This window comes from Phaethon aethereus (genome assembly GCF_964289735.1).
Source record: "Phaethon aethereus genome assembly, chromosome: W".
In the NCBI taxonomy this organism is placed as follows: domain Eukaryota; kingdom Metazoa; phylum Chordata; class Aves; order Phaethontiformes; family Phaethontidae; genus Phaethon; species Phaethon aethereus.
Window position 1 is genome coordinate 26,557,397 of NC_138581.1, and position 72,089 is coordinate 26,629,485.

The window sequence follows — 72,089 nt, forward strand, 5'->3', positions numbered from 1 at the left end:
CCACACACAGTCCATGCGCTTCTCCACAGTCAGGATTCGCTGCCTGCAGGTGTCCACGCGCTCCTTTGCTTCCTCTTAGTTGTTTACCACAGCTCCTTCTCCTCAAGGCTGAGCCCTGGAGGTGTCCAGCTGTTTACCAGCTTCTCAATGCCACAGCTCCTTCTCCTCAAGGCCAAGCCCTTGCAGGGTGATCCCAACAACAGTCCATGTTGTGTCTTTCGTCTTGTGGCAGGGCTCTCCCATTCAAAAGCATATATGCTTTGGCTTCCTATATCCAGAGGTATGCAAAAGAAGGCATCCTTTAAGTCTAGTACAGTAAACCATTTATGTTCCTCTTTTAAGGAAGTCAGTAGAGTATATGGATTAGCCACTACTGGGTGTATATCTTGGACTATCTTATTTATAGCCGTTAAATCCTGAACCAATCGATATTCCTGGCCTCCGGATTTCCTTACTGGTAATATGGGAGTATTATATTCTGATTCACATTCTACCAATAGTCCATATTCTAAAAATTTTGTAATCAACCCCTCTAATCCTTTTCGAGCTTCCCACTTAATAGGATATTGTTTTTGTCTTACCGGCTTGGCTCCAGGTTTTAAAATCACTTTTACCGGCTCTGCCAATTTAGATCGTCCCGGAATTCCACTTGCCCAGACCAAAGGAATAACTGCATTTTCCGCTTCTTCTGGAATCTGTTCTACCCTGTAGGAATCCTGTAACATAAACACTCTTGTCTCTATGGTTTTTGATTCTGGTAGTAGCAATTTAATTTCTCCATCTTTGAAAGTTATTTGTGCATCTAATTTACTCAACAGATCTCGTCCCAACAAAGACAGTGGACATTCAGGCATATACAGAAACTGGTGAGTTACCCATTGTTTTCCCAATTTAAACTTTAATGGCTCTAAAAAAGGCCAATTTTCCTTCTGCCCTGTCGCACCAACAACATCTACTGATTTGTGACCAAATTTCCCTTTACATGTATTCAATACTGAATAAGTAGCTCCTGTATCTACCAGAAATTCTATTTCTTCATTCCCTAGCTTCAATGTAACCAGAGGTTCAGCTAGGGTTGATTCCCCCGATCCCCTTCATAATTCTTCATCCAGAGTCATTAATTTAATTGCCCGGAGAGCCGGATCTAATTCTCCTGCCTTAGGACATTCTCTTTTCCAGTGCCCATGCTCCTTGCAAACAGCACATTGGTCTTCTGCTAATTGGGGTTTTACTTTCCTCCTTTCTCCAATGTTTATTCCCCGTCCTCTTCCTCTACCTCTTCTATGATTTTCTGTTAAAATCGCTAATAATTTTCCCATCCCTTTGGGCTTGCCTCACCTCCTTTTCTTTTTCTCTATTATTATATACAGCCCAGGCAATTTCAAGCATTTTTCCCAAATCTCTAGACTCAGGTCCTTCCAATTTTTGAAGTTTCTTTCTAATGTCTGGAACCAATTGTCCCATAAATATAGAGGCCAATTGTATCACTGCTTCTGGGTTTTCTGAATCCAAATTTGTATATTTTCTAGCAGTTGTCTTTCCATGATCTTAAATCAGTAATTGAGAAAGGAACTTTCACCACCACTGGACCGTCATTCCCCACCGCTTCTCGGAGAGGGGCTTGGAGGGAAGTTGGTCTTACTTCCCCCCTCCTTCCCCGTGTTCTTCCTGAAATTGGGCTAAATCCCCCTACTGCCCCTTCCTCGGGAGAAGCAGGAGGATTATCATCCTCCAAATTTTGAACCTCTCTTCCCCTTTCCCACCTTCGGTGAGGAACAACCATTAATTCAATATCTTCCTCCTCAGTTCCACTTTTCCAGCAATTCTCTTTAGTATTACAAGTAGAACAACCCCTTTTCGAGTTCTCAACACATTTTCCCTTTTTCACAATCATTATCATAGAATCACGTGGGTGTATTCCGCACTGTCTCTGCCATTCTGGTTATGGTATGCTCACCCAGGTGCTGCGTGGGGGGCACAGGGGGCTTGCATAGGGCACTGTGGGCCATGGGGACAGGCGCTCAAGAGTGTCTGAAACACCCCCAAGCAGGGGCCCTCCTCGCCCTCCCAGAGGATCCTGCTGTAACCGAGCGTAAAAAAACCATAACCATAGCGTAAAAAAACCAAATCAACATATGCCATTTCTTCCCATTTACCTTCCTTCTTACAAGACAACATTAATTGCAAGATGGTGTTATATTGCAATGTCCCATTTCCTCATTTCCTGGCCATTTCTCCCCACTGTCCAACTTATACATTGGCCACCAATGATTGCAATATTCAATTAATTGCTTCCGAGTCAGAGGATCACCTCCCAGATCTTTCCAATGTCTTAAAATACATCCCAAAGGTGTTTTCTGTGGGATGGGTTTCTTACTCGGAAGTATACTCATCTTCCCAAGACTAGTGGTTGTGATTGTGCACTATCACAGGCACTAGTCAGAGGGACCCCCAACCCCTGTTGAAGCTCCCTCTAGGATTCCAGCCCCCTGCCAGAAATCCCAACCTCCTTACCTGGGCCCCTAGCCCAACCTTGCAAGGCTTTCACCGCGACTTATAGGCAGGCATTCCTTGTGAGGGTCTCGTACCCTCACCCTTTCCAGAGGTACCTTTCAGCCCTACTCTGTGTAGCTTTCGCCGTGCCTTACGAGCAGGCTAGTGGGACTTGAACCCACGTTACTTCAATCCCTTAAAGAATGCCTTATTACCTTTCCAGGGGACTTGCTCAGAATTCTTCGGTCCGGGGATCAGAGGTTCTCCCCGAGAATCCCTCGGTGCCGGCTGGAGGGCCCGTGATCCCACGGATCCGTTGAGATTCACAAGCAGTGTCCCATCTGGGTCACCAAAACTGTCACCGAAATCGGGAATAAACCTCGTAACACCAATGTAGTGTTAAAAGGCAGACATTCTTTATTCACGGCACCGGGAACATGGGGGATAGCTCCTCCCAAAATCGTGTTCGTTCAATCAGTCTAAGAAACATTCTTTTATAGGTACACAAATACATATTCATCATCCTCTATACAATGATTGGTTAAAAATTCTTTGCCTAACATGTAAAGGACTATGCATGCTCACTATAACTTTCTAAGAATTTACTTCCTTGATCTTTTGGGTCGGAGGGTTTCTTGAGTGGGTGGTCTCCGAGTCGGTGGTTGCGATCTCCCCCTGCCGGAATTACCTTTTCTCTAAGTTCACTTAAACTTGGCAATACCAAATGGTCCTTCATGGACCGTTAACACAAACACACAATTATTCATTCCAAAGTCTTTGTTTCAAGACAGAAAAATCGCCTTCGCTATGTTATACTACACCATTCAGACTAGTTACACTGTTCTCTATTTGCTATCAAAGAACGAGACATACTACTCTTAATTCTGATCTTCTACAATTACAATGTTACATACTGATTAGATCCTTGATGTTTAAATCAAGATGGAAAGGGTTGAGTGGACTTCTGAGCAGCATTGCTGGTGCATAACGTTCTTATGGTTACATCTATATAACCTTATTATGATTCCCACCACCTCGGTTACAGCAGGATCCTCTGGGAGGGCGAGGAGGGCCCCTGCTTGGGGGTGTTTCAGACACTCTTGAGCGCCTGTCCCCATGGCCCACAGTGCCCTATGCAAGCCCCCTGTGCCCCCCACGCAGCACCTGGGTGAGCATACCATCAGAGCTGACTGAGCCCCCAGCAGTGGGCAGGGATGTGTGGGACAGCTGGATGGGGCCTGGGCACCCCTTTGCCGTGCGGGTTGCATCAGCAAGATTCTCTGTTTCCAATTAGCACCAGTGGCCACCGAAGGTGCTGGAATCCAGCAACCTGCGCATTCCTGCCACACAGCTGGATGGCCACAAACCCAAACATGGGTTTGTCCCATTCCCCAGCCTGGGTTCCCCAGGGGCCTCTGGCACATGGCCCTGACGTCTCTCCCGGCCCCTGGGTCCCCTGGCTGGGGCTGGTGGGGAGCAGCCAGGGAGCTGATGCCAGGGTAGGCATATTATGGAGTGTTCTCCTTTTCTCCTTTTGGCCCCTTCAGCCCAAGGTGGCTGATGGGGCAAGAGTGAGTCGGGGCCAGTGAGGGCCATGGGGCATTGAGGCACATTGCATGAGAAGGCAGTGAGCCAAGCCCTGCCCTATCTGCCTGCTCCATCCTCTGCTCCTCGCAGCTGCCGAGCATACCCTCAGGGTTGCTCCACCCCATTGCCCCGAGGGAAAGCATCCCACCCCACACCTAGCCGGGGTGCCTTAGGGAGGGATGGCATTGCCCCCCTGACACCCCATATCTCGCCAGCAGTGGTGTGTCTCTGCGGGCCTCCAGAAATGCATCACATCATGCAGCTGATGCAGCGGGAGAATCTCACCAATGGCGACTACATCGTCTTCTACCTGGATGTCTTTGGGGAGGCCCTGCGGGGCAACTCTGCCCGTGACCCCTTCAAGCTCTGGCAGCAGAGCCCAGGCCAGGACTTGGGGCTGTGCAAGGCTTTCCAGGTGAGCTGTGCCTGCTTGCCTGGGGATGGGGACCTCCCCAGCCTGGCCCCAGTGCATGAACTGGGGTGCTATGCTTGGTTGCAGATGGTGCTGGTGATCACCTATTATGAGCCCCAAAACCCTGAGTACCAGCACTTCCAAACCCAGTTCATCCTGCGAGCCAAGCAGAAATTTGGGATGCAGCTCAACTATTCTTTGGTGAACGAGTCCCCCTGTATGATGGGGCAGTGGGGATGGGTGGAGCTGAGCCCCCCCCCCCCAGCCCTGCTGGAGTGCTCCCCCTTGGCTGTACCCCCACCCTACGGGATGCTGGCACCTTTCTCCCCTCCCCAAATCCGCCCAGCAGGTGCTGACCTCTTCCCCCTCCCTGGCACCCCAGGGCAACGTGGTAGCCATCAAGCACATCAACAAGAAGTGCATTGAGCTGACATGGTGTCCTGTTTTTTCCCGATTCTCTCCCCTGTCCCGCTGGGGGAGGGGGGAGTGAGCGAGTGGCTGCGTGGTGCTTAGTTGCTGGCTAGGGTTAAGCCACAACACGCGACAGGTGTTTTTTGAGCTGAAACACGTAGGTTTGGGGTCTGGGACAAGGTGGGTACCCTGCTTGGGGGTGCAGGGGCTGGTCCTGGCAGTGAGGGGGGGCTGGTGGGAGCAGCAGTGCATCCCCCCTGACCTCAGCACCATCTGGGCTCTGCTTCTGCTTCCAGCTGCGGGACATCCAGTTCAACCACCTAACCTGCTTCATCGGGGCATGCATCGACCCCCCAACATCTGCATCATCACCAAGTACTGCCTGCGGGGCAGCCTGCAGTTGTGGGGGGGGGCACCAGGGGTAACGCCTAGACACTCCTGGTGACCTGGCTGGGCTCAGTGTTGAGGACAGGTCTGTAGATGCTGGTGGCCACCCAAGCCCTGTGAGACTCACAGTAGAGCTGCCCAAACAAGGGTCAGAGACTGATGGAGGGGAGGGGGTGGGTGCCACAGAGCACCCCGTGGCTGGGTGCTCGGTGATGCTGGGTGCCGGTGATGCTGTCCCAGGTGGTTGGTGGGCCCCGCTCAATGTGCTGCCCTAGGATGTCCTGGAGAATGAGAGCATCAACCTGAACTGGATGTTTCTCTACTCCCTCATCAACGACATCGTCAAGGTACCCAAGCGAAGGGCTGGAGGGCGGTGCCTGGGGGGTGCCAGCTTCACCATGTCCATCTGTCCCAGGGAATGGCCTTCCTGCACAACAGCATCATCGGCCACCGTGGCAGCCTCAAGTCATCCAATTGCATGGTGGACAGCCACTTTGTGCTGAAGATCACCGACTATGGGCTGGCCAGCTTCCACTCGCCCTGCGATGGCAAGGACACGCATGCCCTCTACGCCAGTGAGTGCCCGTCAATGGGGACTGCTGCAGAAGGGGCATCTGCCCACCCCAGGCATGCAGAAAGCCGATGTCTACAGCTTTGGCATCATTGTGCAGAAGGTCGCCCTGCGTAACAGCCCCTTCTACATTGAGGGCATGGACTTGAGCCCCAAAGGTGAGGGTGGGGGGTGGGCGTGGGGTGGTCCTGTCCCTGCTGGGGGGGGAGGAGTCCAGTGCTCACTGTCAGCCATCCCTTGGCAGAGATCATGCAGAAGGTGTGAAACAGCCAGAAGCCCTTCTTCCGCCCCTCCATTGACATTGGGGTGCACAGCAAGGAGCTGGCGGTGCTGATGGAGCGCTACTGGGTGCAGGAGCCAGCCAAGTGCCCCGACTTCAGCCAGATCAAGATCTTCATCCATAGATTCAACAAGTGGGTGGCTGGCAAGTGGGGAAGGTGGTCCTGGGTGGAAGTGTGGACAGCCATGAGGGGATTGGGGGACACCTCTACCCGCATGCAGTGCCAGCTGCCTGCGCCCCAGCAGGGAGGGCAGCACCAGCATCCTGGACAACCTGCTGTCACGCATAGAGCAGTATGCCAACAACCTGGAGAAGCTGGTGGAGGAGTGGACACAGGCCTACCTGGAGGAGCAGTGCAAGGCAGAGAACCTCCTGTACCAGATCCTGCCTCAGTGAGAGGGGGAGAGATGGGAGTGTGTGGGGCTGGGGGTTGTCATGGGGTCAGCATGCACCCACCACTGTGCGTGGATTCCCTTGCTGGCTCTCCATACTGGTGTAGGGGAAGCGGGAATGGGGGTGCACGGTTTGGGGAGGAAGGGAGCCCACTGCTTCAGTGACATTGAGCTTCACTGCCCTCTCAGTGGAGAGCACCCCAATGCAGGTGAGAGCAGGGCTCGGGGGGGAGGGGCTTGTACCCTGGCAGTGCCATCCCCGGGGCTGCGGGGGATGTGCCCACTCCCAGCCCCACATACCCCCTGCCCCGATCCAATGTCAGGGGAGGTTTCGATACGATCCCGAGAGCGAGATTAAGACACAAACGAGGTCAAATGCCATATACCCAAGACAGCTTTTATTATCAAAAGTAAAGAATTAGTAGCGATAGGACAGAATGGAATAAAAAGACAGAAATCAAGCAAGCATTCGGGATAGAGTTGCAAGGACAGTCACCACCATGGATCCGCGGGGGTCCCGGGGTCCAAGTCTCTCAATGTTTCGGTGGTGGGCGATCAGGCAAAGGGCTTGTCTTGGCAGTCCTTTTTATTTTCATTCAAGGGCTGCAATTTAGCACATCTTCGCATTCCTGCATATGCGCATACACTTCACAGTGGCTCCAGCCTGGAGCTCCTCACAGGACTATGACTATCCCATGCCTTGTAGCCCTTATCTTGGCGGGGTGTTTTTCATCAACCAGAAGGTCTCTGTGGCCTTGTAGCCATCCTTATCAGCCAAAGGGATTTTCGCTTAGACAAACAATCTTTGAGACAAATGTTCAGTTTCTCACACCACCCTGTGGCTCAAAGATTGCTTCAGGACCCATGGTGGTTTTGAGAAAAGATAGTTACACAGAAAAGACCAGAAAAGAGCATTTCATACAAGCCGCACTACTGATGGTGTGGTTCGACGCACAGTGGCGAATTTGTTCAACACCGTCTGGTGAAACAGTGGTTACAAATTGCATATTGTTTCCAACATGTTGAATTAACTGTATAAAACACAAAATAATACAGGGTAAATGTCCTGGTTTCAGCCAGGATAGAGCTGGTTTTCTTCACAGAAGCTAGTGTGAGACTGTGTTTTGGATTTGGGATGAGGAACTGTTGATAATGTGCTGATGTTTTGGGTTGTTGCTGAGCAGTCAAGGACAGTCCAGCTTCTTGTGCTGGCCTGCCAGCAAGCAGGCTGGGGGTGCACGGGAAGCTGGGAGGGGACACAGCCGGGACAGCTGACCCAGACTGGCCAAAGAGATATTCCCTACCATACGACGTCATGCCCAGTACATAAACTGGAGTTGGCCGGGGGGCGGAAATCGCTGCTCGGGGACGGGCTGTCGATCACTGGGTGGTGAGCAATTGCTGTATTGGGCATCACTTGTTCTTGTACATTCCTTTGTTGGTATTATCATTGTTGTTTCCTTCTTTCTTTCTGTCCTATTAAACCGTGTTTATCTCAACCCACGAGTTTTTTCCTAATTCTCTCCCCCGTCCCACTGTGGAAGGGGGAGTGAGCGAGCGGCTGTGTGGTGCTTAGTTGCCGGCTGGGGCTAAACCACGACAGTAAAACAAAAACATGGCAAGACCACATAACAAATAAAATAAGACTCGCTTAACCCATGGGCTGCCTGGGAGCCAAGAAAAAAAGTCAGTGTCCCAGCCTTTCCATGTCTGGACAAGAATATGGGCCAGTTTTCGTATTCCTGGGGTAATTTGTTTAACAATTTTCCCACTGTCATCAATTTTTAAGCAACAGTTGGAATCATTCCGTTTACCACAAACACCCCCTTCTTTGGCTAGCAGGTAATCAAGAACCATGCAGTGTTGGAATATCGCTGTTCGCATTTTTGTGGCCTGGTCTGCTAACAGATCCAGGGCACGGGCTGTCTTGTTAGTAATAATCTCCAGAATGACTTGCAACTGAATAATGTGATTCGAATTATAGATAGGTACTCGAGCACCACTAATTCGTTCGTTAGGGTTCCACGTGGTGGGTCCATAATGTTGTATGATACGTTGAGGGGTCCACTCTTCTTTACCCCAGGTTTGACTACTTCCACCTGCTATAGTGGTATCAATGGACCACCGATATCAACTGAGATCATCATATAACTTAACACCCAATCCATCACCTTCATCCTCCGGGAGCATAAAGAACAAGGGGTGAATTAGCCCCACATAACACACCCCAGTCGAATTTTTGGGCAATTGCTTGTATGCATAATGTCCACAGATACAATAATGACCTTTCAATGCCCAGGTACCATTTTCAAATGTGCCTGTGGAAGTTCATGGTACTTGGAAATATGTGGTATTATCTACTCCTAAAGGACAGTTTGATGGACCATTAACCAGCAACTTGTGCACAAATGTTTTGACCTCCTCTTCATAACCCCAGCAGAGTATTTCGTTGGTCGACAACCGGGTCTCGATCCCCTTGACACCTTTTGCTATTTCTGTCTCTAGTTGACCACCAAATTTGATTCCTGTCAGGGAACTCGAGGCGCCAAAAGCAAGTAGCATTCAAATGGCTATCAGATTGGTTAGTGTTGTGAAACGGGGCTTTGATGTTATAAATTTCTATTGTATCTTTTGACTCATAACTGAAACTCCTGTGTAAGAGAATTGTGTAAGATAAGTGAACCATGTTGAACATCCTGTATCTTGTAGTTAAGGATAAACCACAGAGCTGGCAAGAACTGGTACTAAGTTGCAGTAAAAGCCAAAACAGAAAGGAGCACGTGCAGAAACCTACTAAAGAAGAAAGTTCTCCCAAAGGACAGCAGAAATAAGGGGCTTGATATCACAAACGACCACCAGGGACCACCAGAGGACCACCGACTCATTTGACAACGCATGCGTCAAGGACTTTTGAATATGTTAATCATTTCTCGGAAATATCATGAATATGCAAACAATTGCAATGAATGTATGTACTCTATATAATTCAGATGCTGGTAACACGAGGCACTCATGTTAGGAGGAGATATCCCCCATGCGTCCGGCGCTGTAATGGAGATGTCTGCTTAATAACACTTTGATGTTATTGAGTCTAAATTTCTTTGAATCAGTTGGACCAAAAGTTAGAAGATTGTTTCCTGTGCCCTGTTTGATTTACCCAGGCCCAGCCCGGTCAACGAGGTACAAAAGATTCATCAATAGATTTAAACAATGTACAATATCGCAACCTATTTCCAGATTGTGAAGAACTGATAGACTTACAGCCAGCAATGAGGCAATGGTTTCCATATGTATAGGTCCAGTTGCATTTTCTATTCCCTGCAAAAACACCACCCTCCTGTGTTCGATTTAGACAATACCCAACAATCAGTAAGGTTAAAGGTATCAGCCACTTGTTGACCTAAAACAATAAATTCATTTTGCCATAATGAGTCAGAGAGAGGGGAGCAAGAGCTTCCCCAGATACTGAAGATTGTGATAATGGTCGACCAAAACATCGTTTAAGATCAGACACCCTATGAATATTAACAAAGCAATCACCAGCAAAACCACACAGGCAATCAACAGCTTCATGTATTTCTTCTGGCTGGCTTCAGAGTCTTCACCTGATAAAGAAAAGAAAAAAAGCAAACTCAGTTCTTTTAAGGAACCAGAAGCAGGTTATTATTAGAAGGATGGAATAATCCACCTCGTGTTAATCTTATGTTCTTTCCCGTGAGCATCTTTTGCCTTCCAGGCATACTTATCCACTGGGGTTTCTGTAAAGTGGACTACAAACAGCATCTGTTTAGAAAATTGAACCCCACAGCTAACGGCATCTTTCGTTTTAATAGCTGAAATTTGAGCCCCAGTATCTACCAAAAATGTGACTGGGACTTGTTTCGGCCCTACAATGCCTGTGATTAATAAATCACTCCGCTTTCAGTGAGCCGTCTGATATATATCCAACCTTCGCCCCTCCACTCACCATCGGAGGGCGAAGAATCTAGTTTCCCAGCAAATTTTGAGGGACATTTGTCTCTGATAAGTCGATTAAAAAGGGTGCACTGGGAGTGGGTTTTTTAAAGCCCGTTTCCGTATCTGCCGGTTTATCAGGCCATCCTGACACCAGTTTTTCTAACTTGTCTGTTGGCAAATCCATCCATTAAATCATGTGGAATTCCTTTTTGCCATCCCTTTGTCCACAGGCTATTGCGCTTATTTGGGATGTCCCACCCTCCAAGGGGTGGATTAGGGAGGGGTGTTCTTCTATCACCCCCAGGGCGTGGAACCATTTTCACTTCAGCTCACCTCAGGCCCCTAGAGTCTGTGTTAGTGGCTGGAAGATTAACGGGGCCATACTTGCGCCCCCGTAATTAATCAATTCTTGGGCCTCCTCCCCCCACATCAACATTTTCCTATGGGGGGACAGCGGTGCTGATCAGGTATAAATCCTTCTAGAGCAGCCACAACCTTTTCACCCTGAGGCATTGCTTGTATTTTCCCCTGTAATTGTATACCGATCGGCTTTAAGGAATCGGGAAGTCCCCTTATGAGGGTGTAACCAAGGTGGTAGAGAATTAAAATAAAATAGGGTTAGAAAATAGGTTTGTGAATTTGTAGAAAGTTGTAACTATAAGAACATTATGCACCAGCAATGCTGCTCGAGAACCCACCTAACCCTTCTCATCTTGATTTAATTATCAAGGAGTTAAGTGTAACATTGCGATCATGGTATTATGTTTTGTTCTAATAACAAGTAGTCAGAAAGAAGGAACACCTTGGTCAGTTCTACGGTCCGGTGGGTGGGTAATTATTCATTCTATAGTCTTGTCTTAAAACAAAGGACTGTGGGGTGAATGATTGCATATTGGACCGACAGCCCGTGAAGATCTATTTAGTGTTGCCAAGTTTAAATGAACTTAGAAGGAAAGGTAATTCCGGCAGGGGGAGATCGCGACCACCGACTCAGAGACCACCCACTCAAGAAACCCTCCGACTCAAAAGATTAAGGAAGTAAAATCCCAAGAAATTATAGTGAGCATGCGTGGTCATTTACATGGTAGGCGAGGAATACTTAACCAATCATTGTATGGACACTTGATGAATATGTATTAATCTTGCCTATAAATGTTTGATTTTTGAACTGATCGATGAACATGATTTAGGAGGAGCTATCCCCCGTGTTCCCAGCGCTGAAAATAAAGAATGCCTGCCTTTTAACACTACATTGGTGTTACGAGGTTTATTCCCGATTTCGGTTACAGTTTTGGCGACCCAGATGGGACACTGCTTGTGAATCTCAACGGATCCGTGGGATCACAGGACCTCCAGCCGGCACCGAGGGATTCTCGGGGTGAACCTCTGATCCCCAGACCGAAGAATTCTGAGCAAGTCCCCTGGAAAGGTAATAAGGCATTCTTTAAAGGATTGAAGTAACGTGGGTTCGAGTCCCACTAGCTCGCTCGTAAGGCACGGCGAAAGCTACGCAGAGTAGGGCTGAAAGGTACCTCTGGAAAGGGTGAGGGTACGAGACCCTCACAAGGAATGCCTGCCTATAAGACGCGGTGAAAGCCTCTCAAGGTTGGGCTAGGGGCCCAGGTAAGGAGGTTGGGGGATTTCTAGCAGGGGGCTAGAAGATCCAGAGGGACCCTCGAGGAGAGTAGGGGTCCCTCCGACTAGTGCCTGTGATAGTGCACAATCACACCCACTAGTCTTGGGAAGATGGGAACATTTCCGAGTAAAAGATCTATCCCACAAAAAAAAACCACCTTTGGGATGTATTTTGAGGCATTGGAAAGATCTGGGAGGTGATCCTCTGACTCGGAAGCAATTAATTGAATATTGCAATCATTGGTGGCCAATGTATGTCCAAGGTTGGACAGTGGGGAGAAATGGCCAGAAAATGGGACATTGCAATATAACACCATCTTGCAATTAATGTTGTCTTGTAAGAAGGAAGGTAAATGGGAAGAAATGGCTTATGTTGATTTATTCTTTACACTACAAAATCATCCAGAATGGCAGAGACAGTATGGAATACATCTGTATGATCCCATGGTAAAGATTGTGAAAAAGGGAAAATGTGATGAGAACTCGAAACAGTGGTGGTGAAAGTTCCTTTTTCAATTACTGATTTAAGATCATGGAAAGAGACTGCAGGTACCTATCAGGAGGATCCCGAAAGGGTGGCTAAGGTAAAATGCTTGAAATTGCTTGGGCTGTATATAACAACAGAGAAAAAGAAAAATAGGTGAGGCAAGCCCGAAGGGGTGAAAAGCTACTAGCAGTTTTGGCAGGGAATAACAGGATAGGCAGAGGGAGAGGACGAGGAATGAATATTGGAGAGAGAAGGAAAATAAGCCCCGATTAGCAGAAGATCAATGTGCTGTTTGCAAGGAGCATGGGCACTGGAAAAGAGAATGTCCTAAGGCAGGAGAATTAGATCCGGCTCTCCAGGCAATTAAATTAATGACTCTGGATGAAGAACTATGAAAGGGACTGGGGGAATCAACCCTAGCTGAACGTCTGGTTACATTGAAGCTAGGGAATGAAGAAATAGCGTTTCTGGAGCTACTTATTCAGTATTGAATACATGTAAAGGGAAATTTGGTCACAAATCAGTAGATGTTGTTGGTGCGACAGGGCAGAAGGAAAATTGGCCATTTTTAGAGCCATTAAAGTTTAAATTGGGAAAACAATGGGTAACTCACCAGTTTCTGTATATGCCTGAATGTCCACTGTCTTTGTTGGGACGAGATCTATTGAGTAAATTAGATGCACAAATAACTTTCAAAGATGGAGAAATCAAATTGTTAATACCAGAATCAAAAGCCATAGAGGCAAGAGTGTTTATGTTACAGGATTCCTACAGGGAAGAACAGATTCCAGAAGAAGCGGAAAATGCAGTTATTCCTTTGGTCTGGGCGAGTGGAATTCTGGGACGATCTAAATTGGCAGAGGTGGTAAAGGTGATTTTAAAACCTGGAGCCAAACCGGTAAGACAAAAGCAATATCCTATTAAGTGGGAGGCTCGAAAAGGATTAGAGGGGTTGATTACAAAATTTTTAGAATGTGGACTATTGGTAGAATGTGAATCAGAATATAACACTCCCATATTACCAGTAAGGAAATCTGGAGGCAAGGAATACCGATTGGTTCAGGATTTCAGAGTTATAAATCAGATAGTCCAAGATATACACCCAGTAGTGGCTAATCCATATATTTTACTGCCTTCTTTGAAAGAGGAACATAAATGGTTTACTGTACTAGATTTAAAGGATGCCTTCTTCTGCATACCTCTAGATATAGGCAGCCAAAACGTATTTGCTTTTGAGTGAGAAAGTCTGGCCACAGGGCGAAAGACCCAATTGACATGGACTGTACTTCCACAAGGATTCAAAAATAGCCCTACGATATTTGGGAATCAATTGGCCAAGGAATTAGAGATATGGAAGAGACAGGACCAAAGGGGAAGTGTTCTGCTACAATATGTGGATGATATCTTGTTTGCAGCAGAAAGCAAAGAAGAATGTCTCGAAGTTACTATCAGTTTACAAAATTTCCTAGGCCAAGGAGGATATAGAGTCTCCAGAAATAAGGCCCAAATAGGAACAGAAACAGTAATTAATTTGGGATTTGAAATATCCCAAGGACAGAGACAATTGGGAAATGAAAGAAAAGAAGCTATCTCTCAAATTCCTGAACCAAGTAGCCCGAAAGAATTGAGAACTTTTCTGGGAATGATTGGGTGGTGCCGACTTTGGATTTTGGATTATGCATTGTATGTAAAGCCACTGTATGAGGCTTTAAAGGAATCCAAGGATCAGTATCTGACTTGGACACCTCAATGTCAGAAATCATTCAAAGAACTGAAAAAGGCATTAATGATGGCACCTGCTCTGGGATTACCTGATGTGAACAAACCTTTTGAGTTGTTTGCACATGAAAGGCAACATCTGGCTCTTGGAGTGCTGACGCAACGGCTGGGACCCTGGAGACGACCAGTGAGGTACTTCTCTAAACAACTTGACAACGTGAGTAAAGGATGGCCAGGATGTTTACGTGCTGTGGCAGCAACAGTATTGCTGATCCAAGAAGCTCGAAAATTGACCATGGGTCAAAAGATGGTGGTGTACGTACTGCATATGGTAATAACTGTTCTAGAGCAAAAGGGGGGTCACTGGCTATCCCCCAGCAGAATGCTGAAGTATCAGGTTGTCCTATTGGAACAAGATGATGTGGAATTGAAAACCACACCAACTGTTAATCCAGCAATATTTTTGTCAACAGAGAATCCAACAGGAAATTTGGAACATGATTGTTTGTTAACTATTGAACAAGTTTATTCCAGTAGACCAGACCTGAGAGATGAACCTCTGGAAAAGCCTGATCTGGAGCTATACGCAGATGGAAGCAGTTTTGTACAAGAAGGAAAACGCATGGCTGGATATGCTGTCGTCACCACCTCTGAAGTATTGGAATCAAGGACACTACCTGTAAGTACCTCAGCACAGAAAGCAGAATTGGTGGCATTGAGGCGGGCTCTGCAAATAGCTGAAGGAAGAAGGGTGAATATTTGGACTGATTCTAAATATGTGTTTGGTGTAATCCATGCTCATGGAGCCATCTGGAAAGAAGGAAGACTGCTGTCAGCCCAAGGAACATCAATCAAATGTAAAGAGGAAATTCTACAACTCCTGGAAGATGTGCAGAAACCAAAAGAAGTGGCGGTAATGCATTGTAAAGCTCATCAGTTTGGTCAGACGGCTGTAAATGTAGGTAATCGTTTGGCAGACAAAGCTGCAAAAGAGGCCGCAGAACGAAGTATCCTTGCACTAGTACCAGTAAAACAAACAAAATTATTAGATTTGAAACCGAAGTACAAAAAATTGGATGAGCAATTAGCAAAACAATTAGAAGCATCATAAAATGCAGAGGGATGGTGGGTGACATCAAAAAAAACAGGTGATAGTAACCCTGCAAATTATGGCATAACTCGCAGAGGAAAAACATGAACAAACACATTGGGGAGTAGATGCAATGGTTTCAAGTTTAAAAACATCTGTAGTATGTGTAGGAATGACAGGAATAGTTAAATCAATAATAGCTAAATGTCCAATCTGCCTTAAAAATAACCCCATGAACCAAAAGAGGCCACCTCTAGGAATGATAAAACAAGGAAATTCTTCAGGAGATTACTGGCAAATTGATTTCTCTGAGTTACCCAGGCAGAATGGATACAGGTATTTATTAGTACTAATTGATACATTTTCTGGATGGCCGGAGGCCTTCCCTTGCCGCACCAACAAAGCTAGAGAGGTAGTTAAAGTGTTGTTGAAGGAAATAATACCAAGATTTGGAGTGCCAATGGGAATGTCTTCTGATAGGGGACCACACTTTGTGGCAGATGTAGTTCAACAGATCAGTAAAATTTTGGGTATAAAATGGGACTTATATACCCCTTGGAGGCCACAATTGAGTGGAAAAATTGAGAGATTGAATCAAATGTTGAAAAGACAAATAAGTAAAATTTGTCAGGAAACATCTTTGAAGTGGCCACAGGCTTTACCACTAGCTCTCTTGAGAATCAGGATCCAACCAAGATCAAGAGACAGTATAAGTCTATATGAAGTCCTGTATGGTAAACTGTACCAGACTCCTTTAATCCCAGGGGATATGAAGTTAGCTGGGGAAACTGATTTGAAAGTGTATCTAATTTCTTTAGGAAAAGTTCTTGGAGCACTTCGGAGATATATTGTGCTGACTAGGTCACTTGCCTTGGATACGCCTGTACATCAATATCAGCCAGGTGATCTTTAAACTTGGAACTCTGAACCACTGCAGGAAAAGTGGAGGGGACCATTCTAAGTACTGTTAACAACTTATACTGCAATCAAGGTTGGAGGAGTGGAACCGGGGATACACTACACCCGAGTGAAGAAAGCCCCGTCATGGAAGGTCATCAATAGGGATTCAGAGACTGCAAAGTTGACTTTAAAACATGTTTAAGAAATTATCATTGGAAAATGTGGAAAAATGGGTTTTGATTTGTAAACTGATGATGTTGGGAGCATTGTTTGAGATGATAATAGATCAATTGGAAGGGAGAGTGAAGCAGAGCAGCTAATAAACATTCCAAGGAGAACTCCAGAAGAAAATTTAATGGTAGGATTGATAAAGGAATTTGCTAATCTGCAAAATGTAACCCAAATAACCGCATGTCTTCCAATTCCAAGAGCAGTAGGTGAATCAATTCCATGGGGAATCTTAACAACAAATTTGAGCGCAGTAAGCACAAGGGATGAACAATTATGCAAAGAAATAAGTAGAGGCCTCCCTGTACATGATCCCAAGGAAGCTGGACGAGTAGTTCGTAATTGTAAAAATCAAACCGAGCAAGAGGCAGAGGTTGCATGGGATTCAGTGTGGTCTATGGCTATTCTATCTCAATTTCAATATATGGCTAATACTTCATGGTGTTTTGCCTGGGACGGAACAGTCTTTACAGTTTTCCCATCAGTTAATGACAGGGGAACCACATCCAGGGAAAAGGAGGATATAGTACCCTGGTGGAATTGTAAAAAGATATGTAATTGCAGTACAGTTTATAGAGCAGTCCAAGAAGTTCCTCCCTTAGCAGCTGCATTGAAATATGGGTGTTGGTGCAGAGGACTCAAGAATGATTTAAATTTGACTAGTGTATATAAAATTAGAAGGGGATCAATATTTAGTTGTAGAAGGTCTACAGTTCAGAGCCCAGGACATTTAGTTTGGGCAATGAGTGATGGAACTTGGACCACCCATTTACCAATGGACGGGAAAGTAAAACAAATTACTTTAGGAATGCCAACATTATGTCCAATCTGAAAGAAATCTCCCTTTAGGGGAGATTCTGAAAATTTAAAGTTAATATGGACAAAAAGATCACAAATTGATGATGATGATTGGAATGAACCCTCGACAGGAGTGAAACTTGGATGAGCCTTAGAATCCTTATTGACTCCCTTGGCAACTTACAGGAATAGGGTTTGGTTATATAAGTTGACAGGTCAAGTGAAAAGATTAGGCAAAATAACAAGGAAAGGATTTAAACAACTAAATTTACAGTTACAAGCCACTTTGAAGATGACCCTACAAAATAGGATGGCTCTAGATATGCTCTTTCTAAAAGAACATGGAGTTTGTGGATACCTGAGGGATAGGATAGATCATTGTTGCATACATATCCCAAATGTTACTCAGGATGTTGAATATGATTTGGACTTATTGAGAAAAATAGAAAAGGATACTCAGGAAATGCAACAAGACATGCAAGAAAATTGGTTTGATAAAATTTTCAGTGGATAGGGATAAAACTTGAGTTCTTGGATGAAGTCCTTAATTGGTACTGTGTTATTATTATTAATAATATCTTTGAGAGTATTATTCATTTATCATTGTTTGAAAAAGAAATTTACAAAAAGAGCTACCATTGATAGCAGAATTACACTTGCATTGACTACAAAACACCAAAATTTAAATGGACTAACTAATAATGCTCCTACCATCAGACAATAAAGTGATTGAATGTTAATAAGGAAATTAATTTGTAATGGAAGTATTGAAAAGAAATTATTTCAAAATTTCCAAAGGGGGCAAATGTAACCAAGGTGGTAGAGAATTAAAATAAAATAGGGTTAGAAAATAGGTTTGTGAATTTGTAGCAAGTTGTAACTATAAGAACATTATGCACCAGCAATGCTGCTCGAGAACCCACCTAACCCTTCCCATCTTGATTTAATTATCAAGGAGTTAAGCGTAACATTGCGATCATGGTATTATGTTTTGTTCTAATAACAAGTAGTCAGAAAGAAGGAACACCTTGGTCAGTTCTACGGTCCGGTGGGTGGGTAATTATTCATTCTATAGTCTTGTCTTAAAACAAAGGACTGTGGGGTGAATGATTGCATATTGGACCGACAGCCCGTGAAGATCTATTTAGTGTTGCCAAGTTTAAATGAACTTAGAAGGAAAGGTAATTCCGGCAGGGGGAGATCGCGACCACCGACTCAGAGACCACCCACTCAAGAAACCCTCCGACTCAAAAGATTAAGGAAGTAAAATCCCAAGAAATTATAGTGAGCATGCGTGGTCATTTACATGGTAGGCGAGGAATACTTAACCAATCATTGTATGGACACTTGATGAATATGTATTAATCTTGCCTATAAATGTTTGATTTTTGAACTGATCGATGAACACGATTTAGGAGGAGCTATCCCCCGTGTTCCCAGCGCTGAAAATAAAGAATGCCTGCCTTTTAACACTACATTGGTGTTACGAGGTTTATTCCCGATTTCGGTGACAAGGGGAGTCATTCATTCGGGGTCTACCGGCATCATCATCGGGGACTCCTGCCTAGGCTCCAATTTTTGTTCATACATCATCTGCAAGCAAGCTGCCTTCTGCACACTTTCCACCAATTGATCAACAGTCCCCGTAATTTTGAGGGGAACCCCCCTCTCCAAGGGGTTCAAACCCCCCGCCCAATAGGCTGCCCGCCTGGTTAAAGACCAAGGGGCGCAGTGATTCCCAGTAATTAAAAATACTCCCGGTCCCCAATACCCCTCCATCTCCTTTTCGCTCAGCAAGATCTGATTCCCCCCTGACAACGATACTCTCCACACATACTCCGTCTCTGACTCCCTAGGGGTTCAAGCGAAATCCTTTTTTAACTTCGCCAACTCGATGGCGGTATAGGGGACCTCCTTGGTTATGACTTGGGGGGACTGATCCTGATCATCACCGTAAATATACTCAGTCTTAACCAAGGGCCGCAGCGAGGGCAGTTCTAATTTCTCTACTCTTTCTCTCGCTGCCTGCAAGTTGTCAAAAGGGTAACCAGTTCCTGATCTTGGTTGTATTTCCTCGTGGGCAGTGCCCGCAAGGAGTTGCTCCTTAAGAGCAGTCTGCAGATGTTTCACCTGATCTCTCTCTCCTTCAAGCTGTTCCTTTAAATCTGCCACTTGCCCCTGAAGGGACCGAACGAGGTTTTGGAGGGATTCAACAATTTGGGATTCCGCAGCGTGGCAGCATTCCCTCACCTCTACAGCAGCGGCCAAACTGGCACCGAGAACAGCACAAACAATCGATTTTCCTCTTCCTGATCTTACTCTCTCATCCGTTTGCAAAGTACTCATTCGATCAACCACACTGCAAATTATACCAATTTCCCAGAGCCTAGTCCATCCCGGGTACAGAGGGTCGTGCATTATATTTTTCTAAAAATTCAGACAAAACTTCTCTCCCCAAAGGAGCATTTTTAAGGTCACTCATCCTATGTAAAGCAGGGAAGCGGTCATCTCAGGAAGGCAGCACGTAAGTTTCAAGCACAAGACCCACACCCCTTACTTTCCTGAGAGGTCTCACATATTTGGGAAATAATACGGCACTCTCGTCTCAGGGATCCTGTCCGTGACAGCAATTTAAATGTCCCAATCCAATGATGGGGGAGGTTTCAATACGATCCCGAGATTAAGACACAAACGAGGTCAAATGCCATATACCCAAGACAGCTTTTATTATCAAAAGTAAAGAATTAGTAGCGATAGGACAGAATGGAATAAAAAGACAGAAATCAAGCAAGCATTCGGGATAGAGTTGCAAGGACAGTCACCACCATGGATCCGCGGGGGTCCCGGGGTCCAAGTCTCTCAATGTTTCGGTGGTGGGCGATCAGGCAAAGGGCTTGTCTTGGCAGTCCTTTTTATTTTCATTCAAGGGCTGCAATTTAGCACATCTTCGCATTCCTGCATATGCGCATACACTTCACAGTGGCTCCAGCCTGGAGCTCCTCACAGGACTATGACTATCCCATGCCTTGTAGCCCTTATCTTGGCGGGGTGTTTTTCATCAACCAGAAGGTCTCTGTGGCCTTGTAGCCATCCTTATCAGCCAAAGGGATTTTCGCTTAGACAAACAATCTTTGAGACAAATGTTTTAGGGTTCTTTGAGACAAATGCTTGTTTTACAGTTCAGTCTCTCACACCCCCATGCTCCTTCCAGGTTGTGACGCTGCTGAATGATCTCTACACTTGCTTTGATGACATGATCGACAACTTTGATGTCTGGAAGGTGAGGGGTGAGGGTGGGGTGAGCAAGCGCAGCCCCCCGAAGTGAGATGGGTAGTGGGGAACCCAGGGTTTACTCATTCCCCCTGACCCTGCAGGTGGAGACCATCATGGATGCCTACATGGTGGTGTTGGGGCTGCCGGTGCACAACTGGAAGCTGCATGCCCGCGAGATTGTTCGCATGGCCCTGGCCCTGCTTGAGGCTGTCAAAACATTCAAGATATGTCACGGGCCCAACGACCAGATCCGCTTGTGTATCAGTGTACACACAGGTGAGCCCCTGAGCTGACGGGCACTGCGGCTGGGGAGTGCTCGCCCGTCCTGCAGCAGCCCTGGGCATCTCTGCCCACAGGTCCTATGTGCGCTGGAGTCCTGGGTCTGAAGATCACAGAATCACAGAATCACTAAGGTTGGAAAGGACCTTCAAGATCATCAAGTCCAACCGTTAACCCAACACCACCGTGTCCCCTAAACCATGTCCTGAAGCGCCACATCCACACGTTTTTTGAATACTTCCAGAGATGGTGACTCCACCACCTCCCTGAGCAGCCTGTTCCAATGCTTGATCACTCGGTGAAGAAATTTTTCCTAATATCCAATCTAAACCTCCTCTGGCGCAACTTGAGGCCATTTCCTCTTGTCCTATCACTAGTTACTTGGGAGAAGAGACCAACACCCACGTCGCAACAACCCCCTTTCAGGTAGTTGTAGAGAGCGATAAGGTCTCCCCTCAGCCGCCTCTTCTCCGGACTGAACAACCCCAGTTCCCTCAGCCGCTCCTCATAAGACTTGTGCTCCAGACCCCTCACCAGCTTCGTTGCCCTTCTCTGGACACGCTCCAGCACCTCAACATTCCTCTTGTAGTGAGGGGCCCAAAATTGAACACAGTATTCGAGGTGCGGCCTCACCAGTGCCGAGTACAGGGGCACAATCACTTCCCTACTCCTGCTGGCCACACTATTTCTGATACAGGCCAGGACGCTGTTGGCCTTCTTGGCCACCTGGGCACACTGCCGGCTCATGTTCAGCTGGCTGTCAACCAGCACCCCCAGGTCCTTTTCCGCCAGGCAGCTCTCCAGCCACTCCTCCCCAAGCCTGTAGCGTTGCATGGGGTTGTTGTGACCAAAGTGCAGGACCCGGCACTTGGCCTTATTAAACCTCATAAAATTGACCTCTGCCCATCGATCCAGCCTGTCCAGATCCCTCTGCAGAGCCCTCCTAACCTCCAGCAGATCAACACTCCCACCCAACTTGGTGTCATCTGCAAACATACTGAGGGAGCACTCGATCCCCTCATCCAGATCATCGATAAAGATACTGAACAAGACTGGCCCCAGAACCGAGCCCTGGGGAACACCGCTTGTGACCGGCTGCCAGCTGGATTTAACGCCATTCACCACAACTCTCTGGGCTCGGCCATCCAGCCAGTTCCTCACCCAGTGAAGGGTAAACCTGTCTAAGCCACGAGCCGCCAGTTTCTCCAGGAGAATACTGTGGGAGACGCTGTCAAAGGCTTTACTAAAGTCCAGGTAGACAACATCCACAGCCTTTCCCTCATCCACTAGGTGGGTCACCTGGTCATGGAAGGAAATCAGGTTGGTCAAGCAGGACCTGCCTTTCATGAACCCATGCTGGCTAGGCCTGATCCCTTGGTTGTCCTGCACATGCCCTGTGAGCACCCTGAAGATGAACCACTCCATGATCTTCCCCGGTACGGAGGTCAGGCTATCAGGCCTGTAGTTTCTGGGATGATGCTGTGGTACTGCCTGTTTGGGGACACTGATACATTTATATACTTTCTGGAAGGTTATTGATTACATGATTAGTTTAACTTTTGTACAGATTTCTTTATCCTAATAACTGTGTGATTGTGTTTAACAGCCTACTCTCATAGTCCTTAGGCTATACTTGCTTCAATGCTAACATTTCAGCTATGTCTAAATAGTTAATCAGAAGAAATGTGTGTGTGTAGAACCAAAAGGCCTCATGAAATTAAAACAAAGAAGAGTTAAGAGCAAGGACTGAGAGATTAATGAGTACAGAGAAGATATCTCAGCCTTGAGAACAGAAACATCCTAGCAGGAATGCTCAAACAAGGTTGATAAGAAAGAATCGCTTGGCTGAACAACAGAAGGGGCAAACATCCAAGGAGAAGAAACTATCCTCAGGAGACCTGTGACCGTAAAAGGGAAAAAGGAGTAGGGGAATAACTCCTCAAATGACCACCGACGACCACCTGGGACCCCCGCGCATGCGTAGTGTAGTTTTGCAATGCCAGCATTATGTAAATGTAGTAGATAGGCAGGAAGGCAGATATTTCTCAGAAAATGTGTGAATATTCATGTCTTTAAGGTATATAAAGGATGAACTTTTGTTTCAGGGGTTGCACGTTAGGTGGAGCGATCCCCCGTGCATCCAGCGCTGCAATAAAGAATGCCTGCCTTCTAAAACTTCAAACTAAGTGTTAGAGGGTTTTCTTGCCGACTTTTTCGGTAACATTTTGGAGACCCAGATGGGACTGTGCTTTTGAATTTCAATGGTTCCTGGGATAGTGGGACCTCCAGCTGGCACTGAGGAATTCTCGGGGAGAACCTCCGATCCCCGGACCAAAGAATTCTAAGCCAAGGTCCCTGATTGGTAAGTTTCAAGGGCATTCTTTCTGTAATTTCTGGTCGCTTGCCCCTAAGATGCAGCGAAAGCTTCACAAGGTTGGGCTGTAAAGCTACGTGTCTCTGTACAAGGGGATTGAATTCCGCCTCTGTCTGTAAAAAAAAAAAAAAGGGATCCTGATCCTATCTGTATCAGGGGTTTGAGTCCCCTCTGTATAAGGGGTTCGAGTCCCCATCTGGAAACGGGTCTGGTTAATTGTGATCTGACATTTGGCTATTGAATTTTGGATATCGATTATTGGTTTGTCGTTTTAACATTTGTGGTCTGATGTTTGGTTATTGAATTCTGGCTATTGAGTATTGGGGTTTTTTTGGCTATTGATTATTGTGGGGTTTCTTGCCAATTGTTTTATGGTAAAATGGGAGTTGCATCATCACAGAGTGGTATTCTTAAGAAATTCCCGTTGGGGTGTATATTGAAACATTGGAAACAGATTGCGGGACCTCCGGGCGGAACTACAAGAAGAAAAGAATTGATTAAATGTTGTAATCAGTGGTGGCCTTTGTGTAAGTAAGTTGGATGATGGGGAGAAGTGGCCTCAGAATGGAACTTTGAATTATAATACATTGTTGCAATTAATGTTGTTTTTCAAAAAAGAAGGGAAAGTAAGTGGGATGAGGTTTACAAAGGTGTTTAAAAGTTTCGGAACAGGAGGAAGAAGATATTGATGGAGGAATAAGATTGGAAAGAGGTGAAGTCGAGAAAGGTGAGAGGAATGAGGACCAGGGAGTATAGGCGCTGAGGGTTTTAGCCCGATTGCAGGGCGAACAAGAGCAAAGAATACAGGAGAAGTTATATAAGCTCCCCTGCGTGAAGCAGTGATGGGCCAATTACAGTTAAAGTGCCCTTTTAAAATAGCTGCAGGAAATTACCGAAATGATCCGGATCGCACAGTGAGTGCATTTGAAATGATGATCAAAACTCAGGATCCTGACTGGAAAGATATTGAAGCAATAATGGCTGTGTTGTTTGATAGTACTGAAAGAGGAATGATCTGCAGGGCTGCCTGAACACCAGGGGAGGCTCAGTTAGCATCAGGGACTCTCCCTGGGACAGTGGAATACCACTTTTCCTTGGAAGATCCCCACTGGGATCCCAATAGAAGTGGATCCCGACAGCTTTTAACCCAATATCAGAAATGGATTTTGTATGGTATACGGAATGCGATTCCTAAAGCGCTGAATTGGTCAAAATTATATGAGATCAAACAGGATCGGAAAGAATCTCCCACTGAGTTTATGAATAAATTAAAGGAGGCAGCCAAAAAGTATACCACACTGGATCCAGATTCAGAAGAAGGGAGAAATCGATTAGCTTCATTGTTTATTGGCCAGTCCTCAAATAATATCAGAAGAAAATTGCAGAAACTGCAAGGAGTGGATGCCCGGGACTTGGAAAATTATTAGACATAGCATGGGTGGCATACAGGAATAGAGATCGCCAGAAAGAGGCTGTTCATGCCAAACTGATTGCTGTGTTAGAAGGAACTCCTAGAGGGAGAGGAAATTTCAGAGGAGGATATCAAGGATGGGGTCGCAGCCGTGGAAGGTCCTTGCCTTAGCTAGGAGAAAATCAGTGTGCATATTGTAAAAAGGAAGGGCACTGGAAAAGTGATTGCCCTAACCAGAAATTTGGAATGACTCCAGACATGCTGCTCTCGGTGGGGATGGAATGAAGGGGACAGGAGGAATCTCTCCCAGCGGAACCTCTGGTTAAAATTAAGCTGGGAGAGGGAGAAGTGGAGTTTTTTGTAGATACTGGAGCCACTTACTCTGTTTTAAACACATTAAAAGGAGAAATCGGTAATAGACAAACAAAGGTTGTTGGTGCAACAGGAAAGCAAGAAATACGGCCATTCTTTAAACCAAGGAAATTTAAATTGGGAAAACAATGGGTGATACACCAATTTTTATATTTGCCTGGGTCACCCAAGCCCCTCCTGGGAAGGGATTTATTAGAAAAATATGACAGCAGACATAAGATTTATGGATGGAGAAGTAGAAGCATTGATCCCTGAAACTAAATTTGTTGAAGCCACAGCCTTGTTATTGCAGGATATACAGACGATTGAAAAGGAAATTCCCCAAGACGTGGAAAATCAAGTGATCCCGATTGTATGGGCAGGAGAAGTACCTTGAATACTGTGTTCAGTTTTGGGCCCCTCTCTACAAGAAGGATGTTGAGGTGCTTCAGCGTTTCCAAAGAATGGCAATGAAGCTGGTGAGGGGTCTGGAGCACAGGTCTTATGAGGAGCGGCTGAGGGAACTGGGGTTGTTTAGTCTGGAGAAGAGGAGGCTGAGGGGAAACCTTATCGCTCTCTACAACTACCTGAAAGGGGGTTGTGGCGACGAGGGTGTTGGTCTCTTCTCTCAACTAACAAGTGATAGGACGAGAGGAAATGGCCTCAAGTTGCACCAGGGGAGGTTTAGATTGGATATTAGGAAAAATTTCTTCACCGAGAGGGTGGTCAAGCATTGGAAGAGGCTGCCCAGGGAGGTGGTAGAGTCACCATCTCTGGAAGTATTCAAAAAACGTGTGAATGTGGCGCTTCAGGACATGGTTTAGGGGACACGGTGGTGTTGGGTTAACGGTTGGACTTGATGATCTTGAAGGTCCTTTCCAACCTTAGTGATTCTGTGATTCTGTGATCTTCAGACCCAGGACTCCAGCGCACACAGGACCTGTGGGCAGAGATGCCCAGGGCTGCTGCAGGGTGGGCGAGCATCCTCCAGCCACAGTGCCGGCCAGCTCAGGGGCTCACCTGTGTGTACACTGATACTCAAGCGGATCTGGTCGTTGGGCCTGTGACATATCTTGCATGTTAGGTGGAGCAATCCCCTGTGCATCCAGCGCTGCAATAAAGAATGCCTGCCTTCTAAAACTTCAAACTAAGTGTTAGAGGGTTTTCTTGCCAACTTTTTTGGTAACAACACGGTGAACACTGCATCTCACATGGAGTCCAACAGCCAGGGTGAGCCACAGTGCTGGCAGCTGGGGTCCAGTGCCACGGGTTGTGCCTTGCTCCCGGACCCAGCCACATCCCTTTTGCCCCTCTGTGCCACCCAGCCCTGAAGATCCACATCTCCTCCACCACTAAGGAAGTCCTGGATGAGTTTGGATGCTTTGAGCTGGAGCTGCATGGGGATGTGTAGATGAAGGTGAGGGTGCAGGGGCCCCGGTGGGGTGCCAGCCCTTCCTGCTGCAGGGGTATGTGCTGGGTGGATGGGTTGGGGATGGGACCCTCTGTCCCCCTTGGTGCTGGGGATGGCACCCGAGGGGCAACACCGGGGGCTAGGGAGGGTCTCACCACCCCCCCTCTGCCCCCCAGGGCAAGGGGAAAATGCGGACATACTGGCTGCTGGGCAAGAGGAAAGACCCCAAAGTCATTTGAGCCTGGTGGCGAAGTCCCCAACCTCAGTGTGCCACCACACTTCCCAGCGCCTGGCCCCCTGGGATGCACCAGGGCACCTCGCCACCACAGCTTCCTCCCCACTGCAGCCCCCCTGCTTCAGCAGGGCTTGGGTGGGCGAGTGGCCACGGCACTGCCTGTCCCCCTCCATCTGCACCAGCAAAGCCCACCTCCCTCTGCAGCCTCCACTGGAGGGGAGGAACCAGCCCCAATCCAGCCTGGGGGACCCCATATCCCCCCACCTGCTGGGTTCTTTGACGCCTGCCCTTTCCCCTGCAGCTCAGCTGTCTTTGAGCCAATCCTGGGGCCTGGCTGCCAGGCACTTTGCTGTCTCTTCTTGGTACCTGGCCCCTGGCAGAAGTTGCGCCCACATCACCCTCTCCCAGGGTGGGGAAACAGGGTCTCCTGCTGGGACTGGCCCCTTGGCCAGAGCAGGGCAGACTTCAATGCCATGGCTCCCCCCGGCCCTAATCTCCTTCTCTACTGTATATAGTCCCATGGGGTCACATAAATACACCCCCCCAGGTGTAAATATAGGAGTAGCTGCAAACTATTTTATTGAAATACAAACTTCCCCAAACCCCTCCATCCCCTGACCTCTGCTTCCTCTGTCCCAGAGAGCCAAGTGGGGTGGGGGGCCAGGGGACACCCCAACATCGAGCTCAACCTGGGCTGGGGATGGCTGCCCGGAGCATTATACCCTGGGGTTCTGGCCATGGTGTGGGGCAGGGGTCCAGGTGGGCGCGGGGAGCCAGGACTGGGCAGCTGCAGCATGGTGGTAGCTGGTGAGGGCTCAGGGAGGTGCTGGGAAGGCAGAGGCACCGCAGCGGGGTTTGCTTTGAGGGGAGGGCTGCGTTGCGTTCCCCTGAGCTCATGCTCTGGCCTCGCCACCGCCGCCTCTTACTGGAACCCACCTGCGCCTGGGACTGTGTGTCACCTGCTTGCGGGCACCAGGAGAGGGCACGTCGTGCCAGGGCTCTCCCTCCATGCCCAAGGAGGAGGATTGGGACCATGCCATGCCCTGGGTGGCAGATGGGGCAGCAGTGGGGCTGCCCCAATGTTTTGGAGCAGCAGTGACTCACAGAAGGCCTGGAGAGTGTCCCCACACTTGCACTGCGTGCCTCCATGGGGCTCGGGGTGCCCGGGACATGGAGCTCCCCCTCCAAATGCCCAGCCTGAGGATGCTCTGGGGTGGTGGGGACCCTGGTGATAAGCCAAAGATAAATGTTAACCATTAAGCTGAGTAGCTGTATTGTGTGAATTTAGCAAGATTGTGTAAACTTGCATGCCTTACTAATCACCAGTCTCCGGAGGAGGAATGGAAAAGGGGACTTCAGGGATTGATAAAAGAAATGTCTTGCCACAAGGAAGATAACGAGAATAGAATGCTACCGGCATGAAGTCAGCAAAATTTCGCAATAACTAGGGTAAAGGCAAAGGTGGCAGGGAGAGATCATGACCACCGACTCAATGAAGGAGCTATGCAAAACCCCCACACACTTTCTAGGAGCATGCGTGCTAATTTAAATACATGTAACCAATAGCAAGTGATATAGTAATCACTAATCAATGAATGTAAACTTGGGCGGATTTTTATTGTTTTGTTAATCATGTAACGATATAAACATGCTGTAGGTTTTGTACCGAGCTAAGCTAGTTTTGTGGGATACCACCTAGCTTCCAGCTTTGCGCAAACCTGCCATAAAAGGAGTACCTCAACCCTGTGTGAATATTGGCCTTGCATACCGGGTAAAGATCTCACTTTTCAGGACAACATTTTGGCGACCCAGGTGGGACAGCCTTAAGGCCTTGCCCGGATCGTCTTACCGTTCCCAGTGGCAGAGGGTTGGACCGGGCAGGTGATACCGAAAAGTCAGCAAGAAACCCTCTTACTTTGAAGTTTTAGAAGGCAGGCATTCTTTATTGCAGCGCTGGGCAGCACTGGGGATTGCTCCACCATGAGTGCTCCAACAGGTTAGTAAAGCACATCAGTTCATATACAGAAAAATCATACATATTTATCAGATTTCCTGGAAAGGGCAGTCTTATGGTGATGAGTTCCCGGAATTCATTTACATAGTCCAAGCATGCACAGTAAAATTAGGGTTAGGGTCTTTTCACCCTCAGGTGGTTGTCCATAGTCTTCCTCACGCTGTCCACTTGTTGAATTTTGGGCTTCCTTTGTCCATATATAGTCATTGAATTAGCTCATCAGTCTTTTGGCCTCAGAATGTTACAAGGAGGTCAGTTTAAACTAGTTCTTTGGTGCTTATCTCGGCCCAAACGTCCTGAGTTCCTGTTATCAGGAAGCCTAAGGAGCTTGCTCAAGGTCAGTTTAATCTTGTCAGGCAAGAAGTTATATGTTTAAGGTCTTAGCCAGTGACTGTCAGGTATTTAACCCTTTCACAGGACTCCAGCACACACCAACCTCTTGTTCGGGGACTCCTCCGGGTCCCCTCCAGCACTGGGATGGTGAGGGACTCAAAGGTGCAATGCCTACTAGAGGTATTTCTGGGACAAAGCGGGGGAGAACTTGAAGTTTCGGGTCGAGGTGCTGCTCTTTTGACTAAAGGTTTTGGGTAAAATTATCAACCGGGAGGTCAACCGACCAGGGGGGTCAGAGGAATTGATCTCCACGTAAGTCATGCGGTAACGCTCGGCAGGGGGCCTTAATCGACCAGCAAGGCTGGAGCAGTGTGCAGTGGTAGATTATTAAAGGTCCAGACCAATAGGGTATGGTAATTGGATAATATAATTTGGTGGACAAAAATGGGCGCAGCATCCTCTACTGCGACTTCTCCTTGTACTCCCCTGGGGTGTATATTGAAAACCTGGAAAAAGTTTGGAGGAGATCCTTTGATTAAATGAAAAATGAAAAAATATTGTAATCAGTGGTGGCCACAGTATTTTTTGGATGATGGGGAAAAATGGCCTGAAGGGGGTCTTTGAAATGTAATACTATATTGCAATTGATGCTATTTTTGTAAATGTGAAGGGAAATGAGAAGTGCCATATGTGGATGATTTTATGACTGTAAGGAATGATTATGGTACTAGAAGGAAATGTAAGTTGTTAAATATGCATGAAGGAGGGAACAGGATTTATGTATCCCTGAAAGGGGGTTGTGGCGAGGTGAGTGTTGGTCTCCCAAGTAACTAGCAATAGGACGAGAGGAAATGGCCTCAAGTTGCACCAGGGGAGGTTTAAACTACATATTAGGAAAAATTTCTTTATGGAGAGAGTGGTCAAGCATTGGAACAGGCTGCCCAGGGAGGTGGTGGAGTCACCATCACTGGAGGTATTCAAAAAACGTATAGACATGGCACTTGGGGATATGGTTTAGTGGGCATGGTGGTGTTGGGTTGATGGTTGGACTTGATGATCTTAAAGGTCTTTTCCAGTCTTAATGATTCTATGATTGGATACTGAACAGGAGGGCGAGAAGGATGAGAAAAGTTGTTGCATTGTATGTGGGACCGGGAAGAAGGGATTAGAGCCTCCTCCAGAGAAGAATGTGTCTGTACTAGCTCCACCAATCTGTTCTCGAAAGGAAGGGGCTGGAGGAGGGGCTGCGGGAGGGGCTGCTCTTGCCGACATAAGGGCAGGGAGTGAAACTTTTAGTTCCATTGCTCGCCGAACAGGGATCAAGGTCCTGTTATCCAGGCACCTCTTTGACAGGCAGTGGGGACAGATGAAAAAGCTGGGTGGTGAAACAAAGGAACCTGTCTAAAGTATATGAAATTAGACAAGGGCCTGATGAAACCCTGTCCGCATTCTATGAGTGGATACGAGAGGCGGCATATAAATGGACGGATTTTGATGCAGATGATGAAAGTAATAGGAAAATGTTTATGGCACAGGCATCACCAGATATAATTAAAAGAAAAATTAAATAAGACTGAAGGACCAGAAGGGAAACCCATTATGGAATTAATAGAAATAGCTTACCAAGTCTATAATAATAGGGAAGATAGAGGAAAGAAAAAGAGAGTCGAGCCAAAGCACAAATGTCTATGCTGGCAGTGGCACTTGCTGGTGCTTTAGCGCATAATGGTGTGGGTAGTGGGGGCAGAGGTAGAGGGTGGGGTGGGAGGGTAGTTAAGGAAGAGTCCCTGGGAGACCAATTCCAAGATCACCTTTAGGACCTAATCAGTGTGCTATTTGTAAACAAGAGGGACACTGGAAAAATGAATGCCCTAAGGTGAACTCAAACTTGACAGAAGATATTAATCTTATGATGTTGGAGGAAGATATTGAGAGAAGGGGTTAAGGGAATCTTAGTAAATAAGGTATAGCCTAATGATTGTTGGTAGTTAAAGAATCGAATTAGTAAATGATGTTTAATGTTTTGTTAGCTATTGTGTAAATTAACAGAAGCAAGGAATTTTGTGGCCCCTAACGAAAGACAGTTCCTGATAAACTGACAGGAGCAAGAAGACTTGTGACTCCTCACAGGGACACTCCCTGATAAGAACCAGGAGAGTGCCTCAAGAACCAGCTGAAACTGACCCTGTGGTTTGGACGAAAACCAAAGAGCAACTGAGTCTGCGTAAGAACAAGGGGTTACTAGTGGTAACGAAGAGGAGCCACTGGCCTTCATCCTCACGACCCTCAGCGACCACCACCAGAAGGCACTGCGCAAGCGCAGTTGGGAGGGGTTTATGGAAACAACATCTTGGAATTCATTTTAATACGAAGCGGGGACAGGTCATGCATATGTATAGGCATATTGCGAAACTTTCTGTATATGCAACACTTTGCTGTATATATCCGAAGTAAGTGCCGCATTGGGGTGCGCATGACTTTGGTGGGACAACCCCCCCGTGCTGCCCAGCGCTGAATAAACATACCTACTTTACAATCTTTCAGATTGTGGAGTCCGTTTTCCGCACGTCAGTTTTGGCGAGCCAGCCAGGAGGCTCTCTGCTTAACCTCGGGATCGGCTGTGGAGCAGGCACGCCTCGAGCACTTTCCTCAGAGGGGACTCCGCTGCCAGCTGCTCACCGTGGGAGCAGACAACAACCTCCTGAAGCCACGGAAGAAAATGGTATGTTTTATGAGGGGAGCCTGTAAGTCGTATGCGTGGCCGGGGCAGCTGGTAAATCGCACGGAGACGTCTGGCGTGCAGCATAGTCCCCGTATGGGAGGAGGGTACCCCGTAGGAGGAGGGTACCCTGTATGGGAACAAGGGGATTTGCTGACCAAAGGGGCGGCCGCTAGCGATCTTGAGGGTAGATCGAGCAAATCCGAGGTCACCGCTGCATCCCAGTGTCGGGAGCCAGGATGGACCTGCTAATGACTGGTATATAAGAAGCAGGAGAAGGGTAAGAGGACCTCCTCGCAATTGCGGTTGAGTTATTATTTTATATATTTGCAGCTGCTGGATGGGTGCTACCTGGAGTGATAAATGTATAATTTGAGTGCCCGGGAATTTTATGTCTTTATGTGTGTAATATATAGAAAGACTGTGAATGCCCCTGTATGTTAATGAAGGAGCGGGGCAAAGGGAATCACTCCTTCGGTGGTTTGGGCTCGAACCCTGGGAATATTTAAATGAAGGAGAGCATTGGATAAGAAGGGGAAATGAACAATTTTTATTTAAAAGGAGCATATGTGACTCCCGCAGGGCGGAAAGTGGCCTTAGATTGGGAACAGCCTTCAGATATCTTTATAAGTCCCAGTGTTGGTGGACAAATAGGAACAATTCCCTGTTTTACATGTGGACTTGTTCCTAGGCTATATGAAATTTGGCACCAGGCTTGGGTTCTGTTGAAGTGTAAATCTTGCGAGAAGAGGTGGTATTGTATATCCAACAAGCGGAAAGCAGAGTGCCCTAAGTGCTTTCCCCAAACCCCACGGTTTTATGATTGGGAAAGAGCCCAACAAGAATCTGAAATAGTGAAATTGGTGTGTGGAAAGGAAGATTTGATCCTGGAAATTTGGGACATGTGGGAGAAAGACTGGGAGAAAACCATAGGGAATTGCAAGAAACGATTAGCGTGGAAACTCACTAAAAAGGTAGCAAAAGCCAAAATAAAAGATCAATAGAAGAAGTTACAAAATGGGTAATGCTCAAGGAGGAATTTTGAAGAAAAGTCCCTTAGGCTGTGTGCTTGCTTATCGGAGAGACATAGTTGGGACTGGAGGGACAGAAAGTAAAAAGACCCTTATCAAGTATTGTAACCAATGGTGGCCGTTGTATAAATTGGAGAGTGAAGCTAAGTGGCCACTTAATGGATCTATAGATTATAACACTCTCTTACAATTGATGTTGTTTTTAAGGAGAGAAGGGAAGTGGGATGAAGTTTCATATGCAGACATGTTTTTCACCCTCCAAAACCATCCGGAGTGGCAAAGGGACTGTGGAATGGTGCCACCACAGGACAGAATCACAGAATCACAGAATCACAGAATCACTAGGTTGGAAAGGACCTTTAAGATCATCAAGTCCAACCATTAATCCAGCGCCACCATGTCCCCTAAACCATGTCCTGAAGCGCCACATCCACACGTTTTTTGAACACTTCCAGAGATGGCGACTCCACCACCTCCCTGGGCAGTCTGTTCCAATGCCTGACCACCCTCTCAGTGAAGAAATTTTTCCTAATATCCAATCTAAACCTCCCCTGGCGCAACTTGAGGCCATTTCCTCCTGTCCTATCACTAGTTACTTGGGAGAAGAGACCAACACCCTCGTCGCCACAACCCCCTTTCAGGTAGTTGTAGAGAGCGATAAGGTCTCCTCTCAGCCTCCTCTTCTCCAGACTAAACAACCCCAGTTCCCTCAGCCGCTCCTCATAAGACTTGTGCTCCAGACCCCTCACCAGCTTCGTTGCCCTTCTCTGGACACGCTCCAGCACCTCAACATCCTTCTTGTAGTGAGGGGCCCAAAACTGAACACAGGATTCAAGGTGTGGCCTCACCAGTGCCGAGTACAGGGGCACAATCACTTCCCTACTCCTGCTGGCCACACTATTCCTGATACAGGCCAGGACGCTGTTGGCCTTCTTGGCCACCTGGGCACACTGCCGGCTCATGTTCAGCCGGCTGTCAACCAGCACCCCAAGGTCCTTTTCCGCCAGGCAGCTCTCCATCCACTCCTCCCCAAGCCTGTAGCGTTGCATGGGGTTGTTGTGGCCAAAGTGCAGGACCCTGCACTTGGCCTTATTAAACCTCATACAGTTGGCCTCTGCCCATCGATCCAGCCGGTCCAGATCCCTCTGCAGAGCCCTCCTACCCTCCAGCAGATCAACACTCCCACCCAACTTGGTGTCATCTGCAAACTTACTGAGGGAGCACTCAATTCCCTCATCCAGATTATCAATAAAGATATTGAATAAGACCGGCCCCAGAACCGAGCCCTGGGGAACACCGCTTGTGACCGGCCGCCAGCCGGATTTAACGCCGTTCACCACAACTCTCTGGGCTCGGCCATCCAGCCAGTTCCTCACCCAGCGAAGAGTAAACCCGTCTAAGCCACGAGCCGCCAGTTTCTCCAGGAGAATGCTGTGGGAGACGCTGTCAAAGGCTTTACTAAAGTCCAGGTAGACAACGTCCACAGTCTTTCCCTCATCCACTTGGCGGGTCACCTGGTCATAGAAGGAGATCAGGTTGGTCAAGCAGGACCTGCCTTTCATGAACCCATGCTGGCTGGGCCTGAGCACTTGGTTGTCCTGCAGGTGCCCTGTGAGCACTCTCAAGACCAACCGCTCCATAATCTTCCCTGGTACAGAGGTCAGGCTGACAGGCCTATAGTTCCCAGGATCCTCCTTCCGGCCTTTCTTGTAGACGGGCGTCACATTGGCAAGCCTCCAGTCTTCTGGGACCTCCCCTGTTAACCAGGACTGCTGACAAACGATGGAGAGTGGCTTGGCAAGCTCCTCCGCCAGCTCTCTCAGTACTCTCGGGTGGATCTCATCAGGCCCCATAGACTTGTGGGTGTCCAGGTGGTTTAGCATGTCCTTGACTGCTTCCTCCTGGATTATGAGGAGTATATTGTGCTCTCCATCCCCATCTTCCAGCTCAGGGGGCTGAATACCCTGTGGATACCTGGACTGGCTATTAAAGACTGAGGCAAAGAAGGCATTAAGTACCTCAGCCTTGTCCTCGTCCTTGGAGACAATGTTCCCCGCCATATCCAGTAGGGGATGGAGATTCTCCTTGCCTCTCTTTTTGTTGTTAATATATTTGTAAAAACATTTTTTATTATCCTTTACAACTGTGGCCAGACTGAGCTCTAGCTGGGCTTTTGCCTTTCTAATTTTGTCCCTGCTTGACCTAACAAGATCCTTGTACTCTTCGTGAGTTGCCTGCCCCTTCTTCCAGAGATGATAAACTCTCCTCTTTTCCCTGAGTCCCAGCAAAATCTCCCTGTTCAGCCAGGCCGGTCGCCTTCCCCGCCAACTCTTCTTACAGCACATGGGGACCGCCTGCTCCTGCGCCTTTAAGATTTCCTTCTTGAAGACTGTCCAGCCTTCCTGGACCCCTTTGTCCTTCAGGACTATCTCCCAAGGGACTCTCTCAACCAGTGACCTGAACAGGCCAAAGTCTGCCCTCCGGAAGTCCATGATAGCAGTTTTGCTGACCCATCTCCTTACTTCCCTCACAACTGAGAATTCTATCATGTCGTGGTCGCTAAGCCCAAGACGGCCTCCGACCACCACATCTCTCACCAGTCCTTCTCTGTTTGTAAACAGCAGGTCCAGCAACGCACCTCCCCTGGTGGGCTCACTCACCAGCTGTGTCAGGAAGTTATCCTCCACACACTCCAGGAACCTCCCAGATTGTTTCCTCTCTGCCGTGTTATACTTCCAACAGATGTCCGGTAGGTTGAAGTCCCCCACAAGAACAAGGGCCAGCGAATGCGAGACCTCTGCCAGTCGCTTATAGAATGTCTCATCCGTCTCTTCATCCTGGTTGGGTGGTCTGTAACAGACTCCCAGCAGGATATCTGCCTCATTGGCCTTCCCCCTCATCCTTACCCACAAGCACTCTACTTGGTCTTCACAATCTTCGATTTCTATGCAATCAAATCACTCCCTAACATACAGAGCCACCCCACCGCCTCTCCTTCCCTGCCTATCCCTTCGGAAGAGCTTATAGCCATCCATTGCAGCACTCCAGTCATGAGAAGCATCCCACCATGTTTCTGTGATGGCAACTACGTCATAGCTGTCGCGCTGCACAATGGCTTCCAGCTCCTCCTGTTTGGTGCCCATGCTGCGTACATTGGTGTAGATGCACCTGAGCTGGGCTATCGATTTCAACTCTGGCACGTTGAACCTACCCCTAGGTTCAACTCTAGTGAGCCCGGTTTTATCCCCTCCCCCCTCCAAATCTAGTTTAAAGCCCTCTCAATGAGGCCTGCCAGCTCATGAGCAAGAATCCTTTTGCCCCTTGGCGTCAGTTGCACTCCATCAGCTGCCAGGAGGCCCGGTGCCGTGTAAACCGCCCCGTGGTCAAAAAACCCAAAATTCTGACGATGGCACCAGCCCCTGAGCCACGTGTTGATCAGACGTGCTTTCCTGTTCCTTTCAGCGTTCTTCCCTGTCACTGAAGGGATCGACGAAAACACTACCTGCGCTCCCGCTCCATCGACCAGTCGCCCCAGTGCTCTCAAGTCCTTTTTGACTGCCTTTGGGCTTCTTAGCGCAACCTCATCGTTGCCAACCTGCATGACCAACAGCGGGTAGTAATCAGTGGGCCGAACCAGACCAGGGAGTTTCCTGGTGACGTCTCTCACCCAGGCCCCAGGGAGGCAGCAGACTTCCCTGTGAGTTGGGACTGGTCGACATATTGGGCCCTCTGTACCCCTCAGAAGGGAGTCACCTACAACAATCACCCTCCTCTTTTTCTTACCTAAGGACGTCTTGATGCGTGGGGCTCGTTGACTCACCCTAGGCACCCCCTCGGACGGACCTTCGTCAGGGTCCTCATGTTCCTGTCCCTCATGTTCCAGAGCCCCATACCTGTTGTGTAAGGGCAGCTGGGACGGTGAGGGAGGCCGGGAGGGAAGTCGCTGACCTCTCCGAGGAGGGACCTGCTTCCATTTCCCCTCATCTCTTAGGTCCTCTCCTTCTGCCTGGCAGCAAGAGGACAGGGGATCTCCTGCTGCTTGTGGAGCCTCCATCAGCTGCCCCTGCTTCAGGGCTGCCAGGGTGTGGCTCCACCAATCTATCTCCCTCTCACACTCCCTAATGCTCCTCAGCCTCTCCACTTCCTCTTTCAGCTCTGCTACCAGGCTGAGCAGGTCGCTGACCTGGTCGCACCGCACGCAGATGGTGTCCCCATTGGTCTCTGGAACAACCGACAGGCTCAGGCACTCTCTGCAGCCGGATACTTGGACAGCCGCGTGCCTGAGCGGGAGCTCCGTCTGTGTCGCCACAGTCTTTCTGACCCCGGTTTTCAGCCGAGTGGCAACCATGGCTATGGACCCTATGGTACTCGCACTTGAGCGAGAAAATAATAAGGAACTTAAGGGTAAACTGAGGCGGTGTTGTTCGGCATGTAGTATTGGACAAAGATGTACTAGAGTAGACAAAATTCACCAGGCACCAGAACAAGATCTAACTGATTTGTTTAAGCCTCCCCCTCGACCACAGGAACAGGATGCGGACTCGGACGAAAACTCCACTCCCCTGGACGGTCCCATATCTTCCCGCACAAGGAAGAAAACTGCCTCTAGGACTGTCCCTACAGCTTTACAAGCCCCTCTCAGAGAGGCAGTGGGACCTGATGGAGGAACAATGATGATTAAGGTGCCCTTTTCCACCACTGATGTAGGAGAATGGAGAAAAGTTGCAAGGGACTATAGAAGCGACCCGGTGAGTGTTACTAAGCATTTTCAGTTCATAGTAAAACAACATAATCCAGACTGGAATGATATACAGTTGCTCTTAGAGTATATGACAGAAACAGAAAAGCAATTAATTTTGAAAACAGCAGGGAATTTAGCTGAAGAGCATTACAAGATCACGGGGGGGATGTCAAAGAATATTTTCCCCTCCAAAACCCAAAATGGGATGCTAATAAATCTGCCCATATGGAGAGGTTACAGGAATATCAAGAATGGATTTCAAAGGGAATGGAAAGGGCTATTCCCAAAACCATAAATTGGTCAGCTCTATATGCAGTTAAACAAGGCCCTTCCGAGTCCCCATCCGAGTTCCTGGATCGATGGAGGGATGTAATGTGCCGTAGCACACCGCTGGATCCTGGGTCAGAGGTAGGAATACAACAAATAGTCTCCCTGTTCTTGGGTCAGTCCACGGGGGACATTACGTGCAAACTCCAGAAGCTGCGCCCTACAGAAGGTAGAAATCTGGAAGTGTTGCTAGATGAAGCGTGGAGAGTATTTAGTAATAGAGAGGAAGAATATAGACAAGGGCAAAGAAGAATGATAGCAGAATGATAGCAAAGCCACCAGACAGGAAGAATAGTAGCCCATGTGAAAAAGGATTGATGAGGACCTGGGGAATCTACCCTAGCGGATCCACTGGTTATAATGAGACTAGGGAAGGAGCAACAAGAAGTAGAATTTTTTAGTTGACACAGGGCAACATACTCGGTTTTAAATCAAGCCTTGATGCCCCTGGGAAACGACTATATCATGGTAAAAGGAGCGACTGGCCAAAGTGAAAAGGCATATTTTTGTAAGCCTTTGAAGTATAAATTGGGAAAACAATGGGGTATCCACAAATTCCTGTATATGCCCAACTCCCCAAAGCCACTTTTGGGAAGAGATTTGTTGGAACAATTGGGTGCAAAAATTACATTTGAAAAAGGAGAAATTACTCTGGAAGTAAAAGATCAGCAATATATCCAGATACTGAGTCTATTCTTAACCAGTCTCCCCGCAGAAGGAAAGATTAGGGGGGAAATCTTAAACCAGGTATATCCTGGGGTATGGACCACTGATGTACCTGGAAGAGCAAAGAATGCACTACCTGTTGAAGTTAGACTCAAAGAAGGCCGACAACCGGCAAGAGTTAAGCAATATCCCCTAAAGAAGGAAGATAAGGAAGGAATTCGGCCAGTGACTGAAAAACTTTTACAAATAGGATTACTGAAAGAGTGTGAGTCTGATTTCAACACCCCTATATTACCTGTTCGTAAGCCTGACGGGTCGTACCGTGTGGTCCAGGATCTACGGGCCGTAAATAAAATAACTGAGGATCTTTACCCCATAGTGACAAATTCATATACCCTGTTGACTGTATTAACACCTGGACTAACTTGGTTTACTGTTTTAGATCTGAAGGATGCCTTCTTTTGCCTCCCTTTCCATGAAGCCAGCCAAAAATTATTTGCATTCGAATGGGAAAACCCCAAAACCAGTCGCAAAACTCAGCTCACTCGGACGGTGTTGCCACAAGGATTTAAGAACAGTCCTACCATCTTTGGCAATCAGCTCGCAAAAGACTTGGAATCTTGGGAAATCCCGTCTGAAAAAGGGAAACTGTTACAATATGTGGATGATATCCTGATCGCCACCAAAACAGAGGACGATTGTATGATCTGGACGGTGAGTCTACTAAATTTTTTGGGGCTTCAAGGGTACCGGGTGTCTAAGAAGAAGGCCCAAGTAATGCAGCAGAAAGTGATTTATTTGGGCTACGAAATCAGTGCTGGACAGAGAACTTTGGGACAGGCCCACAAAGAAGCAATATGCCAAACTCCGAGACCTCAGACAGTAAAAGAGTTACGAACTTTCCTGGGAATGACTGGGTGGTGCCGGCTGTGGATATATAACTATGGACTGCTTGTTAAACCATTGTATGCATTAACAACCACTGAACAGAAATACCTTAAATGGGGCAAAGAGACCACACGAGCCTTTGAGCTACTAAAGAAAGCTTTGACGTCAGCTCCGGCCTTAGGGCTCCCAGATGTGAGTAAACCGTTTTTTTTTCTCTTCTCACGAGAAACAGAGAATTGCTCTGGGAATATTAGCACAAGATCTGGGCCCTTATCGACGAGCAGTTGCCTACTTTTCCAAACAGTTAGACGCAACTGCGAAGGGTTGGCCTGGATACTTGAGAGCAATTACAGCTGTAATATTGAACATACAAGAAGCCCGAAAATTTGCTCTGGGCCAGAAGATGACTGTTTTAGTGTCTCACACAGTGTCCGCAGTGCTGGGAGCGAAGGGTGGGCACTGGCTTTCTCCACAAAGATTCCTGAGATATCAGGCTATACTGGTAGAACAGGATGATGTGGAGATCGTAGTTACTAACATTGTCAACCCAGCTTCTTTCCTCAGTGGAAACACGGGAGAACCAGAGCATCATGACTGTTTGGAGACTATTGAAGCAACGTACGCAAGCCGACCAGATCTAAAAGACAGCCCTATGGAAAGCGGAGAAAACCGGTTCACAGATGGAAGCAGCTATGTCCTGAGTGATAAAAGACACGCGGGATATGCCATTACCACCAGTCAAGAAATAATAGACCTTTGCCCATAAATACCTCTGCACAGAAAGCAGAAATAATTACTCTGACCTGAGCCTTGGAACTGGCTTAAGGCAAAGTTGTGAATATTTATACAGACTCAAGATATGCCTTTGGAGTTGTGCACGTGCATGGAGCAATCTGGAAAGAAAGAGAGTTATTGAGCTCTCAAGAGAAAACTATTAAGCATGCAGAAGAGATTTTGAGCCAACTTCCTGAGAAAGTGGCGATTATGCATATTAAGGCACACCAGAAAGTGAGCTCAGAATTGGAGAGAGGAAATGAGCTGGCGGACAGAGGCAAAACAGGTAGCTAAAACAGAGATAAAAACAGAAGGGGCTTTAGTCCCTGACGGGCGAATCTCCCTAGAAGGTAAGCCAAAATATACCAAGGAAGATCAAAAACTTATCACAGATCTGGAAGGGTCATATAACGAAGAAGGGTGGGCTTATACCCCACAAGGAAAACTAGTTATTCCCTCCTGCCTAATATGGCATTTGGTAAGGGAAGAACATAGGAAAAGGCATTGGGGGATGGAGTCTCTATATAAACATTTAATTAGGGAAATTGTGGCCAGAAATTTATACACCACGGTGAGGCAGCTGACTCAGCAGTGCGATCTTTGCCTCCCGACTAATCCTAAGAATACCCCCAAGCCAGAAATGGGCCAGATTGGGAAAGGCAATGGGCCTGGGCAACAATGACAGACTGATTTTACAGAACTTCCAAGAAAAGGGGGGTATCAATATTTATTGGTATTAACTGATACCTTTTCAGGTTGGCCAGAGGCATTCCCAACCAGAACAGCTAAAGCTCGGGAGGTAGCTAAAGCATTGGTATAAGAGATAGTACCACGTTTTGGAGTTCCAGCAACTATATCCTCTGACAGAGGACCACATTTTGTCTCTATTGACCCAGCATTTCAGTTAATTATACTGGCCTCCCGGTTCCGCTAGGGACAGGGTGGTACTGGCTGTGTGGTACAGCAGCTTGGAAAACTTTACCTCTGGGGTGGCGGGGAGCATGTACTTTGGACACCCTGGTCCCCAACATCACTATTATTGATAAAACAACACAGAATCCTGTGAGAAGAAAATGGAGGGCCACTTTAATCAGAAACTGAAGGATGAGTAACCCCTTAATAGAAAAGCCGACAAGCTATCATAGCTTTGTGCGGTGGCTAATCCCATTTCTGTGGGTTAGCGAGTTAAAAAAGGCTATAATAAACATCTTGGCTGTAATAGAGATAATCGAGAATAAAACTATAGATGCCATCAGGACACTCCAAGAAGAAACTACTAGTTTATCGAAAATAGTATCACAAAACCGTATAACTCTAGATTTATTATTAGCCTCACAAGGAGGGGTGTGCACAGTAATCCATGTCAGCTGTTGCATGCATGTAGACAAAAGTGGGCGAATGTCTGCTGACTTACGGGAGATCAGAGAACAAGCAAAAATCCTACGTGAAGTAACTCAAGATGACACCTTTTGAGGGTTTTCTGAGCTGTGGGAAAGGTTAACCTCTTGGTTACCAAACCTATCATGGTTAAAACGATTATTTGTTACTCTAATAATTATTGTGGTTCTATCCATAGCGCTTTGTGTTATTGTTCGACGTGCCCTGTGGTGTTTTCGGAACACAGGGGACTCCTGCAGCGAATGGAAGAGGAACCAGTTATGACGCAGGCTTGAGTCTAACAAGTATTTTGAAAAGATGCTGGATAAGGAAACACTGTATTAGAAACAGGCATAGTAAAAGAATTTACTAACTTCTTAGAAAAGGGGGGACTGAGAGAAGGGGTTAAGGGAATCTTAGCAGTTAATTAGTCGATAAGGTTTGAAATCTTGTTAGCTATTGCGTAAGGTAACTAAAGCAGGAGATCTGTAGTTCCTCACAAAGACAGTTCCTGATAAACTAACAGGAGCAAGAAGATTTGTGGCTCCTCACAAGGACAGTCCCTGATAAGAATTAGGAACTTGCCTCAAGAAACTAGCTAAAACCAACCCTGCGGTTTGAGTAAGAACCAAGGAACAACCGAATCTGCGCAGGGACAAAAGGTTACCAGCGGTGACCAAGAGGAACCACCAACCTTCATCCCCACGACCCCCGACGACCACCACTAGGAGACAATGCGCAAGCGCAGATGGGAGGGGTTTATGGAAATAACATCTTGGAACTCATTTCAATACGAAGCGTGGACAGGTCATGCATATGTATAGACATATTGCGAAACTTTATGTATATGCATCACGTTGGGGTGCGCACGGTTTTTGGTGGGACTCCCCCCCCGTGCTGCCCAGCGCTGAATAAACCTACCTACTTTACAATCTTACAGATTGTGGAGTCTGTTTTCCGCACATCAACACAACAGATATGGGGCTCTGGAACTTATGGGACAGGCGTATGAGGACCTTGATGGAAGTCCATCCAGGGGGTTGCCTAGGGCGAGTCAGCCAGCCCCACGCATCAAAACTTCCTCTGTTAAGAAAAAAAGGAGGGTAATTGTCATAGGTGACTCCCTTCTGAGGGGTACAGAGGGCCCAATATGCTGACCGGACCCAACCCACAGGGAAGTCTGCTGCCTCCCTAGGGCCCAGGTGAGAGATGTCACCAGGAAACTCCCTGGTCTGGTTCGGCCCACTGATCACTGTTGGTCATACAGGTTGTCAACAATGAGGTTGCGCTAAGAAGCCTAAAAGCGATTAAAAGGGACTTCAGAGCACTGGGGTGACAGATCGATGGAGCAGGAACACAGGTAGTGTTTTCGTCAATCTCTTCAGAGGCAGGGAGGAATGCTGAAAGGAATAGGAAAGCACACCTGGTCAACACATGGCTCGGGCTGGTGCCATCGGCAGAATTTGGGTTTTTTGACCATGGGGCAGTTTACATGGCACCGGGCCTCCTGGCAGCAGATGGAGTTCAGCTATCTCCAAGGGGGAAAAGTATACTAGCTTACAAGATGGCAGGCCTCATCGAGAGGGCTTTAAACTAGATTCGAAGGAGTGGGGGATAAAACCAGGCTCACTAGAGATGAGCCTAAGGGTGGCATGCCAATGTTGGGGGTGAAATTGATAGCCCAGCTCAAGTGCATCTATACCAACGCACGCAGTATGGGCAGCAAACAGGAGGAGCTGGAAGCCATTGTGCAGTGGGATAGCTATGACTTAGTCACCATCACAGAAACATGGTGGGATGACTCACAGGATTGGAGTGCTGCAGTGGATGGCTATAAGCTCTTGAGAAGGGACAGGCAAGGAAGGAGAGACGGTGGGGTCGTGTTGGGATCACCCTGCATGGCTCGACCTTAAGGAGAAGGAGCTGTGGCATTGAGAAGATGGTAAACGGCTGGACATCTGCAGGGCTCGGCCTTGAGGAGAAGGAGCTGTGGTAAACAACTAAGAGGAAGCAAAGGAGCGCATGGACACCTGCAGGCAGCGAATCCTGACTGTATGAGAGGCGCGTGGACAGCGTGTGATATTTTGTATATAGCCAATTACAATAATGTGTATAACAAGCTGTAACCAATCATGAGTGTGTGCGCAGTGACTAAGCAAAAATTATGATATATATTGGAGTCAGACAAGACAATAAACGGCATTGACCTGATCATATTGGTCGTATGCGTCGTGTCCGAGACTTCCGCGTCAGGTGGCGCCCGAACAGGGACCCTCTAGTCGATGCTTCCCAGAGCAGAAGAGACAGTAAAAGGGGTGCGGAAGCCAGCCGTAGCAGGCACTGCCCCGGTGCCTGGAAGTCGCTAGCGCAACCGAAGAAACTGTTGGAATCTCGCCCTGATCAGGTGAGCGGCTGGGGAGGAGATGGGGTCCACACTAACAAAAGAGGAAGAAGCAGTGGTTAAGCTCCTCCAACTAATCCTCTCTAAGAGAGGTGTACAGTATGAGGAAGCTGGCCTAAAAAGATTATTGGTATGGGCGCGGCAAAAAGGACTAATCCCCTCAGTAAGTGCGGCTTTTGAGATCCCGATCTGGGAAGGAATTGGTGCAGCACTGAGGAATGAAGTCAGCACAGGCAACAAAGACAGTATAAAGTTTCCGACGCTCTGGAGGTTGATCCTAGAGACATTAAAAGAACTAAAGGCAGAACGCATCGCATGAAGAAGCGGCGATGGTCAGACTCCTGCCGCATATGCTCTCTAAGAGAGGACTGAAATATGATGAATATACACTTAGAAGGCTTCTAATTTGGTGCCAAAAAGGGTACCCCCCCGATTCGTCTGTGGTGTTTAAGGCAGAGACGTGGGAGGAGATAGGAAAAATGTTATGGGAGCATATTGGGAACGGAGATAAAACCGCCGCAGAGTTAGTGACGGCGTGGAAATTGATATTAACCACATTAAAAGCCTTGAAGGCAGAGAGAAAAGCTGCAGCTGCTATGGAGGAGGCTGTTAAACCGCCTTCAACCAATCCCTTTTTAACTGAGTCAGAGGGTCCAGGACCTTCAGCAACTCTGACTGCACCTCCTGAGGTGCCAGATGCACCAGGTGAACCAGCTGCATTAGATAAGTCAGAGAAACAGATCTATGATGATGTATGTGAGGGCAAGACCGGACAACGTTGCCCAGAACAATATACTCAATGTTCCCCCGTGTGCCCATGTGAAAGATCAATGGGGCGAGTCTGTTGCCCAGAACAATATACTCAATGTTCCCCCGTGTGCCCATGTGAAAGATCAATGGGGCGAGTCTCGAAAGGAGATGGGCAAGCAGCGGAGCTAGCAACAACGTGATGATTGCTATTCGACACTTTTGAAGAGCCAGGGGCTAGCAGCAGACTCTGCAACAGCTTTTGAGTTATCTACCTGGGAGAAAGCAGGGAAATTGGTGTTTGAGGCAGCCTCTAAAGAGGATCATACGGCTGCGAAAGTGTTAACAACCTGGCGATTAGTCAGAGACTCTATAAAGGCGATAAAATCAGAGCGGACTGCGGTGGCAGCAGCTGCCGCAGCCTCGGGAGAGAAGGGAGGCCGAGCTGGGGATGGTGAGAACGAGCAACCCCCGCCCGCGGCCCCCCCCCGCTAACGCAACCAACGGAGGTGGTGAGTCCTCCTTGGCCCCCGCCTCCTGACGCGGAACGTGAGCGCTGGTCGCCCGTGCTGCAACAGGAGGGGGCTGCCTGGGGCGATCCTTCCCCCAAGTCGAGGTATGACTCTGCCCAACATTGGCGAGGCATGAGACAAGAGGCCTTGGCAGAGGGGGAGGGGACGGAGCGAAGTGGGTACCGGCCAGGTTGGTACGGCCGGCAGTAAGACCAGAAGATCCTGTCACACGTCCCACGGACGCAGTCAACTCCGACGTACCTCCAGCTGATGCTTTCGCTCTTTTGTATGGGGAATGACGGCTCATTGACTGTTTCAGCAGCACTCCCTGGACGTTCAAGAGCAGGAACTTCAATATGCCATATTTGTAAAATGGTGTTGTGGGTTTGTTCTGTGTCGTTGTACTTATTGTCACAAATGTATCATTTCTTTTGCAGGGAATCAAACAGTATATTTGAATAAGACACTCTCCCCACGGTTTATACGGTGTAACAGAGTTGGGGGGATAGAGAATTTTGGGTAACTTGCAATCTGCCAGAAGTTTTTTGGGTGCTCGAAATAGGGCGGCAATCGACTTCCTACTTTTGGCCCAAGGGCACGGGTGTGAGGAGTTTGAAGGCATGTGTTGTATGAATTTAACAGGTAACTCACAGATGGTAACTCAACAATTACAAAAACTGAAGGAGTTAACAGAAAAGTTAAAGACAAGTTCGCTTGGCCTTGAATCATGGCTGTGAAGTTTGGGCCTAAGCAGACGGTTACAAGACTTAGTTAAAGGGGCAGTTGTTTTATTACTTGTAATCTTAATAATAATGCTTATTGTACCATGTTTATTACACTGCCTACAAGGAATGGTTCAAAAGGTAATAAGGAATGTTTGGCTAGCTAATAATTCAAACGAGTGTCTTACCCAATGAATGAGCTTTGTTAGATAAACCTCTTAGATAAACACGCTCAAAACAAAAAGGGGGAGAAGCTACCACAGTACCCCAAGAACGTTTGAATAAAGCCTTATATGTGTTAAATTATTTGCGGAAGGAGAAACATGAAAAAGGAATGACAGGAAGTCTGAGTTAACGCAACATGTGCAAGTAAAAGTTACAAATTTGGAAAAGAATGTGTGGGAAGGGCCTTTTCAACTGCTAACCTGGGGACGAGGTTATGCTTGTGTCATTACAGATTCTGGAACTCGTTAGGTACCCGCAAAATGGGTAAAACCATGGGTGAAACAGTCACCATTGTCATCGTCGGACACATCATGACACTATCAGGTGTCATCGCAATCTGGATGCCACCTCAGCCAAAAGAAAATGTATGGGTAAATCACACTGAAATTTGCGGTATCATGAGACTAATATGGAAAGCTTTTAAGGCAAAGTGCTCTATAACTACAAATCCTTTGGTAAGATATAATATTGGTTTTCATAGCTTTGTGCAGGCGCTTTTTCCATCGCTAGGAGTAGTTTCCATCACTAGGAGTAGTACAGCTAGAATTGTTTGCTTTGTAACATTCTGCTATTGACGTAAGCATAGTTGATATGTGACTGCTGGATTATGGTAATATGCCGTGTGAACAAAGCCTACGAACCAAAAGACAGGATGGCTGTGGCACGTGCAGCACGTCTGGCCAGCGGGCGCATACGCCATAGGCTCCCTGTGTTGAAAGGTGGCAACTGAGACGTGTTGTGACACTCACTGGCCACGTGTGTTGAAACTCGTTCCTCTGCAAATGTATAAATACCGGGATTTCCCGAAGGGCAGTGGGCTGGTGTACGGCAAGGCCACCATTGCCTCCATGGGGATGCCCACGTAAAGGTGGCACCTACCGACTGCTGGGCTGAGTTCGCAGCACAGGACAATACAAGAATGTACAGATGGTCCATCTTCCTCACAGTCCTCGGGTTGTGAATGATCCATCAGGTTTTGTTTATAGATAAACAAAAAGGGGGAGATGTTGGGATCACCCTGCATGGCTCGACCTTAAGGAGAAGGAGCTGTGGCATTGAGAAGCTGGTAAACAGCTGGATATCTGCACGGCTCGGCCTTGAGGAGAAGGAGCTGTGGTAAACAACTAAGAAGAAGCAAAGGAGTACAGGAACACCTGCAAGCAGCGAATCCTGATTGTGTGAGAGGCACGTGGACAGCGCGTGATATTTTGTATATAGCCAATTGCAATAATGTGTGTAACAAGCTGTAACCAATCATGAGTGTGTGCACAGTGACTAAGCGAAAATTATGATATATATTGGAGTCAGACAAGACAATAAACGGCTTCGGAATATAACTCTCATAGAGTTGTGAAGTCCACCCTTCTCCCGCACTAAACCACAACGAACAGCTCGAGTTAAATGATGGTTGCCGGGAGACAAATCTCCTGTTGAGATCACAATGATACTGGGAGATTTACCAGCAAACATTGTGGGGCTCGATGTACTTAAAGGTCACGCCTGGGTAGATTCAGAAGGGAAAGAGTGGGTGTTCGAACTCCCCACAGCCTCAATGCGACTGCTTCAATCGGCACCCACACTCCCTTTTTCAAAGATAGTCAATGTCAAACCCTACGCCCTGCTATTAGGAGCAAGGGAGGGAATTACCCCTGTAAATAGCTGCATTACGGGAACAAGGGGTAATTGTCCCCACTCACTCACTTTATAACTCCCCTGTGTGGCCAGTCCACAAACCAAACAGGAAGTGGCAACTGACAATTGATTATCGGCGCCTGAACGCCAATACAGGCCCATTGACGGCTACTGTACCTAATATAACTGAACTAATTGCAACTATACAGGAGCAAGCTCACCAAATTTTAGCAACCATTGATGTTAAGGACATGTTTTTTATGGTTCCCTTGCAAGAAGCAGATAGAGATCGCTTTGCTTTCACATGGGAGGGCGTGCAATTCACCTTTACACATCTTCCCCAGGGATACTGTTGTCACCGAAATCGGGAATAAACCTTGTAACACCAATGTAGTGTTAAAAGGCAGGCATTCTTTAGTCACGGCGCCGGGAACACGGGGGATAGCTCCTCCTAAATCGTGTTCGTCGATCGGTTCAAAAATCAAACATTTATAGGCAAGATTAATACATATTCATCAAGTTTCCATACAATGATTGGTTAAATATTCCTCGCCTACCATGTAAATGACCACGCATGCTCACTATAATTTCTTGGGATTTTACTTCCTTAATCTTTTGCGTCGGAGGGTTTCTTGAGTGGGTGGTCTCTGAGTCGGTGGTCGCGATCTCCCCCTGCCGGAATTACCTTTCCCTCTAAGTTCATTTAAACTTGGCAACACTAAATACATCTTCACGGGCTATCGGTCCAATATGCAATCATTCACCCCACAGTCCTTTGTTTTAAGACAAGACTATAGAATGAATAATTACCCACCCACCGGACCGTAGAACTGACCAAGGTGTTCCTTCTTTCTGACTGCTCACTATTAAAATAAAACATAATACCATGATCACGATGTTACGCTTAACTCCTTGATAATTAAATCAAGATGGGAAAGGGTTAGGTGGGTTCTCGAGCAGCATTGCTGGTGCATAATGTTCTTATAGTTACAACTTGCTACAAATTCACAAACCTATTTTCTAACCCTATTTTATTTTAATTCCCTACCACCTTGGTTACACTGTCATTCACCGACCATCGCTCACTGTGCGCTGGCACAAGAACTTACTCAAATCACTCCCAAAGAAGGAGTCAAAGTATATCAGTATCTTGATGATCTTGATTGGTGGCTCTGATGCCACTGCGGTAGGACAAACTCAATCTGAAATAATTGATAATTTGGAAAATTTAGGACTCCAAATCCCAACAGAAAAGGTACAGCTTCCCTCTTCTGAAGTGAAATTCCTAGGCATTTGGTGGAGGGGAGGAACAAAATGTATTCCCCCTGAGACTTTAACTACTCTTGAACAAGTAAAAATGCCTGGAAACAAGAAGGAGTTACAACATGCCCTAGGTGTAACCAAGGTGGTAGGGAATTAAAATAAAATAGGGTTAGAAAATAGGTTTGTGAATTTGTAGCAAGTTGTAACTATAAGAACATTATGCACCAGCAATGCTGCTCGAGAACCCACCTAACCCTTCCCATCTTGATTTAATTATCAAGGAGTTAAGTGTAACATTGTGATCATGGTATTATGTTTTGTTCTAATAACAAGTAGTCAGAAAGAAGGAACACCTTGGTCAGTTCTACGGTCCGGTGGGTGGGTAATTATTCATTCTATAGTCCTGTCTTAAAACAAAGGACTGTGGGGTGAATGATTGCATATTGGACCGACAGCCCGTGAAGATCTATTTAGTGTTGCCAAGTTTAAATGAACTTAGAGGGAAAGGTAATTCCGGCAGGGGGAGATCGCGACCACTGACTCAGAGACCACCCACTCAAGAAACCCTCCGACTCAAAAGATTAAGGAAGTAAATTCCCAAGAAATTATAGTGAGCATGCGTGGTCATTTACATGGTAGGCGAGGAATACTTAACCAATCATTGTATGGACACTTGATGAATATGTATTAATCTTGCCTATAAATGTTTGATTTTTGAACCGATCGACGAACACGATTTAGGAGGAGCTATCCCCCGTGTTCCCGGCGCCGTGAATAAAGAATGCCTGCCTTTTAACACTACATTGGTGTTACGAGGTTTATTCCCGATTCCGGTGACAGTTTTGGTGACCCAGATGGGACACTGCTTGTGAATCTCAACGGATCCGTGGGATCACGGGCCCTCCAGCCGGCACCGAGGGATTCTCGGGGAGAACCTCTGATCCCCGGACGGAAGAATTCTGAGCAAGTCCCCTGGAAAGGTAATAAGGCATTCTTTTAAGGTATTGAAGTAACGTGGGTTCGAGTCCCACTAGCTCGCTCGTAAGGCGTGGCGAAAGCTACGCAGAGTAGGGCTGAAAGGTACCTCTGGAAAGGGTGAGGGTACGAGACCCTCACAAGGAATGCCTGCCTATAAGACGCGGTGAAAGCCTCTCAAGGTTGGGCTAGGGGCCCAGGTAAGGAGGTTGGGGGATTTCTAGCAGGGGGCTAGAAGATCCAGAGGGACCCTCGAGGAGAGTAGGGGTCCCTCCGACTAGTGCCTGTGATAGTGCACAATCACACCCACTAGTCTTGGGAAAATGGGAACATTTCCGAGTAAAAGATCTATCCCACAAAAAAACCACCTTTGGGATGTATTTTGAGGCATTGGAAAGATCTGGGAGGTGATCCTCTGACTAGGAAGCAATTAATTGAATATTGCAATCATTGGTGGCCAATGTATGTCCAAGGTTGGACAGTGGGGAGAAATGGCCAGAAAATGGGACATTGCAATATAACACCATTTTGCAATTAATGTTGTTTTGTAAAAAGGAGGGTAAATGGGAAGAAATGGCTTATATTGATTTGTTCTTTACACTACAAAATCATCCAGAATGGCAGAGACAGTGTGGAATACACCCGTATGATCCCATGGTAAAGATTGTGAAAAAGGGAAAATGTGATGAGAACTCGAACAGGGGTTGTTCTACTTATAATACTACAGAAAATTGTTAGAAAAATGGAACTGAGGAGGAAGATACTGAATTAATGGTTGCTCCTCACCAAAGGTGGGAAAGGGGAAGAGAGGTCCAAAATTCGGAGGATGATAGTCCTCCTACTTCTCCCAAGGAAGGGGAAGCAGAGGGATTTAGCCCAATTTTAGGAAGAACACAGGGAAGGAGGGGGGAAGTAAGACTAACTTCCCTCCAAGCCCCTCTCCGAGAAGCGGTGGGGAATGATGGTCCAGTGGTGGTGAAAGTTCCTTTTTCAGTTACTGATTTAAGATCATGGAAAGAGACTGCAGGTACCTATCAGGAGGATCTCGAAAGGGTGGCTAAGGTAAAATGCTTGAAATTGCTTGGGCTGTATATAACAACAGAGAAAAAGAAAAATAGGTGAGGCAAGCCCGAAGGGGTGAAAAGCTACTAGCAGTTTTGGCAGGGAATAACAGGATAGGCAGAGGGAGAGGACGAGGAATGAATATTGGAGAGAGAAGGAAAATAAGCCCCGATTAGCAGAAGATCAATGTGCTGTTTGCAAGGAGCGTGGGCACTGGAAAAGAGAATGTCCTAAGGCAGGAGAATTAGATCCGGCTCTCCGGGCAATTAAATTAATGACTCTGGATGAAGAACTATGAAGGGGACTGGGGGAATCAACCCTAGCTGAACGTCTGGTTACATTGAAGCTAGGGGATGAAGAAATAGAGTTTCTGGAGCTACTTATTCAGTATTGAATACATGTAAAGGGAGATTTAGTCACAAATCAGTAGATGTTGTTGGTGCGACAGGGCGGAAGGAAAATTGGCCATTTTTAGAGCCATTAAAGTTTAAATTGGGAAAACAATGGGTAACTCACCAGTTTCTGTATATGCCTGAATGTCCACTGTCTTTGTTGGGACGAGATCTATTGAGTAAATTAGATGCACAAATAACTTTCAAAGATGGAGAAATCAAATTGTTAATACCAGAATCAAAAGCCATAGAGGCAAGAGTGTTTATGTTACAGGGAAGAACAGATTCCAGAAGAAGCGGAAAATGCAGTTATTCCTTTGGTCTGGGCGAGTGGAATTCTGAGACGATCTAAATTGGCAGAGCTGGTAAAGGTGATTTTAAAACCTGGAGCCAAACCGGTAAGACAAAAACAATATCCTATTAAGTGGGAGGCTCGAAAAGGATTAGAGGGGTTGATTACAAAATTTTTAGAATGTGGACTATTGGTAGAGTGTGAATCAGAATATAACACTCCCATATTACCAGTAAGGAAATCCGGAGGTAAGGAATACCGATTCGTTCAGGATTTAAGAGTTTTAAATCTGATAGTCCAAGATATACACCCAGTAGTGGCTAATCCATATATTTTACTGCCTTCTTTGAAAGAGGAACATAAATGGTTTACTGTACTAGATTTAAAGGATGCCTTCTTCTGCATACCTCTAGATATAGGCAGCCAAAACGTATTTGCTTTTGAGTGGGAAAGTCCGGCCACAGGATGAAAGACCCAATTGACATGGACTGTACTTACACAAGGATTCAAAAGTAGCCCTACGATATTTGGGAATCAATTGGCCAAGGAATTAAAGATATGGAAGAGACAGGACCAAAAGGGAAGTGTTCTGCTATCAGTTTACTAAATTTCCTAGGCCAAGGAGGATATAGAGTCTCCAGAAATAAGGCCCAAATAGGAAAAGAAACAGTAATTTATTTGGGATTTGAAATATCCCAAGGACAGAGACAATTGGGAAATGAAAGAAAAGAAGCTATCTGTCAAATTCCTGAACCAAGTAGCCCGAAAGAATTGAGAACTTTTCTGGGAATGATTGGGTGGTGCCGACTTTGAATTTTGGATTATGGATTGTATGTAAAGCCACCGTATGAGGCTTTAAAGGAATCCAAGGATCAGTATCTGACTTGGACACCTCAATGTCAGAAATCATTCAAAGAACTGAAAAAGGCATTAATGATGGCACCTGCTCTGGGATTACCTGATGTGACCAAACCTTTTGAGTTGTTTGCACATGAAAGGCAACATCTGGCTCTTGGAGTGCTGACGCAACAGCTGGGACCCTGGAGACGACCAGTGAGGTACTTCTCTAAACAACTTGACAACGTGAGTAAAGGATGGCCAGGATGTTTACGCGCTGTGGCAGCAACAGTATTGCTGATCCAAGAAGCTCGAAAATTGACCATGGGTCAAAAGATGGTGGTGTATGTACCGCATATGGTAATAACTGTTCTAGAGCAAAAGGGGGGTCACTGGCTATCCCCCCGCAGAATGCTGAAGTATCAGGTTGTCCTATTGGAAGAAGATGATGTGGAACTGAAAACCACACCGATTGTTAATCCAGCGATATTCTTGTCAACAAAGAATCCAACAGGAAATTTAGAACATGACTGTTTGTTAACCATTGAACAAGTTTATTCCAGCAGACCAGACCTGAGAGATGAACCCCTAGAAAACCCTGATCTGGAGCTATATACAGATGGAAGCAGTTTCGTACGAGAAGGAAAACGAATGGCTGGATATGCTGTCATCACCACCTCTGAGGTATTGGAATCAAGGACACTACCTGTAAGTACCTCAGCACAGAAAGCAGAATTGGTGGCATTAAGGCGGGCTCTACAAATAGCAGAAGGAAAAAGGGTGAATATTTGGACTGATTCTAAATATGCATTTGGTGTGATCCATGCTCATGGAGCCCTCTGGCAAGAAAGAGGATTGCTGTCAGCCCAAGGAACATCAATAAAGTATAAAGAAGAAATTCTCCAACTCCTGGAAGATGTGCAGAGACCGAAAGAAGTGGCGGTAATGCATTGTAAAGCTCATCAATTTGGTCAGACGGCTGTAAGTATAGGTAATCGATTGGCAGACAAAGCTGCAAAAGAGGCCGCAGAACGAGGTATCCTTGCACTAGTACCAGTAAAACAAACAAAATAATTAGATTTGACACCGAAGTACAAAAAATTGGATGAGCAATTAGCAAAACAATTAGAAGCATCACAAAATGCAGAGGGATGGTGGGTGACATCAGAAAAACAGGTGATAGTAACCCCACAAATTATGACAGAACTCGCAGAGGAAAAACATGAACAAACACATTGGGGAGTAGATGCTATGGTTTCAAGTTTAAAAACATCTGTAGTATGTGTAGGAATGACAGGAATAGTTAAACCAATGATAGCTAAATGTCCAATCTGCCTTAAAAATAACCCCATGAACCAAAAGAGGCCAGCTCTAGGAATGATAAAACAAGGAAATTCTTCAGGAGATTATTGGCAAATGATATCTCTGAGTTACCCAGTCAAAATGGATACAGGTATTTATTAGTACTAATTGATATATTTTCTGGATGGCCGGAGGCCTTCCCTTACCGCACCAACAAAGCTAGAGAGGTAGTTAAAGTGTTGTTGAAGGAAATAATACCAAGATTTGGAGTGCCATTGGGAATGTCTTCTGATAGGGGACCACACTTTGTGGCAGATGTAGTTCAACAGATCAGTAAAATTTTGGGTATAAAATGGGACTTATATACCCCTTGGAGGCCACAATCGAGTGGAAAAATTGAGAGATTGAATCAAATGTTGAAAAGACAAATAAGTAAAATTTGTCAGGGAACATCTTTGAAGTGGTCACAGGCTTTACCACTAGCTCTCTTGAGAATCAGGATCCAACCAAGATCAAGAGACGGTATAAGTCCATATGAAGTCCTGTATGGTAAACTGTACCAGACTCCTTTAATCCCAGGGGATATGAAGGTAGCTGGGGAAACTGATTTGAAAGTGTATCTAATTTCTTTAGGAAAAGTTCTTGGAGCACTTCGGAGATATATTGTGCTGACTAGGTCACTTGCCTTGGATACGCCTGTACATCAGTATCAGCCAGGTGATCTTTAAACTTGGAACTCTGAACCACTGCAGGAAAAGTGGAGGGGACCATTCCAGGTACTGTTAACAACTTATACTGCAACCAAGGTTGGAGGAGTGGAACCGGGGATACACGACACCCAAGTGAAGAAAGCCCCGTCATGGAAGGTCATCAATAGGGATTCAGAGACTGCAAAGTTGATTTTAAAACATGTTTAAGAAATTATCACAGAATCACAGAATCACAGAATCACTAGGTTGGAAAGGACCTTTAAGATCATCAAGTCCAACCATTAATCCAGCACCACCATGTCCCCTAAACCATGTCCTGAAGCGCCACATCCACACGTTTTTTGAACACTTCCAGAGATGGCGACTCCACCACCTCCCTGGGCAGCCTGTTCCAATGCCTGACCACTCTCTCAGTGAAGAAATTTTTCCTAATATCCAATCTAAACCTCCCCTGGCGCAACTTGAGGTCATTTCCTCCTGTCCTATCACTAGTTACTTGGGAGAAGAGACCAACACCCTCGTCGTCACAACCCCCTTTCAGGTAGTTGTAGAGAGCGATAAGGTCTCCTCTCAGTCTCCTCTTCTCCAGACTAAACAACCCCAGTTCCCTCAGCCACTCCCCATAAGACTTGTGCTCCAGACCCCTCACCAGCTTCGTTGCCCTTCTCTGGACACGCTCCAGCACCTCAACATCCTTCTTGTAGTGAGGGGCCCAAAACTGAACACAGGATTCAAGGTGCGGCCTCACCAGTGCCGAGTACAGGGGCACAATCACCTCCCTACTCCTGCTGGCCACACTATTCCTGATACAGGCCAGGACTCTGTTGGCCTTCTTGGCCACCTGGGCACACTGCCGGCTCATATTCAGCCGGCTGTCAACCAGCACCCCCAGGTCCCTTTCCGCCGGGCTGCTCTCCAGCCACTCCTCCCCAAGCCTGTAGCATTGCATGGGGTTGTTGTGGCCAAAGTGCAGGACCCTGCACTTGGCCTTATTAAACCTCATACAGTTGGCCTCTGCCCATCGATCCAGCCGGTCCAGATCCCTCTGCAGAGCCCTCCTACCCTCCAGCAGATCAACACTCCCACTCAGCTTGGTGTCATCTGCAAACTTACTGAGGGAGCACTCAATTCCCTCATCCAGATCATCTATAAAGATATTGAACAAGACCGGCCCCAGAACCGAGCCCTGGGGAACACCGCTTGTGACCGGCCGCCAGCCGGATTTAACGCCGTTCACCACAACTCTCTGGGCTCGGCCATCCAGCCAGTTCCTCACCCAGCGAAGAGTAAACCCGTCTAAGCCACAAGCCGCCAGTTTCTCCAGGAGAATGCTGTGGGAGACGCTGTCAAAGGCTTTACTAAAGTCCAGGTAGACAACGTCCACAGCCTTTCCCTCATCCACTAGGCGGGTCACCTGGTCATAGAAGGAGATCAGGTTGGTCAAGCAGGACCTGCCTTTCATGAACCCATGCTGGCTGGGCCTGAGCCCTTGGTTGTCCTGCACATGCCCTATGAGCACTCTCAAGACCAACCGCTCCATAATCTTCCCTGGAACAGAGGTCAGGCTGACAGGCCTGTAGTTCCCAGGATCCTCCTTCCGGCCCTTCTTGTAGATGGGCGTCACATTGGCAAGCCTCCAGTCTTCTGGGACCTCCCCTGTTAACCAGGACTGCTGATAAACGATGGAGAGTGGCTTGGCAAGCTCCTCCGCCAGCTCTCTCAGTACTCTCGGGTGGATCTCATCAGGCCCCATAGACTTGTGGGTGTCCAGGTGGCTTAGCATGTCCTTGACTGCTTCCTGCTGGATTATGAGGAGTACATTGTGCTCTCCATCCCCATATTCCAGCTCAGGGGGCTGAATATCCTGTGGATACCTGGACTGGCTATTAAAGACTGAGGCGAAGAAGGCATTAAGTACCTCAGCCTTGTCCTCGTCCTTGGAGACAATGTTCCCCGCCATATCCAGTAGGGGATGGAGATTCTCCTTGCCTCTCTTTTTGTTGTTAATATATTTGTAAAAACATTTTTTATTATCCTTTACAACTGTGGCCAGACTGAGCTCTAGCTGGGCTTTTGCCTTTCTAATTTTGTCCCTGCTTGACCTAACGAGATCCTTGTACTCTTCGTGAGTTGCCTGCCCCTTCTTCCAGAGGTGATAAACTCTCCTCTTTTCCCTGAGTCCCAGCAAAATCTCCCTGTTCAGCCAGGCCGGTCGCCTTCCCCGCCAGCTCTTCTTACGGCACATGGGGACCGCCTGCTCCTGCGCCTTTAAGATTTCCTTCTTGAAGGCTGTCCAGCCTTCCTGGACCCCTTTGTCCTTCAGGACTGTCTCCCAAGGGACTCTCTCAACCAGTGACCTGAACAGGCCAAAGTCTGCCCTCCGGAAGTCCATGATAGCAGTTTTGCTGACCCCTCTCCTTACTTCCCTCACAACCGAGAATTCTATCATGTCGTGGTCGCTAAGCCCAAGACGGCCTCCGACCACCACATCTCTCACCAGTCCTTCTCTGTTTGTAAACAGCAGGTCCAGCAAGGCACCTCCCCTGGTGGGCTCACTCACCAGCTGCATCAGGAAGTTATCCTCCACACACTCCAGGAACCTCCTAGACTGTTTCCTCTCTGCCGTGTTATACTTCCAGCAGATGTCCGGTAGGTTGAAGTCCCCCACAAGAACAAGGGCCAGCGAATGCGAGACCTCTGCCAGTCGCTTATAGAATGTCTCATCCGTCTCTTCATCCTGGTTAGGGGGCCTGTAACAGACTCCCAGCAGGATGTCTGCCTCATTGGCCTTCCCCCTCATCCTTACCCACAAGCACTCTACTTGGTCTTCACAATCTTCGATTTCTATGCAATCAAATCACTCCCTAACATACAGAGCCACCCCACCGCCTCTCCTTCCCTGCCTAGCCCTTCGGAAGAGCTTACAGCCATCCATTGCAGCACTCCAGTCATGAGAAGCATCCCACCATGTTTCTGTGATGGCAACTACATCATAGCTGTCACGCTGCACAATGGCTTCCAGCTCCTCCTGTTTGGTGCCCATGCTGCGTACATTGGTGTAGATGCACCTGAGCCGGGCTATCGATTTCAACTCTGGCACGTTGAACCTACCCCTAGGTTCAACTCTAGTGAGCCCGGTTTTAGCCCCTCCCCCCTCCAAATCTAGTTTAAAGCCCTCTCAATGAGGCCTGCCAGCTCATGAGCAAGAATCCTTTTGCCCCTCGGCGTCAGTTGCACTCCATCAGCTGCGAGGAGGCCCGGTGCCGTGTAAACCGCCCCGTGGTCAAAAAACCCAAAATTCTGACGACGGCACCAGCCCCTGAGCCACGTGTTGATCAGGTGTGCTTTCCTGTTCCTTTCAGCGTTCTTCCCCGTCACTGAAAGGATTGACGAAAACACTACCTGCACTCCCACTCCATCGACCAGTCGCCCCAGTGCTCTCAAGTCCTTTTTGACTGCTTTTGGGCTTCTTAGCGCAACCTCATCGTTGCCAACCTGTATGACCAACAGCGGGTAGTAATCAGTGGGCCGAACCAGACCAGGGAGTTTTCTGGTGACGTCTCTCACCCAGGCCCCAGGGAGGCAGCAGACTTCCCTGTGAGTTGGGTCTGGTCGACATATTGGGCCCTCTGTACCCCTTAGGAGGGAGTCACCTACAACAATCACCCTCCTCTTTTTCTTAACTAAGGACGTCTTGATGCGTGGGGCTCGTTGACTCACCCTAGGCACCCCCTTGGACGGACCTTCGTCAGGGTCCTCATGTTCCTGTCCCTCATGTTCCAGAGCCCCATACCTGTTGTGTAAGGGCAGCTGGGACGGTGAGGGAGGCCGGGAGGGAAGTCGCTGACCTCTCCGAGGAGGGACCTGCTTCCATTTCCCCTCATCTCTTAGGTCCTCTCCTTCTGCCCGGCAGCAAGAGGACAGGGGATCTCCTGCTGCTTGTGGAGCCTCCATCAGCTGCCCCTGCCTCAGGGCTGCCAGGGTGTGGCTCCACCAATCTATCTCCCTCTCACACTCCCTAATGCTCCTCAGCCTCTCCACTTCCTCTTTCAGCTCTGCTACCAGGCTGAGCAGGTCGCTGACCTGGTCGCACCGCACGCAGGTAGTGTCCCCGTCGGTCTCTGGAACAACCGACAGGCTCAGGCACTCTCTGCAGCCGGATACTTGGACAGCCGCGTGCCTGAGCGGGAGCTCCGTCTGTGTCGCCACAGTCTTTCTGACCCCGGTTTTCAGCCGAGTGGCGACCATGGCTGAGCCTACTCTGGGAGGACGATGGCCACTTGTACTGTACCCCGCTCGCACGCCTTCCCTGCACGCGCGAACTGCCGCGCAAACTGACGTGCTATGGTCTCCTGACGCGCCACGCCCTGCTCGTCGCGCTCCGGGTCGCTCGCGCTCCCGGGGGCTGCTCTTGTAGGCGAGGGGTTTTGGCCGCCACCGCCGCCCTGGGCCCTGCCCACGCTGAGTCAGAGCTGCCGCTCGTTAGGAGCCCGCTCCGCCGGCCGGGGGTCAGGGGGGGAAGCTGGGGCACTCTCTCGCTCCCTGTGCTGCCGCCTTCGCAGTTTGGCCGTGTCGGGAAGGCTCCCCCGGCGTGATCCTTCGCTCCGTAGCCCTTCGCCTCGGTGGCTTCGCCGAAATGGCGGGCGCACTGGCTTTTAAACTGCCGCTGCCGGAAAAATGGGTTTTGATTTGGAAACTGATGATGTTGGGAGCATTATTTGAGATGATAATAGATCAATTGGAAGGGAGAATGAAGCAGAGCAGCTAATATACATTCCAAGGAGAACTCCAGAAGAAAATTTAATGGTAGAATTGATAAAAGAATTTGCCAATTTACAAAATGTAACCCAAATAACCGCATGTCTTCCAATTCCAAGAGCAGTAGGTGAACCAATTCCATGGGGAATCTTAACAACAAATTTGAGTGCAGTAAGCACAAGAGATAAAAAATTATGCAAAGAAATAAGTAGAGGCCTCCCTGTACATGATCCCGAGGAAGCTGGACGTGTAGTCCATAATTGTGAAAATCAGACTAAGTGAGAGGCAGAGGCTGCATGGGATTCAGTGTGGTCTATGGCTATTCTATCTCAATTTCAATATATGGCTAATACTTCATGGTGTTTTGCCTGGGACGGAACAGTCTTTACAGTTTTCCCATCAGTTAATGACAGGGGAACCACATCCAGGGAAAAGGAGGATATAGTACCCTGGTGGAATTGTAAAAAGATATGTAATTGCAGTACAGTTGATAGAGCAGTCCAAGAAGTTCCTCCCTTAGCAGCTGCATTGAAATATGGGTGTTGGTGCAGAGGACTCAAGAATGATTTAAATTTGACTAGTGTATATAAAATTAGAAGGGGATCAATATTTAGTTGTAGAAGGTCTACAGTTCAGAGCCCAGGACATTTAGTTTGGGCAATGAGTGATGGAACTTGGACCACCCATTTACCGATGGACGGGAAAGTAAAACAAATTACTTTAGGAATGCCAACATTATGTCCAATCTGAAAGAAAGCTCCCTTTAGGGGAGATTCTGAAAATTTAAAGTTAATATGGACAAAAAGATCACAAATTGATGATGATGATTGGAATGAACCCTCGACAGGAGTGAAACTTGGATGAGCCTTAGAATCCTTATTGACTCCCTTGGCAACTTACAGGAATAGGGTTTGGTTATATAAGTTGACAGGTCAAGTGAAAAGATTAGCTAAAATAACGAGGAAAGGATTTAAACAACTAAATTTACAGTTACAAGCCACTTTGAAGATGACCCTACAAAATAGGATGGCTCTAGATATGCTCTTACTAAAAGAACATGGAGTTTGTGGATACCTGAGGGATAGGATAGATCATTGTTGCATGCATATCCCAAACGTTACCCAGGATGTTGAATATGATTTGGACTTATTGAGAAAAATAGAAAAGGATACTCAGGAAATGCAACAAGACATGCAAGAAAATTGGTTTGATAAAATTTTCAGTGGATAGGGATAAAACTTGAGTTCTTGGATGAAGTCCTTAATTGATACTGTGTTATTATTATTAATAATATCTTTCAGAGTATTATTCATTTATCATTGTTTGAAAAAGGAATTTACAAAAAGAGCTACCATTGATAGCAGAATTACACTTGCATTGACTACAAAACACCAAAATTTAAATGGACTAACTAATAATGCTCCTACCATCAGACAATAAAGTGATTGAATGTTAATAAGGAAATTAATTTGTAATGGAAGTATTGAGAAGAAATTATTTCAGAACTTCCAAAGGGGGGAAATGTAACCAAGGTGGTAGGGAATTAAAATAAAATAGGGTTAGAAAATAGGTTTGTGAATTTGTAGCAAGTTGTAACTATAAGAACATTATGCACCAGCAATGCTGCTCGAGAACCCACCTAACCCTTCCCATCTTGATTTAATTATCAAGGAGTTAAGTGTAACATTGTGATCATGGTATTATGTTCTGTTCTAATAACAAGTAGTCAGAAAGAAGGAACACCTTGGTCAGTTCTACGGTCCGGTGGGTGGGTAATTATTCATTCTATAGTCCTGTCTTAAAACAAAGGACTGTGGGGTGAATGATTGCATATTGGACCGACAGCCCATGAAGATCTATTTAGTGTTGCCAAGTTTAAATGAACTTAGAGGGAAAGGTAATTCCGGCAGGGGGAGATCGCGACCACCGACTCAGAGACCACCCACTCAAGAAACCCTCCGACTCAAAAGATTAAGGAAGTAAAATCCCAAGAAATTATAGTGAGCATGCGTGGTCATTTACATGGTAGGCGAGGAATACTTAACCAATCATTGTATGGACACTTGATGAATATGTATTAATCTTGCCTATAAATGTTTGATTTTTGAACCGATCGAGGAACACGATTTAGGAGGAGCTATCCCCCGTGTTCCCAGCGCTGTGAATAAAGAATGCCTGCCTTTTAACACTACATTGGTGTTACGAGGTTTATTCCCGATTTCGGTGACATAGGCCTGTTGGTATTCTGGAGAAAACACATTCCAGATTTTTCCATCATAGCACGTCCCTTGTATGATTTGACATGCAAAAAAGCTGCCTGGGACTGGACCCCAGTCCATGAGGAAGCCTTAAAATTGTTAATTTTCGAGGCTGGAGTGCATCAGGCTTTAGGGCCAATACACCCAACAGATCCATTTCATATTGAGTGGGGTTTTGCAGTCCATGGATTATCCATACATATGTGGCAACGTGGACCTGACGGTCTGACTTGTCCCATAGGATTTTACTCACGCAGTTTTAAAGATGCAGAGAAGCGATACTCAACTTGGGAGAAAGGCCTTTTTGTAGTTAGCCTAGCCTTGCAAGAAGCTGAAAAAATCATACGACAACAGTCAATTATTTTAAGAGGACCCTTTAAGGTTTTGAAACCAATACTAGCTGGAACCCCACCTCCTGTTGGAGTTGCACTGCGAGAAACAGTAAGGAAATGGTATGCACGGTTAGACCACTACTGTCATACACACCAGGTGGAGGAAGGATTACCTAAAATGCTTCAAATACAGGATCCGTCTTCTGATCACCCAGATCGGGAGCCTCCTCCTTCAGTTATAAAACCTGCTCCTCCCTTTGATTCCCAACTAAAGAATGTATGGTTCACTGATGCATCCTCTAAAAGAGAGGGTAAGGTATGGAAGTACCGAGCAGTAGCGCTGCACGTTGATTCAGGGAACCGGATAGTGACAGAAGGGGAGGAAAGTGCTCAGCTAGGAGAGTTGATAGCAGTTTGGAGTGTGATAAAATGGGAAGCAGAAAACAAAGAACCAGTGTTTATTTATACCGATTCATATGCTGTATTCAAGGGATGTACTGAATGGCTCCCATTTTGGGAACAAAACCAATGGGAAGTTAATCGGATACCGATGTGGCAGCAAGAAAAATGGGAAGAAATTCTAAACATTGTTAAACAGAAATCTCTTCTAGTAGGATGGGTAGCTGCACACCAAAAAGATCACCCTTCCCACCTTTTGTACAATCAAGTAGATTCACTAACCCGCTTAGCCACATTAGTAGTGTCAGCGGAAGGGGAACAATGGGAACATCTGTTAGAATGGTTACATGTTAAACGAGGCCATTCTGGAAATAAAGACCTTTATAAAGAGGCAATTAGCAGGGGACCTGCGAATATAAAGAGGCAAATTATAAAGAGGCAATTAGTCTGTGACCAGGGAGCTATGTAACACTGTTACCTCAGCATGCGGCCTATGCCATACATGATTAGGGGAACATAACCGTCTCAAGGATCAACCCCTACACTTAAGGGATAATAAGGGACTGTGGGATACTTGGCAAGTAGACTACAACGGTCCTTTTCATCTCTCAGAAGGAAAGAGGTACGTATTGGTAGGAGTAGAGGTAATTTCTGGATTAACTCAAGCTGAAGCTGTCCCATGAGCAACGGGAGAATATACAGTGAACAGTCTGAAATGATGGTTTAGCTGTTTTCCTAAACCCAGAGTTATCCAATTGGACAACGGTAGTCACTTTATTGCCGGGGTGGTCCAAGAGTGGGCACGAAATGAAGGGATACAGTGGATTTTCCATACCTCATATTACCCTCAGGCAAATGGTATTGTAGAACATACTAATGGACTCCTTAAACAAACCCCGAGACCACATGACCCTGCATGGGCACGACGAGTATCTAATGCAGTAACTAAAGTCAATGGACACTGGGGAGTAAACGGTTGCCCCAGACTCACAGCTTTTTGCCCTAATCCTCCATCCCTCTTACCTGGGACTAAGGAGAATAAGAACCCAAGGAATTCATTGTATTATCCAGGACAATCAGTTTTAGTGAATTTACCCGCTGTGGGACAAGTACCTCTAGTACTGAAAGCTCCAAAAAATCTGTATGCATGGGTAGCCACAGATGCCCATGGGAAAGATCATCGAATCCATACTAGATGGATCATTCCATCCTTTTAACTGGTTCGAAGTCGAGCCCAGTTGCTTTATCTGATCTCTTGCAGGTGGAATCCGGAGATCAAGAGAAGAAAGGAAGAGTGATATAGAGACATAACTATCTGCTTTTAAACACTTAGATATTGATATTTGTCAAGGACTGACTTGCTAAACAAAGGAAGTGATAACAGGAACTACAATGATAGTCTTATCACAGAACCGGGTAGAACTTGTTAACAACTGTTGAAATCATCAAGTAAGAAGAGAGCATGTGTAAATGACTAAAGTTCATCTAAAAGGCAAAAGAAGAAGATAAGACCCCTGAAGAAGTAAATGACCACCAGAGACAGATCATTGATAACATAAACTACTGACGCAAACCTTTGGAACTACTCCGCCTCACTTCATATGTATGTTTTGTATTGCATAATCATATGAATATGTATGCTTTTGTGTAATAAATATTTGCCTGCTGGCCGAAACGGTGTGCAAGTTAGGAGGAGCGATCCCCCTTGCACCCGGCGCCGTAATAAACATACCTGCTTTATAACTCTTTTGAGTTGTGAAGTTTGTTTCCGCACGTCAAGAGGACACTGGGGAAGATTTGTCTTATGTCAAGCTGGAGTATCCTCAAGGGATACTATCTTTTGTAGTTATAATATTTATTTTTATCGTATTTGTAATTGTGTGTTATGAACATAATTAGCCTTATTGTTGAAAACACAACAGCTAAAAATGGCATTTTTAACCTGTGTTAGAAAGATATGCCTTGGTTTAATATGTTTATATGTGTTATGGCCAATCTATTGCCAGAATCAGGAACATATCCGAGGTAAACATAAGCGAACTTTATTAGTCCAAGATCCCCTTCCAATGGATATTCTTCCTACAGACATAGCAGGAAGTATATTACAGCTGTGGAATACCCAGGGTACCATTGAAATAGTGAATCCTTATTCCTCAGATAGAAGGCAAGTTTCTGTACAAATTAATCAGCCATTTAATATTTCTACCATTTATAGCACAACCTGTACATGTTATGAAGAAGGCTTGAATGTAACTTTTACCTGCAATCAGATCATATGGGGAACATCTGATTTGCGACCCTGGGGACGAGCAACTAACATCCTACAGTATAATCAACCCATAAATATAACTTGGTGTATACAATGGAATAGAGGACAAGATTGTCCCAAGAAAAAAACACCAATAATGATTGTGTCTGGTTTGGGTTAGACAGTCAGGGTTTTACGCCATTCGAACCAGGATTCTCTTTTGGCTCAGTATCAAACAAGTCAGCGTTGTGGTCCTGCCAAAATGTAATAAATTGCTCTAACTGGAAACAATATGATTGGGTCAGATATTATTGGCCAGTTTATATCACCTTAAAAATGGGCTGTTTGTGTCAAAATCATAGTATATTGTATAAATCAGTGGGTGCCGATTTTGCACCTCGCAATGACTGTCATGTTGCCTCTGGTGACGCTCCGGCTGGTTTGATCTGGGCCTGTAACGATGGCAATATGTATACTGCTTTATGGGCTGGGCTACCCGAACTGCAATGTACTTTGGGTCTCCCGACATTATGTCCCATGTGGAAGCGAACCCCTATTCGACCCCACTGGATAACCCGCATGAAGTGGGCAAAAGTGACACTGGACGGAGAGGTAGAGGGGTGGCAAGACCCAGGGGCCGCCACCCGCATAGCCTGGGGAATGCAAGGATTCTGGGGATTTGGGAGTGCTACTGTGCGGATGCAATTATGGTTAAGTAAATTAGCTTATCAAGTAGAAAAACTAGCTAATGCTACTGAAACTAGTGTACAGCTGCTTAATCAGCAATTGCAAGACTCATGGGGTGGGGGGAGGTGAATACAGCAAATATTATTGATAATTTGTATTGGAATTGAAACAACAGACCAGAAGGCAGGAAAAAACCATGACGAGAGTACCCAGGCCCAAACCACACATGCACTCTGTGTTGGAGGCCTGAAAATCTATTTTTCTTGCTGCGTATGCAGACCCCAACTCCAGCGAGCCAGGGTAGCGTTGTAACCAAGGTGGTAGGGAATTAAAATAAAATAGGGTTAGAAAATAGGTTTGTGAATTTGTAACAAGTTGTAACTATAAGAACATTATGCACCAGCAATGCTGCTCGAGAACCCACCTAACCCTTCCCATCTTGATTTAATTATCAAGGAGTTAAGCGTAACATCGTGATCATGGTATTATGTTTTGTTCTAATAACAAGTAGTCAGAAAGAAGGAACACCTTGGTCAGTTCTACGGTCCGGTGGGTGGGTAATTATTCATTCTATAGTCTTGTCTTAAAACAAAGGACTGTGGGGTGAATGATTGCATATTGGACCGACAGCCCGTGAAGATCTATTTAGTGTTGCCAAGTTTAAATGAACTTAGAAGGAAAGGTAATTCCGGCAGGGGGAGATCGCGACCACCGACTCAGAGACCACCCACTCAAGAAACCCTCCGACGCAAAAGATTAAGGAAGTAAAATCCCAAGAAATTATAGTGAGCATGCGTGGTCATTTACATGTGAGGCGAGGAATATTTAACCAATCATTCTATGGAAACTCAATGAATATGCATTAATCTTGCCTATAAATGTTTGATTTTTGAACTGATCGACGAACACGATTTAGGAGGAGCTATCCCCCGTGTTCCCGGCGCCGTGAATAAAGAATGCCTGCCTTTTAACATTACATTGGTGTTATGAGGTTTATTCCCGATTTCAGTGACAGCGTGGCCATCAGCCTCTGCACTGACCACGAGAGCCACAACCAACAACCACGACCAGCTTCATATCGCTGGAACCCTGAGAACAACACAAAAAAGGTACTCTCCTGTCACGACAGAGACATCATCTGTGAACTACTGCCGGAAGAATCGCAAGAGGAGAGGACAAAATGGCCGAAAAGTATATAATTGCAACACTTTATTTTGGGGCATTAATTTTGTTAACTATTGCTGTAATTATTCTTTTGATATATGTGTGTTTACCTTGTGACTAATGATTCAAAGAAATTCAAACTTAAGAAATTTAAACTCAATAACATCAAAGTGTTATTAAGTAGACATCTTTATTGCAGTGCTGGACACATGGGGGATATCTCCTCTTAACATGCGTGCGCTGAAACAGAAGTTCATCCTTTATATACCTTAAAGACATGAATATTCACACGTATCCTCCGCCTCCTTGCTTATCTACTACATTTACATAATGCTGGCGTTGCAAAACTACACTACACATGCATGGGGGTCTCGGGTGGTCGTTTGGGGAGTTAGCCCCCTACTCCTTTTTCCCTCTTATGGTCACGAGTCTCCTGAGGATAATTTCTTCTCCTTGGATGTTTGCCCCTTCTGTTGTCCAGCCAAGCAGTTCCTTCTTATCATCCTTGTTAGAGCATTCCTGCCAGTCTGTCTCTATGCTCAAGGTTAAGATATCTTCTCAAGGTTAAAATATCTTCTCTGTACTCATTAATTTCTCAGTCCTTGCTCCTACCTCTTTTCCTATTGGTTCTCTCCACCTGTCTTCTCCGTTTCTACTTGTGTTTTAATTTTCATGAGGCCTGCTTTCCTCGTGATTAACTGTTTACACATAGTTACAATGTTAGCATTGAGGCAAATACAGCCTAAGGACTATGAGAATAGGCCATTAAACATAATCACACAGTTATTAGGCTAAAAGTGAAACTAATCACCTAATCAATAACCTTCCAAAAAGTGTATATATTGAGCCTTTTTTCACTATCATTGTGGACAATCACCTCCTGTTTCTAATCCCCCAGAGCCGTAAAACAAGTTCTCAAACTCGGCCTGGAACACGTTTCAGTTTTGTAAAATCTGTTAAATTTAGATATTCTATAGTTATTGGAAGATGTTAAGTAGTTGAACCAGTTAAATTGTTGTAGCTACCGTGTGCATGTATGTGCATGTCACTTCTACCTTTTTATTTCCTTATTCTGTCCCTTCTAATATCTTCATATCACCCCCATGGACAAGGACTATGACAACTTCAGGAGACGGTACCAATCAATGTTTAAGCCACGGGGTGGTGTGGTGGACCGACACGCGGACTTTGTCTTAAACATTTCGTGGTACAGAGGCCTGCAGAGCAGAGCTACGGCGCAGGCACAGTGGTAAATACGGCACTTGACGAGGGCACCCGACAACCAACAACCCCCCCAAGCATGCGAGACACAACACGGTCGTCGTGTGGGCACTAGGGACGTGCAGTTTCCTCAGGCAACCCGAGTGAAAAGGCGGGACTAAAAAGTATAAAAGGCAGTGTTCACAGTGGCTGGGGGGGACCCCCGCCACCAAGGAACAACAGTAATCAAGAGGACCAACAGGTGGTGATATCTTCTTTGTTTGTCTCTGTCTCTCTCTTTCTCCTCCTCTCTTTGTCAAATTGTGAAAGACATGCTGCACGGGACTCGTGCGTCTAGTTGGATTGTTTAGTTAGAGTAGCTGCCATTGAGTTATTCCATGGAACCTCATGCCTTGCATTTTTGTACTATTAAATTGTTAAATTGGTTGGCTGGTGTCCTTTCACCGTAATTCAGTCCAGGGGGATCACGAACTTGGTCGTTGGTCCCAAGGGGAGGGAGGTCGTCCTAAACAGCTCCTTTCAGGCCGCGACAGGTGGCGGGGGCATGCGGAGGGGACAAGGGGACACACAGGCGAGGGTGGTGGGGGGGTGCATGTGGGGATGATGTGGGGTGCTGTCCTGGTTTCAGCCAGGATAGAGCTGGTTTTCTTCACAGAAGCTAGTGTGAGACTGTGTTTTGGATTTGGGATGAGAAACTGTTGATAATGTGCTGATGTTCTGAGTTGTTGCTAAGCAGTCAAGGACAGTCCAGCTTCTTGTGCTGGCTTGCCAGCAAGGAGGCTGCGGATGCACGGGAAGCTGGGAGGGGACACAGCCGGGACAGCTGACCCAGGCTGGCCAAAGAGATATTCCCTACCATACGACATCATGCCCAGTACATAAACTGGAGTTGGCCGGGGGGCAGAAATCGCTGCTCGGGGACGGGCTGTCGATCACTGGGTGGTGAGCAATTGCTGTATTGGGCATCACTTGTTCTTGTACATTCCTTTTGTTGGTATTATCTTTACTGTTTCCTTCTTTCTTTCTGTCCTATTAAACCGTGTTTATCTCAACCCACGAGGGTTTTTTTCCTAATTCTCTCCCCCGTCCCACTGTGAGAGGGAGAGTGAGTGAGCGGCTGCGTGGTGCTTAGTTGCCGGCTGGGGCTAAACCACGACAGGTGCACATGGGGGTGATTTGCATGGAGGTGATGGGGGGTGCACACGGGTACTCGGAGGCCCCGTGCAGTGCCGTGCCGCGCCGTGAGGGTGCGCACAGGCAGGGCTCACGCCCGCTGCGGACCTTGCCCTGGGGTGGGAGCAGCGGTGAGTGGGGCGCAGGGCACGGCCAACCCCCCCCGCCTCCCCGCCCCTCCATTGGCTCCCGCCCTTGTCACTCCCACGCCTGGACCCCGGCGCCTTAAAGGGCCCGCACACCCTCGCGAGAGACACCGCTGGGCTGCGGAGTACCGCCCACGCAACCGTCTCGTGAATCCCCGCCGGAGAGGCGCGCGCCGAGCTTCCACCTGACCCTCCCCGCCGCCAGTGCCCCCCCTCCCCAGGACCCCGGGGTAGAGGCTGAGCCAGGCAGGGTTTATTGAGTGCTCAAAAGCCCATGCAGGGGCGCTTGCGGCGGGGCCGAGAGGTGGAGATCTGGCTGGCCTGGCTGCCGGGGAGCTCCGGGGGGGCCCTCGGCCCACACCACTGGGTCGTCCCGCAGTGCCTTCTGCCGCTCCTTGGTGATGTCACAGCAGCGCAGGCTCTGGGAGGAGAGCCAGGCTTCGTCGGGTGCCAGCGATGCTGGGGAGATGCCTCGCCCGGTGGGGAGCCTTCCCCGGCGAGCACGGGGCCCGGCTGGAGGAGAGCAGCGGTGGCAGGCCGGCCACGTTGCTCAGCTCCAACAGGTCGGACTGGTAGGTGAGGAAGGAGATGAAGCTGGCCGAGAGACTGCACCAGCCCCTGGCTCACTTGTGCTGTTGTCACCGCTCCCACAGTGCCTGCTGCCTCTGCACCAGGTTGAAGCTCACGCTCTCCCTCCCACCACTGCCCCCAGGACCAGGCTGCTGTCAGATAGGCGCTCAGGAGGTCCGGACCCCCCCCCCAGCTCTGGGGGCTGCAGCAGGGCAGGGAGCTGGGGTCTCCCAGCACTGGATGCAGCCCCCTTCTTGCATGGCCTGTTGCAGCTGCTGGCACACCTGCTCATGCAGGGTGCTGGGGCCCATGGCACCTCCAACTCTTTCTGGGTGAAGAGGTACTTCTGGCTGAAGGTGGTGGGGCAGGCATGCCAGGGTGGCTCCCCACAGTCTTTAGAAAGAGCCTTCAGCCAGCAGTGGTACAGCAGGGCTGCAGCTGGGCTGGGCACAGCTAGGGAGGGCTGGGGGCCAGCACAGGGCTCCTAGGAGCACTCGGCTTCCTCCAGGGCCACTAGCATGCCTGTGTCCTCCTCTTCCTCCCAGTCCTCGTTGATAATAACCTCCAGGTTGGACAAACAGAAGGTTCTGCTGCTCTTCCACCTCCTCCTCTTCTTCCTCACTGCCCAAAGCCTGGCAGGCTGCCAGCTAGAGACTCAAAGAGAGGGGAAGAGCTGGAGTCCGCCGTGGTCTTGTCCCCCCAGGCAGGAGCAGGGGGTTGCGCTGCCTCATGGGTCAGCCTCTGGCAGAAGATGTCCCCAGCCTCACAGAGCTGGAAAACCAGCAGGGACTCCCACAGCCTGTCCTCCTGCAGCATGGCAGCCAGCCCTGTGGGGATTAGGGCAGGCATTGCCACTGAGGTCTGGGGCCTGGTCAGCAGTGGAGTCTAGCTCTGTACCCCTATGAGCATGCTCACTGCTGGCTCTTGACCACCACATCCTTTTCTAGGAATTTAATCTCTTGCCCTGTGCATAGGGTTGTTCAGGTTTGCTTTTGCTTTTTCACCCCCCACCCCAGGACACAGCGAGGGCTGCACTCTGCCTTCCATCCTTGCAGCCTGGGGGCCACGTCCTCCCCCCAGGACCTGCACCCCAGGAAGGCACAGAACACACATACTGGCAGTAGAGGTGCTGAGGTGCTGCTGGAGTAGGCAGTGGTAGTGTGGGAGCTGGGTGATTAGGTGCTGCAGGCAGCCGGTGATGCTGTGCAGCTTCTGTGGAGGCCCCACCAGCCGGCAGGCTGCCTGGCTGCCCCCTGCGGAAGGACATGCCAAAGACTGCCTGGTGAGCACTGATGCCAGGGCAGCAGATGGTTCCCAATGGCGAGGAGGCTGGGACACAGGCACAGAGAAGACCCAGCCCCGCAGCAACCCCAGAGCCCCACCTCTCACTCTGGTATTGCAGCAGCTCCTGGGTGTGGAATATGCCAAGCAGCACCTTATGGCTCCTCCCAGAACCCCCCCAACATCACATGGGCAAAGAAAGGGGGTGGGCCTTCATCATGTGCACCCACTTCAGCACAGGCACCAGCAGCAACCGCTCGTCTAGCACATACATGGAGAACTGTGATGGGGAGCACAGCTCAGTGGGGTTCACCCCAACAGCCTGTGGCAGCCCCTCTCAGCTGGGTGATCCCCCTGCCCTGTGGGCACTGAGAGCCGGTGCTGTGCTGGGGTCCTGTGTCCCCCCTGGCTGTCCTGGGTGGTGACAAGGTGCTGAGGGGTGAGGCCTGCCCAGGTACATGGGCAGCACCACGTGCTCACCCAGCTGGCAGCCAGCCTCCTCACCCACCTTGAACAAGTCAAGGTGGCACCTCTTGGGTGCCTTCAGCAGCAAATCGGGGTGCTGTCAGCACCCCAGGCCGGGGTACCCTCTCCCCTGCCTGCCACTGGCCCCATGCCAACCCTCTCTCCCGGGTGTCCAGGCACCGCAGGCCAGTGCGGTCAGTGCAGCTCAGCACCCACAGGTGGGCGGTGAAGTTGTTCCAGCACCAGGGCGAATGGTCCCAAAAAAACACGGTCTGGGGGTCATGGCGGAGCTGCTGCAGCCTGCGGGGAGAAGGCAGTGCCAGCACAGGGCAGAGCTGCCCCTCTTGCTTGCCCCCCCCCAAGACCCAGGAGTCTGTGTGAGCCCCCTTCTGGCCCCGAGCGCCTGGTCTCACCTCACCTCAATGCTCGAGATAAATGGTTCTGCTCTGAGTGTGGGTGGCCAGCTCCCCGGGGAGGTGAGGGTTGTGGGACAGAGGACATGGCATCACCACAGGGATGGCTGCAAAGGCAGCAGAGCCCCCTCCTCGCAAAGCTCTGTTCCCCCAGTGCCTACCTGATGGTGAGGCAGGAGGCAGGCATGCCGGTGCAGATGAACTGCAGCAGGGTGGGGGTGGACCCCATCCTGCCTGGCACCCTCCAAACACTGCAGTGATCAAGCGGACGCTGACGAAATCTGGCAGGGGACAGGAGGTGGCACATGAGAAAGCAGCATTCTGGGGGCTTCCTGCCAGCTGGGGGCTCTC

At 47.5% G+C, this 72,089-nt stretch overlaps 2 pseudogenes across 2 annotated transcripts in view; one reads left to right on the top strand and one right to left on the bottom strand.

The window, feature by feature from the left end:
• The first annotated feature begins 3,609 nt into the window (after nt 1–3,609).
• On the top strand, nt 3,610–26,446 carry LOC309415156 (atrial natriuretic peptide receptor 2-like; annotated as a pseudogene). Its single transcript has 12 exons — nt 3,610–3,661; nt 4,299–4,495; nt 4,580–4,693; nt 5,200–5,303; nt 5,566–5,637; nt 5,706–6,019; nt 6,106–6,274; nt 6,387–6,558; nt 6,641–6,742; nt 20,559–20,627; nt 20,722–20,896; nt 26,361–26,446. The product of its transcript is annotated as an atrial natriuretic peptide receptor 2-like (transcript).
• A 42,827-nt stretch (nt 26,447–69,273) lies between these two features.
• LOC309415157 (TATA box-binding protein-associated factor, RNA polymerase I, subunit C-like) overlaps nt 69,274–72,089 on the bottom strand; it is a 9,219-nt pseudogene continuing 6,403 nt past the window's right edge. The window contains exons 8-12 of the transcript in view: nt 71,900–72,019; nt 71,448–71,625; nt 70,969–71,140; nt 70,695–70,832; nt 69,274–70,406 (exon numbers count right to left, since the gene is read on the bottom strand). The product of the transcript in view is annotated as a TATA box-binding protein-associated factor, RNA polymerase I, subunit C-like (transcript). The remainder of the gene's footprint in view (nt 70,407–70,694; nt 70,833–70,968; nt 71,141–71,447; nt 71,626–71,899; nt 72,020–72,089) is intronic.